The sequence below is a fragment of the Pezoporus wallicus genome, unplaced genomic scaffold (assembly GCF_028554395.1).
Source record: "Pezoporus wallicus isolate ANWC-B61680 ecotype Strahan unplaced genomic scaffold, APGP_CSIRO_Pwel_v1 contig_4485, whole genome shotgun sequence".
Taxonomy (NCBI): Eukaryota; Metazoa; Chordata; class Aves; order Psittaciformes; family Psittacidae; genus Pezoporus; species Pezoporus wallicus.
Window position 1 is genome coordinate 1,128,600 of NW_026641983.1, and position 66,750 is coordinate 1,195,349.

Consider the following 66,750-nt stretch of genomic DNA (forward strand, 5'->3'; position numbering starts at 1 on the left):
GCGTGCATTGGTGTACAGACATTCCAGGGAGCGAGCTGAGCACACCGATTTCACCCTATGATTATAGGAGGCATCCCAGTCTTCATTAATTCTGGAGCACTGCCCCACTGGGGCAAGCCCAGCTACAACCCCATCCCCCTTCGAATCTAGTTTAAAGCTCTCCAAATGAGCCCTGCTAATTCATGCCCCAGCATCCTTTTGCCTCTGTGGGACAAACCTTTCTCACTTGTCATTGTCCAGACTGGTGCCCTATAAAACCAGCTGTTATCAAAGAATCCAAAGCCCTGCCTGTAGCACCAGTCTCGAAGCCAATTGTTCATGAACTGAATCTTCCCATTCCTTCCATCAGTGGAAGATGGAAGGAGTGAGGAGAAGATCACTTGAGCCCCAGACTCAAGGTTGCTCTAAGGCCTGTCCAGCCTGAGCCCTGCAAGGAATGGGGCAGCCACAGCTTCTCTGAGCAACCTGTGCCAGGGCCTCACCACCCTCACAGGGAAGAACTTCTGCCTAAGAGCTCATCTCAGTCTCCCCTCTCCCAGGTTAAAGCCATTCCCCCTTGTCCTGTCCCTGTGGGCCGTTGTCCAAACCCCTCTCCAGGTTTCTTGGAGCCCCTTCAGGCACTGGCAGCTGCTCTAAGGTCTCCCCTTAAGGATCCTTCTCTTCTCCAGGCTGAACCAGCCCAGCTCTCTCAGCCTGTCTCCAGAGCAGAGCTGCTCCAGCCCTCACAGCATCTCCGTGGCCTCCTCTGAACTCCCTCCAACAGTTCCACGTCCCTCTTGTGTTGCTGCCCCAGCGCCAGGTGGAGGACTGCAGGGGGGTCTCCCCAGAGTGAGAATCCCCTCCCTTGACCTGCTGCTTATTCTGCTGGTGATGCAGCCCAGCACACAAGGGGTGGTTCTGGGCTCAAGCGCACACTGAAGCCGGGTCATGAGGAACTTCTCATCACCCAATACCCCCAAGTCCTTATCCTCAGGGCTTCTTTATCCAGTCTGCCCCAATCTGCGTTTGTGTTGGGGATTGCCCTGATCCAGGGACAGGACCTCGCACTTGCCTTGTTGAACTTGTTGAGGTTGGGTACTTAAATTTCTTCAGGAATTCAGGTCCTAGATGAGGGGACAAGTTCCCCTCCCACAGGAATGAAGACAGGGAGGGAGGCACCCACAGCACACATAGAGTAGAAACACAGCCATGAGGGAGGCTGTCATGGTGAAAGCCGAGCTGGCAACTCAGAACCACACAGCTGCTTGCTCACTCCCCCACCTTTTCTTCCTCTCCCTGCTCCCGGAGGGATGGGAAAGAGAATTGGAAGAATGTAACTCCCATGGGTTGAGATAAGAACAGTCCAGTAACTAAGGTATAACGCAAAACCACTGCTGCTGCCACCAATAATGATAATGATAAGGGAAATGACAAGGGAAAAGAATACAACCGCTTACCACCCGCTGACCAATACCCAGCCAGACTCGAGCAGTGATCTGAGCCTTCCAGGTAACTGCCCCCCAGTTTATACACTGGGCATGATGTACTGTGGTATGGAATAACCCTTGGATAGTTTGGATTAGGTGTCCTGTCTCTGCTCCCTCACAGCTTCTTGTGCCCCTCCTCACTGGCAGACCATGAGGATGAACAGTCCTTGGTCAGACTAAACATTACTGAGCAACAACTAAAAACATCGGTGTTATCAGCGCTGTTCCCAGGCTGAAAGTCAAAAACACAGCACAGCACCAGCTACTAAGAAGGAGAAAAATGACTGCTACTGCTGAACCCAGGACAGAGGGTCAGCCATGCAAGCTTTCTTCAGTCTTGCATTCTAGACAGAGTCATGGTGTTGCTTTTCCCAACATGCAAAATGAAAGCTCCCAAAACTCAGAGACCCATGAAGAGAGCAAGTGACAATTTGGCACATTGAAACCATGACCACAAAGAAAATGTAACTGAGACATCCTGAGTGAAAGTGAAGGTCACAGTAAAAAAAGCCCCTAAGATAATATATAAAATGTTGAGGAAGTTGGTTTCCTTTGCTCCTTTTCATGGAACCCTGAAACTGGAGTAACCAACATCCCCTTTCCACGTGCTAGGAACAAACATAATCCTGTTGCACTTTGTGACTGGTAGGTTATCTCCTTCCCTGTGCTCATGGAGCTGTTTTCCAGATTAAAGGTGACAGGCATTTCAGTCAAGCACCCTTTTCTCATCACCAAGAATAACCCTGAAGAATGAGGCTTCAAGCAGGTGCTGACACTTGCTCTGTCATACAAGTTTCCCAGGTTAAACAACAGTGATGGAAAACTCTTTTGAGCTTTTTCCATTAGCATGAGCTGTTACTGGGCAACATCATCATTCTTCATATGTAAGAATGAAAATCTTGTACGCAAGTTATTAACATTATCCATTTATTCACATGCTTAAAAAAGAATAATTGCAAGAAAAACAAACAAACAAAAAAAAAAAAAAAAACCCCACAGTTTAAAAGTTTCATTGGAAGTAGTCACTGAAGCTATCACCTCTGCAATTTAGGCTGTGATTTTCAACCAACTCTTAGAAAACAGGCACCAAAGCCACTTGTTAAAGGTACTTGAACAATATCTGGTTACTAAAGCCCATTAATTCTGACACCACTGGCTGCCTATACCAGCTAATATAGAGGTCGCAGACAAGTATTTGGTGGGGGGACATCAAACACAGCCTCCTATGCTGATATGAATATGGCCCATGTATGCCTCTGTACCCCTATTAGAAGCAGCAAGCACATGGCTGCAATCTCCCACTAGCTGAACTTGAGACATCCTAACACCAGACACAAATTAGATTCTGCCCCCTGGCACAAAAGCTATCCCAAAGTAGTGTCTCAATGGTCATTTTCCATGCAGAAGCCCTCATGGGTAGTAAAAAACTAAATAGTCATTTTAGATTTCTTTCTCTTTTAGATTTCATATCTCTTCTTATTTCCAAAAGAAAGCAACTGCTGTCATGCTTACTTGATTAGAAAATTTAAATCCTTCAGATTCACTGATGTTTCTGGTATGTGTAAAAAGCTGGGCAACTAATTAGATGAAAAAGACTTTTTGAATGGCTGTTCTCTCCAGGGTTTGGTTTGATTTTTCTTTGTAACTACATACTCCATATTCACTGACTATAGGGGAATATCCCCTTGGAAATCCTCTAGCTTTGGTCTCATAGTATGTCAGCTCCTGATTGGACCAAGGATTCACAACCTACAAATCCAATAGGGTACAATAAACTTTACCTGAAGTTTCTTTATAAACAGTATCAGAAGGATGAGGATAACCCTATCCATAGACTTCTAAATTAAGTCCCAGAAAAAGATATTCCAGTGTTTCATGAATTTCAGTCAAGGACCTAAGCTCTTTGGTAGACTTGTATCTCAGGGCCAACCTGAAACATATTTTTGGGGGAAGGAGAAGAAGAGATGGCTGTAACGCAGCCATAAAGACGCTTTCAGTGTGGTGGCCGAAGTGCATCCCTGAGGATGCATGTGGACGCCATTGGCAGCAAGCGAATACCCAAAGTAGTGCTGGGCTTAAGTGGCTGGAGATAAAAGTTTTGTATGGCAAGAGCTAAATGGCTGTAGTTATTTCTATTTGAAGACTGGAACTTAAATGCTCAGCAAAAAAACAGCTACATTTACCCCACTGCCCCCTGCATATTTGGTCTTGGAAAGCATTTACAGCTTGAAATCTGAAAACAGAGTTCCACTTCAGTGATTCCTTTGTAACTTGTGAAATTAATAACTGAAAGTAAATAAAAGATAACCCAATTCTCTCTCAAAAAAGAAGGTTGGGTCTGGTTTTAATCATTAGCTAGGTCCAGACCAAGAATGTCTAATTGTGATCCAGATGCAGCCAGCGCTGGGGTCACAGTTCAAGAGGAATGCAGGTGAACTCTTGAACGATAACTTCCACACCTCTCCCTCCCTCATTTTGTAAGCAGTCTGAGATGGAAATTTCATTGTAAAACTATAAATTCTTGAGCAATCCTATGCCAAAATCAAGCCAGCAAGCATAGTTTACAGCTTACTGATAATAATCTTTTTCATTTGTTTTTACAGACAGAGAGGGACTACAGAAGTGAGGGAGTAATGTAATTGATTGTGAGCCAATGACCTATACTCATTTCCTTTGAATTTCACATCAAACACCCACAGTGATTTTTAAGAAGGCCAAAATTATTTAGACTGGAGATAAGGCTGGTATTAACACAATGGACATACATAACTGGTTTATGAGAATTAGTTGCTTTCACTTGGGTGTAAACCCAGTAAAGTAGGCATTTAAAGCACACACCTACCTTTCAATTTACAGGAGCTTAACTATGTGCACAACTAAACCCCCAAATCATTTCCCTACTGCTGCCCCCCTCCCCATCATTTCTACTTCATGTAATTCCCAGTGAAAGAAGACGGAATCTGCAACTGCCTAATAGCTCCTGAATCAGATCTTTTCACAAATGATAATAATTTGCCCACTCTTTTCTTTTTTTCACCTAAGCCAAACATTAAAATTAGAGGTCTGTAATGACATATGCCAAAACTGGTGTGCATCTACTGTCATTATGATCAAGTTAAGGGGGCTTTTAGCTATCTGTGCTTTTTTTTTTTTTTTTTTGCAAAGTAAATGTCTACGTTTCCACCAGCCATCAGACATTCCTAATCAAAAATTCAACCAGTGGGCATTAAAGAGAGCTAGTATTAAATTAAAATCATGACTCAGAAGAACTGAACAGATAATGCATGCTGTTTGACCTGGTTCACTTCTCAGACACTATCCTTCATATAAGTGGTTTTCATAAGGACAGTTAGTGGGATTTACCTAGAAACTTTTTTTTCTCCAATAAATATGGTCCAGAGTTTGAGAAAAATACTAATTCAATAAAATCAAGCTGCTATTTCAAAGTTAGGAAATCGTATTTGAAAATATCAATTGTATCAAAATGTAGAGTGGAATTAACATTAAGTATTATCTTTATATGTGGCTAACAGTATTGCATCTGATCGGTATTGTAATTGTAATTTCCAAGGCTCTAAAATTGCATACTGTCATTCAAAGATTTCCAGAGACATTCACCACTAGCAATGTACTCAGTTTTAACTCCCATGAATCTGCTGTATACAAAAAACCTCAGCAGGAGAGCCATATATGCACTTTGGTCTCTACAGATCTTATTGCTACAGTGGAATAGAACAATGTAATGTGCGTTCTTACAAGAAAGTATTTTGAATTTTCCTTTAGTCTGCTTTTCTTTTGAAATTAGTGGTGGTTTAGAAAGATTTAAGCTTTGACCTTATGTTTGTATGAAATGGCATCAGCCCCTTTGAAATATCTGACTTTGGGCACATAAATAAGTTACCAGAGACAATTAGGATGTCAGTTTACACCCCCTGCTATTCTACATGATGTGATATGAATCCATGCCCACTCCTTTGCACTGAGAAATAATCTTTCTTTTCCAATTGCAAGGTGGATAATTAAAATAGATGGTGTTTAAAATCAGTCACTAGGGACAGCTCCACAGGAATAGGATCGCTGACAGCTGTCTGAAGTCTACAGATGTCATCTCATTAGAAGACCTGACAGTTCTTTGCAAATTCACTTTTTGGCTTTTAATGACTACTTTTTGATGGTGAACACAGTGAAGTTGCTGTTTGCTAAGCCATGAATACAAAGAAGGAAGAGGAAAACTACCCGCAGGGTTATAGATGGGATTTGACATGGAGCAGCCCCTGCTCATTGCCACTCAAATGGTGCAAGCCCAGCTGGCACCAAGGTGGAATTAGTCTAGTGGGAGCCTTAGCAGTCGCCTTAGCAGTCAGACGGCACCACTGCAAGGGCACTTTGTGTTGGAAGAGGAGATGAGTTGCTATACACCCACTGGCCTGAAGGAAGTGAAGATGCACGAAGCTGCAGAGGACTCAGCCTGTAACAAAGTACTTGGTTGAGGACCTCAACCAAAGAGGTTCATTTGCCTGATGAAGATACACCAAAGGCAGCTGGACCCATTTGTCTTTCTGGAAAAATGGAGTCACACAAACAGGAACCTGGTGCAAACCCTGCATTGCTTTCTTATTCTGAGATATAACTGAGAGGCTGTATAATAGAATCATTGAATGGTTTGGGTTGGAAGGGACCTTAAAGCTCACCCAGTTCCAGCCCGCTGCCATGGGCAGGGGTACCTTCTACTAGACCAGGTTGCTCCAAGTCCCAGCCAACCTGGTCCTGAGCACTAACATGGGGGCATTGATCTATCCCAAAACTCCTAGTCAGTTGCCATCACCAGTAATAAATGCTTGGAGCAATGCAGATATTTCAGCCACTCCAGCCAAAAAGCCAGCCCATAGTATGGGGAATAAACAAGAGGAATTAGAGATGGGTACATATCTACAAGGATATGATATCATTGGCATCACAGAAACACGGTGGGATGGCTCCTATGACTGGAGCATTGGAATGGAAGGTTATAGGCTCTTTAGGAAAAACAGGCCAGGCAGACAGGGAGAGGAAGTTACTTTTTATGTCAGTGATAGGCTGGAGAGTATGGAACTCTGTCTGGGGACAGGTGATCAGTCAACAGAGAGTTTGTGGGTCAGCGTTAAAGGGACAACTGCAATGGGGGACATTACTGTGGGGATCTGTTACAGACCACCTGATCAAGAGGACTCTGTGGATAAAGCACTTTATAGAGAGATAGAAACAGCCTCACGCTCGCAGGCCCTTGTTCTCATGGGTGACTTCAACCACCCTGATACCTGTTGGAGGGACGGTATGGCCCGGCACAAGCAATCCAGGAGGTTTCTTGATTGTGTGGGAGACAACTTCCTTCTGCAAGTAATAGAGGAGACGACAAGGAGGGGTACCATGCTTGACCTGTGCCATGCTTGACCTCGTGCTCACCAACAGGGAAGGGCTGTTTGGAATGTGATGCTCCAGGGCAGCCTTGGTTACATGAGATGGTTGAATTCGAGATCCTCAGGACAGTGAGAAGAGTGTGCAGCAAGTTCACTGCCCTGGACTTCAAGAGAGCAGACTTTGGCCTCTTCAGGAACCTGATTAATAAGGTTCCATGGGATATAGCCTAGGGGGCAGAGGGGCCCAAGAATGCTGGTTGATAGTCAAAGATCACCTGCTCCAAGCTCAGGAGGTTTGTATTCTGACAGGAAGCAAACGGGGCAGAAAGGCTGGGAGACCTCTATGGATAAGGAGCTCTTGAGAAATCTTGGAAAAAAAAGTTTACAGAAGGTGGAAGCAAGGACAGACAGCCTTTGGAGAATACAGGGACATGTCTGGGAAGATAGGAACCAGGTCAGGAAAACTAAGGACCAGTTAGAACTGAGTCTGGCAAGAGATGTGAGAGATAACAGCAAAGGCTTCTGTACAGCTATGTATCAAACAAGACAGACTAGGGACAACATAGGCCCTCTCTGGAAGGAAACAGAACTGGCTACCCTGGATTTGGAGAAGGTTGAGGTTCTCAATGACTTCTTTGCCTCAGTCTTCAGTGGCAAATGCTCTGAGCACACCACCCACGTCCTGGAAAGCAGATGGAGGGACTGTGAGAATGCCCACTGTAGGAAAGGATTGAGTAGAGATCATCTTAAGAACCTGAATGTGCACAAGTCCATGGGACCTTATGAAATCCATCCATGGGTCCTGAAGGAGCTGGTGAATGAAGTTGCTAAGCCACTGGCCATCATATTTGAGAAATCATGGCAGTCAGGTGAAGTTCCCGATGACTGGAAAAAGGGAAATATAACCCCCATGTTCAAGAAGGGGAAAATGGATGACCGAGGGAACCTCAGACCAGTCAGTCTCACCTCTGTGCCTGGCAAAATCTTGGAGCAGATTCTCCTGGAAGGCATGCTAAGGCACATGAAAAACAACAAGGTGCTTGGTGACAGCCAGCATGGCTTCACTAAGGGGAAATCCTGCGTGACCAATTCGGTGGCCTTCTATGATGGGGCTGCAGAACTGATGGACAGGGGTAGAGCAGTTTATGTCACCTACCTGGACTTCTGCAAAGTGTTTGACACTGTTCTACACGACATCCTTGCCTCTAAATTGGAGCGACATCAATTTGATGGATGGACCACTTGGTGGATAAAGAACTGGCTGGATGGCCACCCACAAAGAGTTGTGGTCAATGGCTCAATGTCCGGCTGGAGACCAGTAACGAGTGGTGTCCCTCAGGGATCAGTGTAGGGACCGGTCTTGTTCAACATCTTTGTTGGTGACACGGACAGTGGGATTGAGTGTGCCCTCAGCAAGTTTGCCGATGACACCAAGCTGTGTGGTTCGGTTGATACCCTGGAGGGAAGGAATGCCATCCAGAGGGACCTTGACATGCTTGAGAGGTGGCCAATGCAACCTCAAGGAGTTCAACCATGCCAAGTGCAAGGTCCTACACCTGGGTTGGAGCAATCCCAGGCACAGCTACAGGTTGGGCAGAGAAGAGATTCAGAGCAGCCATGCGGAAAAGGACTTGGGGATGTTGGTCAATGAGAAAATGAACATGAGCCAGCTTCAGTGTGTGCTCACAGCCCAGAAAGCCAACCATACCCTGGGCTGCATCAAGAGGAGCGTGACCAGAAGGTCGAAGGAGATGATCCTGCCCCTCTACTCTGCTCTTGTGAGACCTCACTTGGAGTATTGTGTGCAGTTCTGGTGTCCTCAACATAAAAAGGACATGGAACTGTTGGAACAAGTCCAGAGGAGGGCCATGAGGATGGTCAGGGGACTGGAGCACCTCCTGTATGAAGACAGGCTGAGAAAGTTGAGGCTGTTCAGCCTGGAGAAGAGAAGGCTGCATGGAGACCTCATAGCAGCCTTCCAGTATCTGAAGGGGGCCTATAGGGATGGTGGGGAGGGACTCTTCATTAGGGACTGTAGTGACAGGACAAGGGATAACGGTTTCAGACTTGAACAGAGGAAGTTTAGGTTAGACATGAGGAAGAAGGTTCTTTACTGTGAGAGTGGTGAGGCACTGGAATGGTTTGCCATGGGAAGTTGTGAATGCTCCACCCCTGGAAGTATTCAAGGCAAGGTTGGACAGGGCTTGGAGCAACCTGGTCTAGTAGAAAGGGTCCCTGCCCATGGCAGGGGGTTTGAAATGAGATGATCTTAAGGTCCTTTACAACCCTAACTATTCTATGATGCTATGATTCTATGGGGCAGCAACAGCTTCTCTGGGCATTCTGTGCCAGGGTCACCCCACTCTCACAGGGAAGAATTTTTTGTAGAACTGCCATTTCCTGTGACCATAATGCATCATAAATTTTTGACAATCAAAATTATGACTCAAGGAGAGGGAAGTGTATTCTGCAATAACGCAGTGGTGGGATTTATTTAGTCCAGTTTTAGTTAGAATGAGTAAAAGGAACATAAACATAAGTAAAGGCATTTACCACAGTATGAAATTTTGTATTACCAGCATAATACATAATTCTGGCTGACCACAAAGTCAGATATTGATGCTGCAAATATAATCATGGTAGCAGAGTAACTGATGTGTGTCCCAGAGATCACGAAGTGAATAAATGTAGAAGCAATCTCTTCTACTCAGCAACGAACCTTCACTTTCGAGAAAAATGAATAATAATAACCTTATGTTTGCCTACTTACAGGGTGAGACTTTCAGACTGCTTAGAACTGTCCTGCTCTTGACATCTATAGGCATTTCATCATAGACACAGGCTGGGCACAACAATTCCCCCTTCTGTAGTGAGATTTCTGTATATTTTGCTCATTAGGGGCAAAAGGAGTAAGGGTAAAGGTAAAAATAAGGTAAGAACAGCAGTCTTTCCAGTCTGAAGATGAATTCCTTTTGGTTTTCTGCTTTCAGCACAGACTGCACTTATTCAGACATGGTAACCTCCACCCTCACACCCTGATACTTATCTGCCCCCTTCTGCCTTTGCTAGTGTGCTGTGCTTTATTATCTTCCTTGTGCTCTGAGATAAAATTGTTTCAACTGGGGCTACAACTATTTAATCCTTAAACTGATCACATAAAATTCTGACGTTATACTGGTCCCGCACATTTTGTTCTCTATTTTGGTTTCAATAGCTAAAGTATAGTGGCCTTACTGCTACCAAATCTAACACCCCTCTGCTTTTTTCAATACTGGCATGATCTCTGAATTTTGATTTCAAATTATTGCTGATCCTTTTCAATTCATTTTTAACCTCTGATTCCCCTTCATGTCTTTTTGAAGAGATGATTCATCCGAGCAGATCTCAACACTTTTCTTGCAAGCACTTATTTGTGCTAGGGATGGGAGCTCTGTACAGGCCAGTACCTTTGGTTTAAAGTTCCAGGGATTTTCTTTGTCAGCTCCTCATGTGATCTGCTTATCCTGGTTAGATACAAGTAATCCTCCTCTAATATGGCACTTTCAGCTCATAGATCTCTTCAGTGTTTATTTAATACCCCAGATGCTACCAGTTATTCTGATGGCATGGCTTCTACCACACTTCTGCCATCAGCAACCAGCAGAGACAAAAGTGTGTGTACAGAATTTGTTCTGTTTAGGAGAGACCAAATAGCTCCATTCCAGAATACCAGAAGAACCACCACATAGAATTGCACATTCCACACCAAGGGTTTTAATAAAACCACAAAATCTGAGTGATGATGCCTGAATGGAACAAAACAAACACAAACGAGGATCAGAGGTACTTGCTCAAGTATGTATGGCTGTTGCGTTGATCAGTGCATCAGACCCACTTCATCATCACACTTAAGTGAAAAACACAAATGCAGTCCTCTGGCATATCAGACAAGGTATCCAGGAGACAGGTAAGCCATTAATGCTATTTTATTAAACAGAGATGAAACCTCATCTGGAAAAGCCTATACAGTTGAGCCATCTGTGTCCAAAGACGAGATGAAACTGGAAACAGGGCTGGATTGCTGGGACAGTGAGGGGAGGGGGCAGCCATCATTACAGAGGATGAAAGGCTTGCTTAGCATATCAAAGTCAGCATCAAGAGGGAGTATGATTGATCTCTAAAAATAAATCAGTGGGTAAACCTCAGGGAGGAAGCACAGCTACAGAGCTAAATGACAGTACTGGTGGAGTAACAAAAGTGTATAAACTATCTATGTATACTATTGGACTTCAAATCCAATCACTTACAAACCAGAGCAGCAAGACTCCCTCCTACACAGGCAATGAAGGGCAGAAATCAGAAAGTTTTAAATTGGTATTTGATAAATGAACCACAATATGGTTGACTAGACCATGATAATGATCTGAGCTTGATGAAGTAGTCCATCATACCCTCTATCTTTTTTACCTTACAAATAAATCTAGGAAAAAAAAAAAAAAGAAAATAATTAAAACAGTAATATAACTCACACATGGAACACATTAAAATAGCAGTTTTCCAAGGGTATTTGTAAGACAACCAAAACCAAGTAGATGTGCTTTTACTGCAATCACAGAAATTATTATTGACCCCATACTATATAAAATTTTGTGAATGATGCAGGGAAAATACATACAACTGTTAGTATTGAACTTCACAGATGGTGACAAGACTGAGAAACAATAGAACACAGGAAAGAGAAGAGGACACTGAGTGAGAACAGCCTGTATTAACCTTGGCATATATCAATGGTACACATTAGTCTAAGCAGACAGATATAAAACTGTATGTGTAAGATAAATAATATACAATATACATACAGGATATTGCATTTCTGTCATGGGAAGCAACAATTTTAAAGGATTCAAAGATGGATAATAACTGAATAATGATCTGCCAAAGTACTGTGGGAATTTTGGGTGTGTACTCAGGGAACACTGAATAGGGATAGGGATGCTAAGTGCTTCTGCATTTAGTACCAGGGCAGCCACCACAACAATATTGTGTCTGTTTCTAGTATTAGCATGTAAGTAATGGTATTGGTAGTGTAGAAAATATTGGCATAACTGTACAGAGCCTTAACAATGACTGAATAAGAAAATTATGATTAAAGGAGAGAGAAAGGCTTGGGAATATTCATCTCTTTAGCCTACCCATCTCCACAGATATTTATCAGTGGTTCCTAGCTGAGCAGGCATAGCTGCAACAAGCAACCAGGAGGTGGGAGTAGAAACAAAACAGTTCAAACAAGAAAAAGACTGAACAATTTATTCCACATTGTAAGCCATTTTCCATCACTGGTGATTTATAAATTCAGAAATGAAGGCTGTTGTTAAAGACATGCTCTATTTCAGGACAGAGTTAATTGTGTAATCTACTCAGTCTGGAAGCTGTCCCACCTTTCCAGCCCGTATGATATTTAACTTGATATGCCAAATACACAGTCTCTTCCATCACCCCATGGCACATTTCCTAAATATAGGCTTTCTTCTTAAGAATAAGGTTTCTGTTTATTACCCCTTCCTTCCCAGGTCATGCATATCACCACCACCCCCACCTGAAGCCCGTGTTCCACTGCTAGAGGGTCCCCACTCTCCCAGACATGCAGACAGTAAGTTCTGATATGGGCAAAGGAGACCTTACAGAGTTACAACCATTTTTGGTGTCTTTTACCAAGCTAGCAGTCTGTTTCTGAAGGCAGTTTTTAATTTGCCTATTTTGAGAGCTAGCCCTAACACCAAAAATATCTTTATGACAGCCCTTGGAAAACTTTAATTTACAGTTATGGTACAGAATTCATAGAAGTAAACCTTATTTAATGGGTTTCTTATTTATTCTTTTCAAAATTAAGCAGACAACTTTGTCTATAGACTACTTCCTTCTTGCCCCCCCCCCCCCATCATGTGTCTCCCCTTGCATAAATGGCCCTGGCTTGACTCCCTCTCTCATATACATATACCATTAACCTGTATGCAGAGGTGTGAACACATTATAAAACCTGCCTTTACCTTCAGAAAACCAAATTTTTTTTTCCCCACTGATTACATCTTTTTGTAGATTGTAACACACAAGGTAATGTTGGTCTCCTCTTTCCACCAACAGCTACTTCCACCCTTCAAAGCTCTCTACAACAAAGACCAGTCTCTGTGTAAGAGGGTGAGGACAGTGCCAGGTGACAAAGCAGCTTTCTTTGGACTTCCAATAGATGATTCAAAGCCCAACACTAAATAACTGTCTATAGTGTAGGGACTATTGATCTGGCTTTTCAGCATCAACCATGTGAAAAGTCTGTATTCTGAAAAGAAAGATGGTTTTGAAAAGGAAAAAATAATGTGGATACTCTGGTAGAGGCTTCCACTGCTATTTTGCACAAATATGGGGATTTAAGCGGGAAATCACATTCATGGTGCTTGCTTTAAGCACATCGCATGTCTTGCCTGCACTCTAGTAATAACTGCATTTGTAAAAATAGAAACAAAGGACAATCTTACAATCTTAGTTGTAGGGGTTTAATCATGCAACAGCTGGAACATATTTTAAACAAGACCCTTAATTTACTGAAGTTGCATGTTCTATAGCTTCTAATTAAAAGTCCCATGAATCCAGGTGCTACACATCCCTGCAGTGAATCTTGGTCAGATTGCACTGCGTGGGATACATGGACAGTCCTGTCATGCTGAAAAGAGCATCTGCTTCCCATATATCAATATTGAAATAAGCTTGCATCCCTCATGACTTCAAACTGATAAATGCCTTTTTTATGTAGGGGTTTGGGTTTGGGTGAGTTTGTTGTTTTTGGGGGGGGGAGGGGGCAGGGGGGAATAATATGGATTATCTGAGTATTTGAAATGTAAGATTATCTGATTGTGAAGCTGTTGGGATTTTTCTCCAATTGAAGAACATTCAGCTTCTGAAGTGTTGGAATTAGTGAAAAAAAAATAAAGTCTATACCACCCTTCTGTTTGACTTGGTCCAGACCCAGCAGCTGTCTCAAAGGGCAAAGATTTACCTGAATCTTGCTAGCCACTATGCTCCCACAGTAAAAATACAAAAGCTGCTGGAGTTTGCTGCACAGAGAAAGTTAGACTAACTGGAAATGTACTTGAGCACAAGGTCTGAACTCACATCACTACATCTGCAGCCTAGTCTGTTCATGTCCCTGCTGCCATGTTTAAACAAAGATTGTTGCTCTACAGACCCTGACTATTATTACTTGAAACAGATTTATTCAGGCCAACTCTAAGTTAGCTAAGTAAGAATTCAAATAATTCAAAATTAAATGTGTCCTTGAAGCAAAACAGAGGACTGCAGAAAGTTACTTCAGTTACTTTGGTTTTACAAAGGCCATGCAAACAAAACGGAGACATGAAACGTATCTCCATGCATACTGGAGACCAAACACTGGTTAATTTAGATTCAGAAAAAGGATATGAAGCAACTAGAAAATCTGCTAGGTCAGTTTTCTGGCCTCTAAAACCCCACCAACCCATGTGGATTGTGTCTTTCCAATTGCCCTGTACATCCCTGGTGAAATAGATTTAGTTAATTTTAGTGGCGATAATTATGCTCTAAATGGTAAATAGAAAAATGTATCAAGCCTAGACTTACTGTACCTCTATTTCAGTTGGCCTTATGTTTTATGAGAACACCAATGTAAGAAGTAAGTTACCCCAGATAACGTTTGATATGGGGGAGAATGGGCTACTGCAATTAGGAAGGAATTGAACGAACATTTCTTCTTTCCTCAAACATTACACTAGAGTCATAACCTCAAAAGGAGACAGTTACATCCCTGCTCCGTAGCGTTCATCTGCGGACATCAGAGCAGACTGCAGCAGAGATGAATTAACGGTGTCACAGCTTCCCCTGAACTGAGAGCTTCCCTTGAAATAAGGGAATAACCTGATGGGTAGCACAGCTGATGCAGCATTCAAATGATGCATTTCACAAGCAAGTCTGACTGTAAGAAATAGTCTGTAAATGGAGTAGAACAGTGCTGAGTGATATGTGCAAAAGAGCTGAAGAAGTTCTAGAAAACTGAAAAAAAAAATGAAAGTAAAAATAAAACCACTTTGTAGCATCACAGGATCATAGAATAATTTAGGTTGCAAGCGACCTACGGAGGTTATCTAGTCTGACCTCCTGCTCAAAAAAGGCCTGCTTCAAAGTGGGATCAAGTTTCTCAGGGCCTTGTCCAGCTAAATTTGAAGTATGCTTCAGGGATGAAGACTCCACAGACTTTCAGGGAACCTTTGCCGATGCTTAATGACCCCCACTAAGAAACAACTCTTTATTTTATAGCCTGCTGGAATTTCTTCTATGTTACGTGTGTTCCCTATTCATTCATCCTTTCACCATGAATCTTAGAAAAAAATCTTTATGTGTGAAATTCACTGCTGAGGGAGTGGAATTAGAGAAAGCTGGGGTCTAACAGAGGTTGCAGTATTAGAGAAACCTTTTTCAGGTAAAATAAGGTTGCCACTTTCAGGACAGCTGGAATGCATGGAATCTGCTCCACCACGGTTCCCCGGGCCATGCAACCTGCTATCCCAGCGGAGCAATGGAGGGTGGAGCGGAGTGGAGACACCGCGGCCAGGCTCTGTTGTACTCCCTGCAGGACTGGGAACCTGATGGTACCGTGCAGGTGACAAGCCACATAGCAGCTGTCAAATGAGAAATACAGGAGAAGATGTCCATTGCTGAGCCAACAACTGTGGCTAAATCACTTCTCTTGGGGGAGCCTTGCTCATTATAATCTCGTTACAATACTAACTCACACCTCCAACCCAGAGTTACCGCCTCCAAGGTACGACCATCCCTGGCTGAGCATGCGCTTTGTATTTTTTATTGGCTGTACCTTTAAATGAGAAGCGAGAGATTTTTACACCAATCAATAATAAAAGAATGTATGACTGGAGTCACCCAAGCTCCACCTGAGAGCTTAGAAAAGTATAAAAGTGAATGAGAGAGAAGGGCAGATAGAGAAGACTCCATCGTAACTCCTGGGATCACTCGATGGTCTGAACCTGTCTTCTCCCCCATAGGGATGCCTATTGGGTAAGAATTTCATCTTTTGTGCACTAATTAATAACTAACTCACGCCAGATGTTATTGTATATCACTTCAAGCTTGTTTTTGCAGACAGTTCCTATCACTGGCAAGCACAAACCTTAATTACTCACAATTTGATATTAACGGTGTTATTCCATAAACTGTCAGTGCCAGTCCTTTGTGGGTGCCAGCAGTTGCTCCAGCAGGTAACATATTCAGATAAAGTGGGCAGACCTGCTGAGGTGTCTTGCTTATGCTGTTGGTGTCTTTAACTGAAGAAGTCAGTTGAATCGCCCTCCAATAAAGCAGGACTGCTCAGGGAAGGGTCCCTATAACAGGACGCTGACAGACTGGTCTGGCACAGGGGTCTCGGCTTTCCTGGGGCACTGATAGATCAAATACTAGGGGTCGGGAAAATCTTCCCCCCATCCCCGTGACATTAAATTGGCATAGTCGGCAGGATTGCCATGGATAAACTGCTGCAAAAACATAAATGTGCCCCTTCCCAGGCTGGGAAGGAGTGGGCACAACAGTATTGGAAAGATGAAGAGAAAGTGGTTGAACGTATTAAACAATGTCAGGCTGAGCAGAAAGTTAAAGGGGGGAAAGGTAAAGGTGTCATTTGTGCAGTGTTAGGAGCCTGTTTAACTTGTGCACAGAAAGAAGCTAGAGATGCCCCAGCTTCCAAACGGATTTCTGATGCAGAATATGCTGCTTTGAAATCAGAGAATGAGTCGTTAAAGTCATCATTAGTCTTCGAGAAGGAGGCAGGAAAGAAACTGTTGACTGAAAATAATCACCTTAAAACTGAAAACAACTACCTTAAAACCAGGCTGGACCACCTTAAAAACGAAGTGGACTGTCTCAGAGCTATCTTTGATCTAAAGAGGCGAGAGCGGAGGTTGTTGGGGGGGCAATCCTCTGTTTTGATCAGGCGGATTCGTGAGCCAGTGAATTACTGGGGCCACAGAACCTGGGAAGGGGAAGTTTGGTGTGAGAGTGATGATGAAATTGTGGGTAACCCCCACTTTATTCCTCGTCCAGTTCCCTTGAGACCATTGGTTAGGAAGGAGACTGATGTTGATAGTGACAACAAAATTCATGCCACAGCGAGTGCAGTCCCCCGGACGCCTGCTGAGCTATTAAAATTGCAAGAGAAATATTCAAGGCAGTCAGGTGAATCAGATGTTCAGTATGTGTGGCGTGTTTCTCTTACAGGAGGAGATCAGGTGTTGTTGAGTGAGGAGGAAGCAAGAGGTTTTTGGGGTCCTGGAGTGTTTTTAACTGTTGCACCAGGAGACCATAATTACTCTTTAACCGCACGGGCTGCATACTGGGCGGGTGGTATAGATCCTCAGGTGAGAGGAGACCCGCTGATAATTGAAACTAACAGTCTCTCTGAGTTAATTATGTCAGTGCAGAAGGCAGCGTGCTTACAGGCAATGTATGAGAGAGATCCTACAAAGAAATCTCCAATGCAATCCTTCATTGATCCAGCACGGTTAAACCCTCTCATTCATGGTCTTCCTGAAAGTCTTAAGATGTATGTTGTTGGCATTCAGATCCGTCTGCAAAATAACAGATACAGTAGTCACAGTCGCAGATGGGGCCAGCGTGACCCCAACCTTACTTGGGAAGAGTTTGTGCAAGATGTAGTTGATTATGGACGTCGCATGGGCTGGACCATAAAGTCATCCATGCAAAAGCTGCCAGACCATACACGGCAACTCCACCAGCTCAACACTCCACAGTCTAAATCTGATGAAAGGTTTAAAGAAAGACCCAAATTTGATAAGGAGTGGAATGACCTAAGGCATCAGGCTCAGGACCTGCAAGTCCCCCAGGTCTTGTTAAAGGATGACTTCCATAAATTAGTCAAACCTTTAACTGCAGTAAAGGGAAACATTAAAACTGAGGAAAAACACTCCCAGGCAAATTCTGCGCCTCAGAAAGGGTGCATACCTTCTGCACCAAGCCAGGACTTAATGAATTTGGCAGAATCCCCGGCAAAAAACGTGCATCCCCGGGTAGCGTTGTGAGCCACCCTACCCGGTGGATACGACCAATAAATTGGCTCTCTGGTAAAAGCCCTGAACCTCTTCTTAGTACTCCAATTGGACCTACGAAAATTTGCGTGGACTTTTTAATGGACACAGGAGCCCAAATGTCAGTAATCACTACTGAAACAGCCAGGGCATTGAATGTACGACCCGGATGCCGCAAAGTGAAATATACAGGAATAGAAGGAATAGTTAAGGAATGCCCAGTGGCTAAAATAAATTTATGGCTACCCGGAGAAAGATGGATGACCTGCGCCGAGGTATTGGTTGGGGCAGCTGATACTAACATTTTTGGGTTTGAGCTGTTGTATGGTCGGCGTTGGGAAATGCCTGATGGGACTGTGTGGAGTTTTGCTGCTCCAGGGATGGGAGGTGAGGACGATGATGGAGAACAGGCTTCCACAAAGATACAAACATCATGACTATTGCTCAAAATGCTTTGGCTAAAATCTACGCAGAGATGCCCATTTCACTGGGTATCACAATGTATCAATATATTGATGGCATTCTGATAGGGGGAGATGATAGAGAAAGGGTGAAAGAAACAATAGGAAAAAAAGAGGGACACACTAATTGAATTGGGGTTGGAAGTTCCAAGTACCAGTACAGGAGGTTAAATTCCCTGGAGTCTGATGGATTAAAGGAGCTGTTTCTATCCCTCCAGATACCATGGAAAAGATAGAGCACAGGCAGGATCCCACCAGAGAGAAAGAATAACAGGAAATTTTGGGAACTTTGGACTACTGGCACAAACATATTCCTGATTTTTCTATTGTTGCTTGTCCCTTATATAATTTGTTTAAAAAAGGTAAAGTCAAGGGTATGGACTGAACAATATGCAAAGTTATTAATAAAAGAACTGAAACTATTTCAACAGTTTAGTCCTACCATCTGACTGATCCTATCCATGTAGCATAAACATTCAGCGAACACAGCTCCCACTGCAACCTACAGCAAGGGGCCAGAAGGGCCAGAAAGGCCACTAGAATTTTGCTCTCACTCTTTAAACAATACTGAAATGAGGTAGTCAGATCCTGAGAAAAGCTTACTATCCCTGGGGAGAGCTGTGAGGCAAGCAGAACAAATAAGTAGGGGACAAAATGTGGTTGTTTGAGGGTCATTCTGTCTTTTAGATACTAATAAAGGCACTACCCCACTTGCAGGTATTGCTCAGAAACCTATAGTCTGTAAATGGTATGCTTATTTGAAAGGCATTAGTGAAATTATGCCAATTGCTGAAGGTAGCATTAAAGTATATAAGATACAAAAAGACATAGATGGCATGCTGTTGTTTCAACCAACACTGAGTAAGCCCTCCCTGATTCACGAGGCACCTTCACTGAAAGAGGATAGTGACCTCAAGGGGGTATGGCTTATTGATGCATCATCTCACAGACAAGACAATGAATAGCATAATAAACCCATGGCATTGGAGGTGGCCACAAGGGAAAGGTTAAGTGAAACAGGCAAAGCGGGGGAGCTCAGAGCAGTTCTACTAGCTGCACAACATAGAGCTAACCATATTTACACCAACTTATATGTCATTTTCAAAGGAGCCACTGGGCAGCTAACGACTGGCAGGTGAACAGAGTCCCAGTCTGGCAAACTGAGAGCTGGAAGTAATTGTTAGAAATAGGAAAGATCAGAAGTCATTGCACACTGGCTGGGTTCAAAGGCATGATTGGTCAGGCTCAATCATTGCTCAATTTAACCAAAAGGTAGACAGCCTTACATGCCTGCAAAAGATTGATACTATAAATGATGACCAAGAATGGGAGTGCCTGCTCAAACGGTTACATGTTACCTGAGGCCACATGGGCTGAGCTGACATATTGGGAAAGCATTGCCCGAGGATGCCCTATATCAGTTAAACTATGTGAACAAGTAGTGACTGATTGTTCACAGTGTCAGCCGTGACTTGACAGGGACTGCCCGAGCAAAGCACCTCTCTTGCATATTTGGGACAGAAAAACACCATGGCACACCTGGAAAATCACTTATATTGGTCCATTGCAGCCATCAGGTGGGAAGAAATTTGTCCCTGTGGGAGTAGAATTAATTTCTGGTCCCACTATGGCAACTAGATTTGCATCTGCAAGCAGAGAAAACACAGTAAGGGGACTTAAAGAGTGGTTCAGTACACTCCCCTTTCCAGAGGAAATCCAGAGTGACAACGGGACACATTTTACAGTTGCCATAGTACAAGAATGGGCCAAAGAGGAAGGGATCCAGTGGGTATTCCACACCACATATTATCCTCAGGCCAATAGCAACGTGTAACGAGCTAATGGCTTGGTAAGATTTGCTCAAACTCCTGAACCTGGCTGGCACCTGTGACTGTCTAGCGCCATCTACCAGCTGAACAACAGATGCAGTGGAGACGGGAGCCCAGAAATGACAGGTTTTTGCACATCTGCTAATACAACTGTCCCAAAGGTCCACACTAAACTCGGGGAATGCCTTACTGGGTTTATATGCTAGACAACCTGTATCAGTGCAAATGCCTCAAATTGGAATAGTACCAATGCTACTATTCACCCCTAAAAATCTCTATGCTTGGGAAGCTAGAGATCACTCCGTAAAAATACACCGAATCAGCACTGGCTGGATTTTACCTTCATTTTAATTAATTCTGCCGGTTGCATTTTCAACCGAGCATATCTTATGTTTTGTCTTACAGGAACCCCGAGTGAGCTGCGCATGGACACGAACTGCACATGGATGGAAGAATAAGCCTATGCCGACCTTGAATGCATAGAGGGAATATTGTCTTTAATTTTATCTGTAATATTGTTTTTACTGTATATGGTTGTCTGGAGCCCTAAATTTTAAGCATGACATACTGATTTCTGTTATTTCTTGCCTTGACAACACAATTCCCCTTGATCTGTAATCACAAGGATGCAGAATGGCCAGAGTTCCAAGTTTATATTAAACATTCTAGAAGTGCTAGGATTCCATCCAAAAATAAGGCCAACCTGAATCTTGCTGTTGTGGTTGTACATGAAGATGAATTATGTCTCGTAAATGAATGGGAATGGAAAAAATGATGGAACGGGAATTAAGATAATTCATGACAATCATGAAGTTTCTTAAATATTTGCGCTCCCAGCAATGCCTGGGGAAAAAAAAAAAATTAAAAAAAAATAGGGTGCCGAGCACCTAATAAGTCTACTCACTGACATTTGAATGTATTATAATGACCTTACTAACCCAAGTAACAATGAGAAATCTCACCAGCAGGCATTCAAATCAGATTGTTGGTACAATTTTACTTTTACATGACCCATGTTTATATTTTGCCATGGGGAAAGTAGGATGTATAACCATCAACTGATTTCCTAATTGTATAACGTAAATTGTGGAATTTGTGTACAATAGGGTGACCACAGGTAGAAGAATCTGCACTTCTAAATATATCTATACCTGGCCTAAATTTGTCTGCAGTGGCACTGCACAACAACATTACCTTTTATAGGCAAGAGTGGACCATCAAAAATGATAGTAAGACTCAGCACTTTTCATCTCTAAAGGGAATTAAAGGAGACATCATTTCAATAGGATGCTGAATTCAAAACAATGCCGAGTGCGTAAGAGTCTTACACATCATAGCAAGCTGTGTCAAGGGAGAAGGTGTTGTAAACCATGCTGAAGGGAAAACGAATGTATATACACGCTCTGTCAAACACGAGTGCAGGCATACCTTTAAAATATCTCATCCAATGCTTATAAGGTGCCTTTGGATAGATCCCAGCTCTCAGTCAAGCTTGGGTCTTCAATTCAAAATTGTTGTTCAAGAACCACATCTAACAACGCAGCCTCCAACAACTCAGCCTCCTATTGAACTGTCTCCTCACATCTAGAACATTGTCCTCTACTGAATCAAAAATACCGGACAACAGCAAATGCTATTCAGCCCAACATGGTCCCTCAAACAAGTTGAACTATCGATGCGAATTAACATTTCTGCAATTCAACCAGCTTGTTCGCCATTTTTGGAAACTTCTTACGCAAGACAGATAACACGGTTGCATAAACGAACCCTCATTTCTAAAAAGTGAGCAAAAAGAGGTGTGACTGATATTCTGCGAACAGGATTGGGAGTTCTAAATAGGACTGACGCTGAGGTATTAATGAACAAATAAACTAAGATAATCAGTGATTTGAACAAATTGAAACATCCTTGTCCTGGGTTCGGCAGTGGCAGTCATGTTTTTCCTTTGTGTTGGCTGGTGCAGTGCTGTGTTTTGGCTTCCGGCTTGAGAGCGGTGTTGGTGAAGCCGATGTTTTCGGTTGTTGCAAAGTGATATTTACCCTGACCAAGGACTCTGTGAGGCTCATGCTCTGCCAGGGAGGAGGGGAAGCTGTGAGGAAGCAGGGACAGGGCGCCTGACCCGGGCTAGCCAGGGAGGTATTCCATACCACAGCACGTCATGGCCGGGGTGGGGGGTAACTGGGAGTTACCCAGAAGGACAGGGGCTTCCAGGTGGAACTCGCTTTCTTGGCCGGTGGTATCGTATTCTCTTCCCTTGTTATTTTCTCTTATCATTGTTTTAGCTGATAGTAGCGGTGGTGATTTGTTGCTGGACTGTTCTTGTCTCAACCCGTAGGAGTTGCACTCTCTCGATCCTCCTCCCCGTTCCTCCGGGAGCGGGGAAGGGGAGAGCCCCGGTGGGGGGGGGGGGGGGGGAGACGGACACGGACCTCGATTGTTGTCAGCTCGGCACCACTCACTGGGAGTGAGTGAACAAGTTACCTGACTGGGTTTAAACCACGACAATCCTCTATGATCTTCCCTTTTGGCTCTGGGAACTAACAAACAGCTTCTATCAGATATATTACCTGAGTGGGGAAAAAATAATGAAAAAGGCCACCAGGTGATCATAGATGTACTTGGTGTAGTCCAAAACAATGTTTCTTTAGCTTTCAGTTGTATCCAAGCTCAATTATGGATGCAATCAATGTTAGCTGCAATCATAACAGAAGGTGAAAAAGGTACCTTACCCAGTGATACTCAAAAAGTGCTCTGTGATAATACAATTGAATTTGAAAAGAAATTCCAGTCCTGGTGGTATTTGGTCAGTTTTACCTATGACACTATTGACAGCATGGCCACAGCTTTTGTTTTGACTATACACAATGCTTCAGTATATACCACATGTCCAATCATTGTGTTAGGATTAAACTACAATGGGACTATACTCTATCCCCTGGAGCATAGAGTATGGGCCTGGAAGGATGAAAATAAATGGCAAACTATTGATGTTGACGCATGCATTGTGTGAGAGCAACAGGGATTCATTTGCAAAAGTAACACCATCAGAGCTCAAGACATTGGTCTTGACACCAAGCAGAATGTCTGCCATTTCAAAATACATCCTAATGAAAACCCAGAAACTGTACTTGCAGACACCAGAAAAGTATGTGCCTGCAGGAGAACTTCTTGTGAATTTATATGTGTACCTAACCTTACTCTAGAAACAAGTAATCATTCTAATACTTGTGTTTGTAATTTTATTGAGATTATGGGATGCAATTTCACTTATTCAGCTCTTGTCATGTCTTATAAGTTCCTACAATCTAAGTACATGCTAAACTAAGACGTGCTGCCTACCCTCATTCGAATGAATCTCGATAAGAAAACTGCTGCAACATGAAGACCTGAGACAATTGCTGAAGCAAGCTCAAGGAAGTGGACAAAAAACTTAGATAAATGTACATCATGATGTGGAGGAAATACACCATGTTTAGAAACAGGTCAAGAATGATGGAGGACATCGATGGTGGGACACTCGTTTTGGATGGTCATCAAAGGCTATGAGAACCCTAAACAGAATGCTTCATCCTATTGTGCTTCATTTTATTGACTCTAACCCTTCTTCTTTTTATCCTAGTAATTACAATATATGTAAAACTCTGGAGTGTGATGAAACAATTATCCTACTTGTAATTTCTGTTTAACTTGTACGCACTTCATATTCCCAATATATACACACCTGATACTCTATGTAACAATAACACCTAACTGCCCTTGTATGAACATTGAGTGACTGCAGTCACAGGGTGGATTATGTGCTGGTGGTGGAATTAGAGAAAGCTGGGGTCTAACAGAGGTTGCAGTATTAGAGAAACCTTTTTCAGGTAAAATAAGGTTGCCACTTTCAGGACAGCTGGAATGCATGGAATCTGCTCCACCACGGTTCCCCGGGCCATGCAACCTGCTATCCCAGCGGAGCAATGGAGGGTGGAGCGGAGTGGAGACACCGCGGCCAGGCTCTGTTGTACTCCCTGCAGGACTGGGAACCTGATGGTACCGTGCAGGTGACAAGCCACATAGCAGCTGTCAAATGAGAAATACAGGAGAAGATGTCCATTGCTGAGCCAACAACTGTGGCTAAATCACTTCTCTTGGGGGAGCCTTGCTCATTATAATCTCGTTACAATACTAACTCACACCTCCAACCCAGAGTTACCGCCTCCAAGGTACGACCATCCCTGGCTGAGCATGAGCTTTGTATTTTTTATTGGCTGTATCTTTAAATGAGAAGCGAGAGATTTTTACACCAATCAATAATAAAAGAATGTATGACTGGAGTCACCCAAGCTCCACCTGAGAGCTTAGAAAAGTATAAAAGTGAATGAGAGAGAAGGGCAGATAGAGAAGACTCCATCGTAACTCCTGGGATCACTCGATGGTCTGAACCTGTCTTCTCCCCCATAGGGATGCCTATTGGGTAAGAATTTCATCTTTTGTGCACTAATTAATAACTAACTCACGCCAAATGTTATTGTATATCACTTCAAGCTTGTTTTTGCAGACAGCTCCTATCACTGGCAAGCACAAACCTTAATTACCCACTATTTTATATTAATAAAAAGTGTTATTCCATAAAACATATATTCCATAAAAAGTGTCAGTCCTTTGTGGGTGCCAGCAGGTAACACATTCAGATAAAGTGGGCAGACCTGCTGAGGGGTCCCGCTTATGCTGTTGGTGTCTTTAACTGAAGAAATCGGTCCAATAAGGCAGGACTGCTCAGGGAAGGGTCCCTGTAATGGAACACCTGTTATACTCCTTGTATATACTCCAGGACTCCTTGCTGCCCCTCTGATAAAGGTGTTCCTTCAGCCAAACCAGTGCTCTTGTAATTCCCTAAAGAGGAGATTTGAGCATTAGGAGACCTCAGCCACTGGTGACACATGACTGGAGATGCATGGATTTAGACATGCCTTCATTTTAGAGTACTTGCCAATCCACAAGTCATGTCAGATGGAGCACAGCCTCCTTCTCTTAGGACAAGGCTAGTGGCCTGGGAAATTCATTCTAATAAGAACACAGTAAATATTTGCCATTGTAATGTGTGTACTGGGCTGCACCAAAACCAGAGGTTCCAGCATGTCGAGGGGAGGGGTTCTCCCCCCCTCTGCTGTGCTCTGGGGAGACCCACCCTTCAGTCCTGCATCCAGCCCTGGGGCAGCAACACAAGAGGGAAGTGGAGCTGTTGGAGTGAGTCCAGAGGAGGCCACGGAGATGCTGTGAGGGCTGGAGCAGCTCTGCTCTGGAGACAGGCTGAGAGAGCTGGGCTGCTTCAGCCTGGAGAAGAGAAGGATCCTTAAGGGGAGACCTTACAGCAGCTGCCAGTGCCTGAAGGGGCTACAAGAAACCTGGAGAGGGGCTTTGGACAAGGGCCTGTAGGGACAGCACAAGGGGGAATGGCTTTAACATGACAGTGCTCAAGGCCAGGCTGGACAGGGATTGGAGCAACCTGGTCTAGTGGAAGGTGTCACTGCGCATGACAGGGGCTGGAACTGGATGAGCGTTGAGCTCCCTTCCAACACACACCAGTCTGACAATATGGAAAAAAAAAAAATATTCACAAGGGCTGCTGTGGTGAACGTTCACAGAAGCCACACACACTGGGTAACCTCACTGGGAGAGGTATCTGCCAAATTCAGGATCAACTTCATCCTGCAAAACTGGAAGAGTGGTAGCAAGTGTAGGTGGGCTATCAGGGAAACCTTAAGCATCTCTTTTCTCATTAATCTTCTGTGGACACCCAGCAAAAGTAACAGGGGAATACAGTGAACACATAAGAGAGGGAAATTCATGCAAGGTATGGTACTTGCATGGCAGGTCATCCTGAGATAGTATGTCTCAATTTTTACATCCCTGTGACAGCAAGAGCAAGCATGGGCTGCAGCTGCAAAAGGAAATGATACTACTAGGGCATGGGGTAATTCATCTCCCACTAAACATTCTGCAAGTCTCCCACTGCCGTCAGCAGGCAGGAAATCAGACCCACAGTTTACGGGTTCAGAAAACATTACATACCACAAAACAGTCTCAGTGGATAGTGTTAGACGCAGCTGTGAAGGAGGGGAGCCATCTTTAAACTGCTCTACAAGGTAAATGCAGCAATATCTCCTCCAATCTTCCTAATCACTCTTTGCAAATATTACCTGGATTTACATTTCTCAGGCTCTGTCATCCTATAGCCTCACCTAATTCCCATAACCATGTAAGACAGCTCTCTGTGCCTTCCACCATGCAGCACTATGTAACTCACCCAATGTAATCCAGCTCAGCCCTGTATTTCAGGACTGAGGACTTCTGAACTACTTAACAGTTTTGGAACTTGAAGATCGGTGTCACAAGCTGTAAATAATTTTCTGGGTTTACAGATGCTTCTTTTGATATGTCATATAACTGCTGGTAATTGAATCGCATATGGGATTGTTTTCAGAGCAGTCTGTTAATCAAACTCTCTTAACAAATAATGAGTTTCTCATGTTTCTCCCTGTAGGAAAGTGATTCTGAAGATCCTAAGGTTTCCCAGCTCTCACTGAAGCCACAGACGCCAGGGAATGCGGACCTTCAGACAGGCAATTCAGCAGTTAGATAGCATGTGTTTCCAAGTGGATGTGCAGTCATTAACAGAATTTAAAAGGTGCAGGGCTGCAGGTTTGCACATGTAAGGTGGCAGCCTGTAATGCAGCTGCTCAAGGCATTTCTTTTTCCTGCCAAGCCTCACAGACCTGGCTGGAAAGCTCAGATCAGCCATATACGGTTACCAAGTCTGCACTCCTTTTGCCATGCCAAGTGCAAGGTCCTACACCTGGGTCGGAGCAATCCCAGGCACAGCTACAGGTTGGGCAGAGAAGAGATTCAGAGCAGCCCTGAGGAGAAGGACTTGGGGGTGTTGCTTGATGAGAAAATGAGCAGGGGCCGGCAGTGGATGATCAGGGGACTGGAGCACCTCCTGTATGAAGACAGGCTGAGAAAGTTGGGGCTGTTCAGCCTGGAGAAGAGAAGGCTGCGTGGAGACCTCATAGCAGCCTTCCAGTATCTGAAGGGGGCCTATAAGGATGCTGGAGAGGGACTCTTCATTAGGGACTGTAGTAATAGGACAAGGGGTAACAGGTTCAACCTTAAACAGGGGAAGTTTAGATTGGATATAAGGAGGAAATTCTTTCTTGTTAGGGTGGTGAGGCACTGGAATGGGTTGCCCAGGGGGGTTGTGAATGCTCCATCCCTGGCAGTGTTCAAGGCCAGGTTGGACGAGGCCTTTGGTGATATGATTTAGTGTAAGGTGTCCCTGCCCATGGCAGGGGGTTTGGAACTAGATGATCTTAAGGTCCTTTCCAACCCTAACTGTTCTATGATTCTATGATTCTTACCAGCATACATTTTCTCTGGTATTTCTGAACATTTAGATCCCAGACACAGAATGTGTCAAACATTCCTGACTCTGGTCTTTGCATCCCACCTCCCTCCCAGGCAGCTGTAGCCCTCCAAGAACAAATGGAGCTTTTCCACACCTTGACAAGTCCTGTTTGGCAGTGCAGGCACAGGACACAGCTCAATATATCCAGACACCTGGACACGTGGGACCTCCAACACAAGAGGGATGTGGAGCTGTTGGAGCAAGTCCAGAGGAGGCCGTGGAGATGCTGTGAGGGCTGGAGCAGCTCTGCTCTGGAGACAGGCTGAGAGAGCTGGGCTGGTTCAGCCTGGAGAAGAGAAGGCTCCTTAAGGGGAGACCTTAGAGCAGTTGCCAGTGCCTAAAGGGGCTACAGGAAAGCTGGAGAGGGGCTTTGGACAAGGGCCTGTGGGGACAGGACAAGGGGGAATGGCTTTAACCTGACAGAGGGGAGACTGAGATGAGCTCTTAGGCAGAAGTTCTTCCCTGCAAGGGTGGTGAGGCCCTGGCACAGGTTGCCCAGAGAAGCTGTGGCTGCCCCACCCCTGGCAGTGCTCAAGGCCAGGTTGGACGGGGCTTGGAGCAACCTGGTCTAGTGGAAGGTGTCCCTGCCTGTGGCAGGGGTTGGAAGTGGATGAGCTTTAAGGTCCCTTCCAACCCAAAACATTCTAGGAATTTATGAAACACAGTCTGCAGCGGACACTCAACCACTGAGCCTTTGACTTGAGCACTCCCAGGTTTCCAGACTGCCCGTAGAAGTTAATGTAACCATGTTACATTAACCACTGAGCTATGTGAAGGAATCTGTTAAAACACAAGGAAATCAAGCAGGAGCTTTGGAACTGCAGTTGGTTTTGCCAGCCCTGTCCTTAAGCTGACATTTTGGACAGTTTTGAACCAAGCTTCAAAATCGTCGTGGCAAGATATTTCCCAGACATCTGCCTGTATGGATCATAATTCGGGAAGCTGCCATCTGCCAGAGAGAGCTTTCACCATGGAGATCCTTGGTGAGGCATTGGAAAGCCTCATGGATTCTGACACAGGACCTCATTCAGATTTTTAAGCAGAATGGGAACTGCAGTGGCAGATGGAAGGAAATAAAACCTGTGCCATCAACCCTGTCCCTCTAACATGACACTTCCCTCTGCACGAGTGTGATAGTCTCTCATACATGAGCAACATAGTGATGTGCACAGCTTTCACTGCAAGGCACAAGCATTGACTCTGTACAGTGGAGAAAGTTACAAAACATGTACAGAGAACTAACCTTTTGCAGCTGCAGTCAGCCACACTGATAACATTAGGAATGGAGTAAGTATCTGCTCGGACACTGGCCCAGGAAAGAAAGTTCCTACATAGGGATGGTGGGGAGGGACTTCCATTAGGGACTGTAGTGATAGGACAAAGGGTAATGGGTTAAAACTTAAACAGGGGAAGTTTAGAGTGGATATAAGGAGGAAGTTCCTTACTGTTAGGGTGGTGAAGCACTGGAATGGGTTGCCCAGGGAAGGTTGTGAATGCTCCATCCCTGGCAGTGTTCAAGACCAGGTTGGAAGAGACCTTGGGTGATATGGTTTAGTGTGAGGTGTCCCTGCCCATGGCAGGGGGGTTGGAACTTGATAATCTTAAGGTCTTTTCCAACCCTATCTATTCTATGGTTCTATGATTCTATGATTTAAGCAAACTTCATCAGTCTCTAGGTTTTTCTAATTATTGGTCTTCAAATAATAGCATCTGCCTTCTATAGAGCAATACCCCACATCTGCATACAGCCTAGGAAAGTCAAGTGGCTTCTTTCAGACATTACATTTCTCTGTTTGGCATTGCTGCTTTGAATCTCAACTGCAGCCTACAGTTCCTGGGTGGTCACACACCTTCCAGAATAAAGGAAATCATAAACCACTGTGCTGTGTCTAAAAGCATTATAATACATTTATATACACACAAACATACGCGCACACATATGATGCTATGGAGTATCAACAGGGAGCACCATTGCCCCTTCTCCTCCAACCTATGATGGTTGGATGATATACTCCAGCTTCTCAAGCACATACTCTCCTGCACCGAGAGAAGAACACTGCACAATAGAGAAGATGCAGGTGTAGGCAGAGGAGCAACAGGGCTCTTCCAGATGGTGCATTTCCATCTGCAGAGCAGCAGAACCCCTCCCCTGCTCCATCATCCCATGTGCCAGACATAGCCAGCTCATGTCTAGGGAAAGGAAGGACAGGACCATGCTGCACATGTGCTCAGCATGGAACCATCCATAAGAACACACAAAACCAGAGCCATCTATGTGAATCTCACTTTCTGCATGCAAGGCCTGGCAGAGAAGTTGTATTCCTTTATAATCCTGGATTCCCTTGTGTTGTTACAAAACACACATATGCATGACAAAAAAGAAATTCAACTGATTTGTCTGCAAGATATTGCCTCTGTACACTGCAAGGTGACCCCATGTCTTTAGATCAAGGGGTTTATTTAAGAAAATATCCCTTTTTTGGCTGTCTTTATATCCTCCAATAAAATATGTCACACTATCAGATTTCTTCCTCCTGTTCGCCTTTCCATACCAAATAGTTCTGCTCTTTTTAAAGTTGTCCACATGCGGTTTCTCCTCCCTAGGCACTGGGTAATTTCTATTGCTGTACTATGGACCTTTTTTCTCATACAACTGCCTCTTTTAATCTCTCCTCCAGTGAGGTGCAGTTATCTGCCAAGAGGTTTTCAGGAGGAGGAAAAAGATTTTCCACGTCTTTCATTGTATCAAGTTGGGACTGTCGAAGAGCTGCCTTCTCCCCTAGTATCTGCACCCCCTTATTAAACAGGCTGCCTTCATCAGACTGTGATGAGCATCAGTGCTCATCACAGCCAGCCTTGACCTGATGCTCTTCTGAAAGAGGAAGAATGCCCGAGGCTTGTAATTGCTCCTCTGCTTTGCATCATCTCTGTAAGGAACCATGGGAAAGCACATCTGACAACTACAAGGAATGAAGAAGGGAAGTGCAGACCCCAAGGAATCAAGCTACTGAAGGGCAGACAGCGTCAGCACTCGGCCTTTTATGTATAAAACTTCTCCGAGTTCAAAAAAGGTTGGGAGAGAAAAAAAGGAGGGGGAAGAGAGCAGGAAGCAGACAGGAGAAAATTCCTCATTGAATTGTAAAGTGGTCCACCAAAATGTGGGCTCTGGGTTACTCAAGTATCACTGGTGAGCAGCTATGGAAAATGTCAGGTAGGAATCATATGACAAGGGCATAGGCAAAAGTCAACAGACAGAAGGCTCTCACCAGCCATCTGCAGGCCTGGACTCAGAAAAAAGACCACAAGCGGGATGCTCTTGGGGCTAATTAAGGGAGCAGTTCTGCACAAGGCAGATGCCAATCTTCTTGACTGACAGCCAGAAGCAGGAGGAAGATCATATTGCAAGAAACCAATCTGAACAATTACAGAGAGAGTGAGATGGGCAGAGAGAAAAATTAAGTTCCCCAGCAAACACAGAGCAAGAGGCTCCTCTTCCTGCTGGAGGGCTCAGGCTATGCCTCCATGGGAGGTCAGGCAGCACTGTCCTCAGATGCACGGCACGGCACGGCACAGACTGAAGAGGTCACCCTAGGTTTTGTCTAATCCCGAACTCCCTTGCTATCCACGGCTTATGGGGGGGGGGGGGGGGGGCTGTGTAAGGGACAGCTGCTCTGACCCACTTGCGCCAAATCCAAAGCCTACTAAATCCCTGGAGAGATCCCCACTGGCTTTCCCGGCATTTCAGTCAGTATGTGGACACAAGTGGTAAGAATGAATGGGGCCCAGCAGCACATACATCATCTAAAATTAATGGTATACATGCCAGCTGACAATGATAGAATCACAGACAGGTTTGGGTTGGAAGGGACCTTAAAGCTCATCCAGTTCCAACCCCCTGCCACAGGCAGGGACACCTTCCAATAGACCAGGTTGCTCTGTCTGACTGAATCTGACTCAGCAGACTGAAGTGTCATACGCAGTCAAGTAAAGCCGCTATAAGGAAGTATATGCTTTGTTTGGGCTCCTCCTAAAGGCAGATTGGACTTGTGCAAAGCATTTGACACTGTCCCACATAATATCCTTGTCTCTAAATTGGAGTGACATCAATTTGATGGATGGACCACTCAATGGATAAAGAACTGGCTGGATGGCCGCACACAAAGAGTTGTGGTCAATGGCTCAATGTCCAGCTGGAGACCAGTAACGAGTCGTGTCCCTCAGGGATCGGTGTTGGGACCGGTCTTGTTCAACATCTTCATCACTGACATGGACAGTGGGATTGAGTGCACCCTCAGCAAGTTTGCCGATGACACCAAGCTGTGTGGTTCGGTTGATACACTGGAGGGAAGGAATGCCATCCAGAGGGACCTTGACACGCTTGTGAGGTGGGCTGATGCCAACTTCATAAAGTTTAACCATGACAAGTGCAAGGTCCTACACCTGGGTCGGAGCAATCCCAGGCACAGCTACAGGTTGGGCAGAGAAGAGATTCAGAGCAGCCCTGAGGAGAAGGACTTGGGGGTGTTGGTTGATGAGAAAATTAACATGAGCAGGCAGTGTGCGCTTTCAGCCCAGAAAACCAACTGTATCCTGGGCTGCATCAAAAGGAGCGTGACCAGCAGGTTGAAGGAGGTGATCCTGCCCCTCTACTCTGCTCTTGTGAGACCTCACTTGGAGTATTGTGTGCAGTTCTGGTGTCCTCAACATAAAAAGGACATGGAACTGTTGGAACAAGTCCAGAGGAGGGCCACGAGGATGATCAGGGAGCTGGAGCACCTCCCATATGAAGACAGGCTGAGGAAGTTGGGGCTGTTCAGCCTGGAGAAGAGAAGGCTGCATGGAGACCTCATAGCAGCCTTCCAGTATCTGAAGGGGGCCTATAAGGGATGGTGGGGAGGGACTCTTCATTAGGTACTGTAGTGAGAGGACAAGGGGTAACGGGTTCAAACTTAAGCAGGGGAAGTTTAGATTGGATATAAGGAGGAAATTCTTTCTTGTTAGGGTGGTGAGGCACTGGAATGGGTTGCCCAGGGAAGCTGTGAATGCTCCATCCCTGGCAGTGTTCAAGGCCAGGTTGGACGAGGCCTTGGGTGATATGGTTTCGTGGGAGGTGTCCCTGCCCATAGCAGGGGGTTTGGAACTACATGATCTTAAGGTCATTTCCAACCCTAATTATTCCATGATTCTATGTGCAGTCAAACAGTTTCTGTGGCAAAAGTCTAGGACTGATGAGGCAAGATAGAAATGGGGTGGCAGCAGATTTCACCTCTGCAGGGAATTAAGGGGTCTTCAGTCTCACAGTCACCTCTTCTTCTCTCCCGACTTCATTTCTCCCCTATCTCCTGGCTGGTAACTCAAAGGACCTAGAAAATGGTAGTAGGATGCCAGGCAGAGCCTCATCCCATTTGCACAGAGCAGGAACTTCCCACATTTCTGTGCATATCCCCAACCCACAGTGGCTGCCCCACTGCACACAGTCCAGCTGCCCATCTGATAAAACAAAAACCCAGGCTCTCATACAGTTTTTCCAGAATAAAACTGACATTCCCACCTAGAGTGCCTTTGGGCAGTTTAAAAGCAACTGAGTCATTTGATAAGAATGGACACTAATCTGATAGAAATACACAAGGCTGGCACACGAAAACAAACTACTTAAATGAAATCCTATTGGCTATGAGAAACCACAAGGAAGGTGCATGAGCACTGCGGCCACAAGATAGGCTCAAAACATGTTACCGCTCAGATTTCTTCACTATTGTTTTTTTTTACTTCAGTGTGCTGGGCTGTAAAGCTTAGACCAAACTCCACCTCCTGATGAAATACTTAAAAGCTGCCTATGCTGTTTTCTTTCCAGAGCTCTTGTGTCAGCACACAAGCAGGGGCTGACCGGGGATGTTCTTCAGTGTTTTGTTTACAACAGGCAGACAAAACCCCACTGCAGAACAGTTTACAAAGACCACAGACAACTAATTAGATCCATTATCTGAAATTTAAGAAATTCTTGCTCTTGATAGACAAGAACAATGGGTTTGTATTACTTGTGACCTGAAAGCATTAGTTAGTACATTATTGTGTCCTTCCTTGCTAGAAGTCAGGGCTGAATTACAGGCTGATCTGGAGTTCCCGAACTTTGACTCTAACAGAAGAAACGGTGAGTGGGAAGACAGTATCTTAAATGCTCAGAAAAAAAAAAGTGAAAATTGTATTTTCACTGCTAGGGAACTTCCACTGTTTTGTTTATATATGTCTTCAGTTACAGCACTGGCTGCCTCCATTCAGGTAAAATTCCCAAAGGAGATTGATGGGATTTGATAGAAAAGAAATTAACCTAGCATCAAAGGGTATAACGCTCATAATCCACCTTTTAGTGCAGAGTTGAGCCAGGAAGTTAAGGATAAGGCTTTGACAAGATGTCTACTGTTCTCCCGCTAGATCCTTACAGTAAGCCACCAGCTTAGACAGAGAAAAGCATCAAGATGCTGCTATATTGGAGCCATCATTATTTCATCAATGTAGTGAATAATACGCTACTTATATGGCTCTGAAGACTCCAAATGAGGGAAAGGAGTTTATGAAGACAAAGAAAGAGGATGTAATTTGGAAAAACATATACTGAGAAAGGAATGGGTGTTATTATGTCAGGACACAGAGCAGGGTGGATGTAGCAAATACAAATCCAGGAATAAAAAAATACTGCCTTCTGAAAGAATAAAACAAGAGATTTTTTAATTTTTTTTTTTGGGGGGGGGGGGAGGGGAGGGGTGTTTTGTTTATTTTGTTTTTTCTTTTTGTACCTTTATTCAATTTCAAAGTCTCCATTACAGATTCTTCTGTCTTCAGACAGATGGACAGAAAGATACATATTTTGGTTCTGTTCTAGAAAGTTCTATAACCTGAGATCTCTTATTCACAATGGATTTTTTTTTCCTCTCGTTTCCCAAGGCATCTTTGAGATGGGTATCAATAAATATCAGACAGTAACCAGCTAAACAGTCTGTTACCTACTTCGTTCATCAGTTGGTGAAAAATATGAACAAACTACATACAACAGTGCCAGCAGAAGAAAATATCATTTATTTCACTGTGACAGATAAATGTGCACTGCTAAATGTAGATTTTACACAGCTTTTGGTTTCTGAGTTCATACGACTCATTTCCATTGCTTCTCAGTGGCTCTTTCTCATCTCCCATGTCATTGTCTTTCATCTGTGGAAAATAGGCAGGAGAAGCTTTGCATTCATAGTGCCTGTCAAGAGACTTCAGGTGGATCAACATATGAAGAGTGTAGGCAAGAACCAGCAGCAGAATGAGCGACATAACCAATCCCATAAGTATTGCTGGAGAGAAAAAGGACGCACAGTCTTTTGCATAGCCAAAGTGTCCTTCTTGAATGTTAAAACCTTGAATCTACAAAGAGATCAAAAGGGCTCATGTTAAATAAAATAATTGCATCTTAGCTACAAACAAATTTATAGATTTGCTTCTGATGGCAGTAAGAATTTTTAATTTAACACCTGCATATTGCAAAATTGTATTAGTGCCAGCTGGAGTTAACGTTCAGTTTATCCAGGTAAGTCTTCTAGAAACTGCCAGCTATTCTAATCTCCATCACTCTGCAGCCCAAAGGATTTGCACCTGTGTTTTCAACAAAGTCTTCAATGATCACTCTTAATAGTCCTGTAATACTTAATTCTAAGTGTAGTAACTCTCAAGTTAATGGGTTCACATCCAGCATCATTTGTTGAGACTTTCCAGAGTCTCTGTTTCAAACGGCATAAAATCCAGTGTGGCAAACAAAAATATTTTCAATTGCCTATCCTAATACTGTATTTTTCTCACCAGATCCAAGTGTACGGTATATGTTAGCAAACCAGCTAAACCACAGGAAGTTGCACTCAACTTATGGCTAATACCAGTAAGTCTGCCTTGCGGCTTCAGTTCTAATATGAAGTTTACCACATTGGCATTCAGGGAATTGATTGACCACTCCACTAAATCAGTCCATGGGCATATATCACATGGTGAAGAAAGGGGATCACCTTTCCCCCTCAATCCTCTTCTCAGCTCTTCATGCCCTGTTACTTAGGTATCTAAAAGCAACACATCCCAGTCCAGTCATCTCAGGCTCCCTTACTGTCAAACACAGAAAAAAAGGCACTTTCAGAAGATGATTAACCTCATCCTAAAATAAGGACTTAAGATGAGTCAGAGGAATTATCCACAGGCTTAAAGGCAGGTTGAGGTGACTATAATCAGGGCACAAGGTTAAAATCACTAGGCATCGAAGGCTAAGTGAAATGAGCCCCATACCTGGTGACTTATGCTGTTATTGATGCTGGGTTTAAGAGCCCAGTTCAGAGAGATAGAACACCAAAAGTTAAATTCACTCCCCACACCAAGGGGAAATCCAGGCAAAAGACTAGAGTATCTATAAAGCCCTTCTTTTCCTTTGATAGGAAGGTTAGGTATAATAATTGAAGTCTTCATTTATATTTCAAGTTCCATGGAGATCCTGTAAGCTGTATGGAAGGTCATCATTTTTTCTTGGCAGAAAATTTCCCACCAATCTACCTATGGGATCCACTTGGCTTATTTCCATTACCTGGAAATCAATAAAAGTGACTTCCCAAAGCTTTGAAAGATCATTTGCAGAGCTGGGTATGAGAAGTGCATCGTATCTCTGCAAGCTGCTCACATGTTCACAGTGGTAGGAGTAACTTGCTGGTGCGCATATTCTAGTTGCATTAAACGTCGCTTGTATGGAATGGTTGTAAAGAAGCTGCAGTCTGTGTAAGCTGAACAGGTTCTGAACAGACAGCTGGTAATAGCTGGTTGTTAATAAGAATCTGAAATATTGTATAGGAAGAAAAATGAGAAGTCTGACTAACAGTTGCACTATCAAATTCACAAATTGAACAACCTTATTAGACTGTGTATATATATATTTCATGTATATATATGTATAAATGTATCACTATAAAGCTCTAGCTCCTTCTATTGAGTGTGGAAAGTGATTTGAGGTTCTTGCTTGGGCAGCTGAAAGAGTTACTTAGCTGCTTTCCCTCACAGTGAGAAGAAATATGAAGTTTCTATCACGTTATTTTGCTTACACAAGTTCTGAAACAAACTCCTTGAGCAACTGCATAACAATGCACATTAACATGTGATTATCTAATATTTTCTTTATCATATAAACTTACCGAATAACAAGTCCCTTTAGATTGCCAATGTCACCAAAGTTCAGAGAAAGCCTAGGTCAAAAAACAAGTATCGTGAGGCTAGATAAAAACTTCAGAGATCTTGAAAGCAGCACAAAAGGTGAAGCATAGTTACAGATGGAGCCTTTCGCTCAGTATACTTTTTAAGTCAATGAGAGAAAAACTGAAAGGATTAAATCTTCCACCTGTGAATTCCAGTAGTTCACCTTTTGATGTGAATGAGGCCTAGACTATCCAGAAAGAACAGAACTGCATGTTCAGCTTTCAACACAACTCGATCCTGCTGCTTCCAGCATTGGCTAACAATTAGGTTCATTTGATCTGGTTCTCTTTCTCAAGCCATGGCATTTATCTCAAATCATGCATCACCTCTGCATATCACTAGAAACTGTTAAGAGGCACATTATTCTCATCTTTTTAAATAACAGAGCACGAAAAAATGCAGATGACATTCGATTTCAGATTTCACAGATGCGCATCACTAGAGCCCTTTCTACAGAAACATCTTTAGATGCAGGGGCAAAATGCTGTATAGGAGCTAAAGGAAACTGCTGGGTTTGGTCATGTTATTTTTACTGTTGTGTGTCATTACATATTTAAACATGTTTATGGAGTAGACCCAACGCTCATGTTCAGCACATGCCCAGAGGTACCCACTTTCTAATTTTTAGAGTCTTACCTACCAGAATGCAATCAATGACATGGTATTACACATGAAGCCAGCCAGCACGCTATGTGGAGGGAGAGAAGTTGTCAGGTACATGACAAAGGAAATAAAAATAAGTACATGACTTTCTATTATAGCCATGGGATTGGAGAATTTTGAATCCAGTTAGGTTAATACATAGCTCTCCCTCAGGCTTAGCATGAGCAAAGCTGCTAAATGCTGCTCATCCTGAAGAAAATCATAACAGACTACGCTGCAGAGTTCAGAGGTTTGAAGACTCTTCAGGTCACATGCAAACCTCTAGTGAATTGACTCTTTGGCTTCAGCAGCTCTTGGCACTACTGATACATGGGGCCACCTGTTTCTAAATACACATCTGTGTCTTGTACCAATGGTTTACATTACTGCTGGCATACATCCTGTGAGGAGATAAGTAGTCACGTGCAGCCAGACCCTAAGACCCCATATTCAGCATCAGATCCGTCACTCCATCTCCTAAGCACCTATGTAAACCAGCCAGTAACAGCAAAAATGATTTGTGAAAAGAACTGACTGTAAGAGATGAAGGCAACTATGTGTGTCTGCGTGTCCCATGAAAGACTGGTCTGAGAATATATAACCCATGCTGCCCTGCTGCCCGCAATGTCAGGACATTGTAGGAAGGAGCTTGCCCATGGGGCTCTATGCCATATAATACAATGTCTGTTAACCTTCAGTATGTATTTACTAGACTTATTATCTGTACTAGTTTCCTTGGCAGAGTACAATGCCACCTTACACTGCATTGTCTTCACTGCAGTTTGACTCTCCAACATCCACTGTTGCATGGACACCAAAAGTCTTCTCTGTCAAATCCAGCTGCGTGTGGTTTTCAAACTTAATCATGATTCTCTTGGCCCAGAACAGAATGCAGGGGATGCCATTAACCGTGACGTTGAGAGGGCTGTAATAGCTGTGGGTGGCTGCTTTTTCCCACTGTCCTTTCCTGCTCAAGTTGTAGCTGACAACCTGAATTGACCACATAAAAGATCAGTATCAGAAGATGCATATTTCAGTAGTTACTCTCCATCCTACCAATATAATAAATAAATGAGGCCAGCACTTTGAGAGCATCTGTGGAGCCAGTTCTCAGCTGCACTAGCAATAAACTGAGAAAACAGAGAAATCTCTGGCTAACCTCTTCCCACCACAAGAATGCCACTCTACAGACCTCGAGCTCCAGCACAACTGCCAGAGAGCCAGCAGAAGTTACATTTATTACTAGGGTAGTATCACTGGCGTAAAACACATTCTTATCATGCTCCCATCTCACCCAGCACACCTACAGCTGTCAAATATAAAAAGCGAAGCAAAGCCAGAATCATAAGGTGCTTACCTCAGCAGAGGACTCTCTACAACACCTGGAAAAATTATCTCAACACACTAAAGAGGTCTCAGCTTGGGCCAAGGACACAGCCTAGCATGCAGAAAGCACACTGGGCAGCTGTCCAGATGAAAGAAAATATCCAAGTCTACACCTATTTGCACAGAGTTTGGCTCCTAATGGCTGTAAAATTGGGAAAATGCCTGCTGCAGAAAACAACACTCAAAAAACCAGTCATTTGCAAGATTAAAACCTGGGGATTGCAGTTTCTATGTTATCTGTAGACACTAGAGAAATACTATTTCTTCTAAGCCACATTTCAAAGACAAAGGAGGCCAATCTGGCTGTCAGACAACATATTTTGAGACAGTGAGTTAGGGCTTAGAAAGGACTTCAAAATTTAACCATTTCCATACTTCAAAATAAGCTTTCCAGACACCAGCTTTTTTCCATCTACATATATGTCCTACCCAAATCTGATAACATATAAAATGTCTGCATGTCATATGATTAAGCAAGTACAAATCATGCACAAACAAGAGATGTACTCTCAGTCTCAATAATAAACAGCATCTTACCAGGCTTCAAGAGGCAAGTAGTTAAGCCCCAAAGCTTTGTCTTGATTTCAAGAGAGATTTCTTTTTGTGTTCAGTTTAGGGAATCATGTCTCCCCGCTCAGACCCTGAATGACCCCTTTACGTGTGGCACAAGACTGCTTTATGATTAAATTAGGAAGTACTTACAGCAACAAGCTGAAAGCAAGGTAAGATCATGCACGGCCAGAAAATATGATGAAACATTGACTATGACTATCATTTGTATAAATGATAAAACTGTCTTCTTAGAAGTACAGATGAGACAGACTTGACCAGTAGATTATTTACATGAGATTGCATCACTTACAGGGTTTTTGGTCAGGAAGCCTTTTGTGCTCTGTTTCTGACAAGACCTACTGGCTGGACTCAGGAAAAACTCCCACTAAATTCAAACAATCTGCAGCTTTGCTTCATCTGTTCTTTCAGTACCAAGTGATATAAGCAAAATACTGGCCACAGCAACCAAATGGCATTATACAGAATATGTATGACAGGATTTGGTTCCTTCAGTAAGATCCTGTGCCCAAACCCACTGCCACTCAGCACCAGCAACACCAACTGAAGTCTCAGATGGCTTCTCCAAAAAGCAGATGTCTTGTACACCAGGCTGTGATTCAGCACCATATCACAATGACTGGAACAGTTTTGTTGGCTATTTCTTGTAAACAATGCATTATTTAATTCAATAATGTAAATTAAACTAATGTGCTATGAAAAAAAGTTTACAGATCCAGCCCTTCAAACATTACCTGTGTAACTGACATTTGATTTACATTAAGTTTTGGCTTCACACCACCACCATAATGGCGACCTGCGGAAGAAAATGTGTTATTACCATACAAAAAAAAAAAAAAAATCCAATCATTTGTAAAAGCATAATTTTTCAGGTTCCTATGCAAATAATAATTACACCTGTACAAAAATGTGCATTTCAGAACACCTGATTCTGTTGTGGAAAATATGTGGATTGGTGCTTCAACACATGCATCTTCTAGTTTACTTGTACAATAGGATTCCTCTTCTTTTCATTGATCATATTGCCACCCATACTGGGAAGAACTTCAGTGCCCAGAAATGACAGGATTCTGCCTATATATGTATTTATTCATCCCAAATACACTTTACAAAAGCTTCTTCTTTCTTCTCACAGCCAACTATTGACAAAGGGTGTGTATTGAACTACATGGCCAAAGCGTGTTAATTATGGCTGGGAACTTCTTTCCCTGCACTGGCCAGAGACAAGAAACTGACAAATAACCTGATAGCCCGACCTGATAGCCCAACCTGATAGTTCATAGATGACACTTCATTTCATGGACACTCTCACTGCTCCATCCTTCAAACATTTAACTGTTTTCATTTGGTTAAAAAAATAAACAAACAAACAAAATAATAACTTCTTTCTTCTACTTTCTTCTCACTGTATCTGAGAGTCAGTCAGTAACTTACTATTTTAACCAGGCAACACTTTAAAGAGTATTTTTTAAAAATGCATAGGCTTTAACAAAACATCTGTCAGGAAAGTCACTAATGCCAATAGAAGCAACATCTGGGAATGAAGATCTTTTACAGCCACACTAGCAGAACCAGTATCTAGGCATTGAGCACACTCAAAGCCTTACCCTTTCTTTGCGGAGAATCTTGATCTGAAAACACATGTGAACTGGAAGAGAGGAGAAAAACATTAATTGTACAGCATCTGTATTTAAAGTATGCAGCAAGTTTACTGGGGAAAGCTCCTGTTCAATAAAATATTCAAAACATAACTCAGATCCTTGGCTGGTGAATGTCAGAAGAATAGGACAAATTAATCCAAAAGCCAGTGCACCCAGGATAAAAATGCCTCATTTTCAGAAACCCCTAAGGTGGATCAGCCCTGACAGGCATTCCAAATCCCTACCATATTGACTAAAGGCTTCATTACCCCTCTTGTACTATTCATGGGACATCAGCTTTGGGTGAAAGACTGAACCAGTTCCAGCCCACAAGCAGGGGAACACAAGGACAGTGCTGCACCATCCTCAGCTCCCAGTGAGGATCAGAAGCAACACATTGAATTCTTCCAGGACAGAGCAAATGCACTGGGTTAGTATGCCTTCATCCCAGATTTACAGCCATCTCAAGACAGCTCCTGAATGGTTCATAGCAATCCCAAATCCCATGAAGCTGCAAGATGGGGCAGAAAGGATGCACACCTCAAGTGACAACTGCAGGCTCATTAAATTTTCAGCCTTTGATATTCTTTGGTATAACTTCTAAGTCTGCAACTCATTTATGATCTGCTTTCCTGAACTAGAGAATCAAGCCCAGCAGATTCATATAAATCACCCAAAGACCTACAAGATCAAAATCCCAAGAAACAAGGTTCTCCCTTAGGACCACACTCTACTCCCTGAGTTCAGGAACACTTCCAGCCCTCTACAGTGGACTATCTACTGATCTGATGACACATGTTCACTTCTCAAGTCTGCCCTCAGCATTCCCTAGCAGGTGAACACACCAGCACTCACAGCTGATGATCATCCCACAGAGACTCTATAGACCGTGCTACACACAGTGCCTTCTAGGTCAAAAGCAATGGTGGGGCCAGACCTGCCTCACAGCTGCTTCACATGGAAGCACACCTCCCTCTTCTTTCCTTGTTTCTTACCACCTTTCCAACCTACCACAGAAGCAAAATACATGCAAAGTCATACATAAAGCTCAAATACTTCAAAAGTTATACACCAGCATATAAAAACTAGGAATAAAAGCAGCTTTCAGCAATCATGCGTAAAGTGTACCATAAGGTATTTGAAGTGAAGAGTCAAGCCTTGGCCTTGCTGCGGAGCCCTTGCAAAGCTGAGTGAACCCACTAACATGGATCTGTGTTACCCACTAGCATGTCCTGACGGAGTTATCCCATCCTAATTTCCAATGTGGCATCCTTAATGGCAGATTAATATGAGTCTGAACAATGTAACACTACCAAAGGAGAAATGTGGGATGGTTCAGAGCCTATACTGCTTGCTGCCATGCCGTTGCAGTTTGATCACACTGAACGTGTGCTCCAGATTTGTAGGATCCCCAAAGACTCGATACCAAACACAACGTAAACAATCAAATGCTCTAGTCTATTCATTGAGTTATTAGTGCAAAGCAAATATATATAGAATCACAGAATAGTGAGGGTTGGAAAGGACCTTAAGATCATCTAGTTCCAAACCCCTGCTGTGGGCAGGGACACCTCACACTAAACCATGTCACACAAGGCTCTGTCCAGCCTGGCCTTGAATGCTGCCAGGGATGGAGCACTCACAACCTCCCTGGGCAACCTGTTCCAGTGCCTCACCACCCTCACAGGAAAGAACTTCTTCCTTATATCCAATCTAAAGTTCCCCTGTTTAAGGTTGAGCCTGTTACCCCTTGTCCTATTACTACAGTCCCTAGTGAAGAGTCCCTCTCCAGCACCCTTGTAGGCCCCCTTCAGATACTGGAAGGCTGCTATGAGGTCTCCAAGCAGCCTTCTCTTCTCCAGGCTGAACAGCCCCAACTTCCTCAGCCTGTCTTCATACAGGAGGTGCTCCCGTCCCCTGATCACCCTCGTGGCCCTCCTCTGCAGCTGTTCAGTTCCATGTCCTTTTTATGTTGAGGACACCAGAACTGCACACAATACTCCAGGTGAGGTCTTACAAGAGCAGAGTAGAGGGGCAGGATCACCTCCTTCAACCTGTTGGTCACACTCCTTTTGATGCAGCCCAAGATACAGTTGGCTTTCTGGGCTGCGAGAGGACACTGAAGCCACCTCATGTTCATTTTCTCGTCGACCAACACCCCCAAGTCCTTCTCCACAGGTCTGCTCTGAAGCTCATCCCAGTGTTTTATTCTGCACACTGCAGTATGGTGATTTCTGAACTGGAGTGATGGGCTATAAGCTTTAAATTATGCACATGGGGAGGCGCTAGAAGTATAATGAAGCATAATGCCATGGTTTAAGCCCAGCCGGTAACTCAGAACCACGCAGCCGCTCGCTCACTCCCCCCCTCACCCCCTTGCTCCCAGAGGGATGGGGAGGAGAACAGTCCAGTAACTAAGGTATGACACAAACCACTACTGCTACCACCAATAATAATAAGGGAAATAACAAGGGAGGAGAATATAAAACTAAATGGGGAAAAGAAACAATAAACACAAGCGTTGCACAATACCATTGCTTGCCACCTGCTGACCAATACCCAGCCAAACCCGAGTAGTGATATGGGCCTTCTAGGTAACTCCCCCACCACCAAACTCTGGCCCTCAAGGTCTTGAAGTCATGTAGTATGGTTTTTGATTACTTGAACTGTTGTTGAAAGCAATCACTGATTTGTATATCATTCAGCAACATAAAATGGATGTGTTCAGATCTGTGGTCTTCTTGGAAGGTGCACCCTAAATGTAACTGAAGTTAGTATAACTAAATAATTCACCTTTATTTCCTTGTGACATGCCTCATATTTGTAGCTATTATCATGAAAAAATACTCCAAAATTGCCTTTTCCAGCCTGAAGCCACAACTATCATGAAGAATGACTATAAAACAAAAATAAGACTCAGTCAAATAACACAGCCTGTGTTCCTAATCATTAAGCAGCCTAAGAGAAGGTTTGGTCCATTTTGGCTGTGTCTTTTGTAACCTATCTGTCCAAATGAGGACTATTTTACCTGTTCTGAAGGCTGCTCACTGTTGATGTGAGACCTTCAAGTGGATTGGAGATCTCAGCCCATCACTAACCTTGCTGCCCAAGGGGCAGTCAGAGAAAGTGAGACCCGCTCTTAAAGTGCATAGCCTCCTTGAAGTAACTGGGATTTAACAGTTCCAGCTAAGGAGAAGGTTGGTCTTGCTCTCTGTAAATAAAACTGCCAGACTGCTTTTAAATAGTATTACCAACATTGAACTTTTAAAGATCTTTTTATGATTCTTTCAGCTCAGATCACAGTCACTGCTGTGGTGCTGTAGAGCCTAGCTGTCTTTTTGTGCTGCGTTATGTTTTCTCTGCAGCCTGTCCGCTGCTTTATTGCCCTGGCTGCTGAAGGGACTGAGCAGCCTTCCAATGGTCTGGAGCAAAGCTGCTCATCAGACCTGTGTTTGGCAGCAAAGTGAGAAGCCGGAGCACAGATTCCACTCCACTTTCATCTGTTGTGCCTTCTGGGTCTGAGAAGTTTGCGAGGGACACAGGAGATCTATTTGTGGCTACAAGGAGTGTCTGCGGAAGGGCAATCTCACCTGAGAGACACTGATTGGAACCTGCTGCCCTTTTAAACTTCAAGTGTAAACAAGATTGCAGGTGAAATAACGGGCTCTGCTGAGGCTGACAACCTTGCTGTGGGTTTCAGGCAGGCCACATTGCGTCAGTGATAATAGATAATGGTCTGTGGTGAAACACACAGAAATAGAAAAGTACTGTTTGGCACGGGCTGTGGGAACATAACCTTGAAAACAGGGGATTAACACTGCCTTCAGCAAAAGGGAGTCTTTTACCAGCTGCATCAAAAGGAGCGTGATCAGCAGGTCGAAGGAGGTGATCCTGCCCCTCTACTCTGCTCTCGTGAGACCTCACCTGGAGTATTGTGTGCAGTTCTGGTGTCCTCAACATAAAAAGGACATGGAACTGAACAACTGCAGAGGAGGGCCACGAGGGTGATCAGGGGACTGGAGCACCTCCTGTATGAAGACAAGCTGAGAAAGTTGGGGCTGTTCAGCCTGGAGAAGAGAAGGCTGCGTGGAGACCTCATAGCAGCCTTCCAGTATCTGAACGGGGCCTATAGGGATGCTGGGGAGGGACCCTTAGAGACTGTAGTGACAGGACAAGGGGTAACGGGTTCAACCTTAAACAGGGGATGTTTACATTAGATAGAAGGAAGAACTTCTTTCCTGTTAGGGTGGTGAGGGACTGGAACAGGTTGCCCAGGGAAGCTGTGAGTGCTCCATCCCTGGCAGCGTTCAAGGCCAGGCTGGACAGAGCCTTGAGTGACATGGTTTAGCGTGAGGTGTCCCTGCCCATGGCAGGGGGTTTGGAACTAGATGATCTTAAGGTCCTTTCCAACCCTAACTATTCTATGATTCTATGAGAGGAAGCTGGTGTAAAATCGTGTAATTCATTTCATTCCCTACTGGACTTCACAGAATTACAGACTGGTTTGGGTTGGAAGGGACCTTAAAGCTCATCCAGTTCCAATCCCCTGCCATGGGCAGGGACACCTTCCACTAAACCAGGTTGCTCCAAGCCCTGTCCAACCTGGCCGTGAACACTGCCAGGGATGAGGCAGCCACAGCTTCTCTGGGCAACCTGTGCTAGTGCCTCAGCACCCTCACAGGGAAGAACTTCTGCCTAAGAGCTCATCTCAGTCTCCCTTCTTCATGTTTAAAGCCATGAAGACTTTATACTGCTCTGGGAAGAGGAAGGGTTATGTTTGTTTTCCTGATTGTCTATTAAAAAAAAAAAAAAAAAAAATCTTTACTTAGTTTTCCATCTGGAATAAGGCCAATACCATGGTTATGCCAATTAAATCACCTTGAGGAATGCTAACTGATAGGCAACATCAAGCCTTCAGGAGAGCATACGATGTATATGTGAGGTATAACTCATTGTGAATGCCCTTGTGGGGTTACATCCTGAGCAGAACGGTTATAACCGGCATCCACAAAGCCCACGAGTGCAGGTGGGAGGCTCGTGACAATGCAGTGTGTCTCCTCCACATCTGTAGTGGTTTAAGCCCAGCCAGTAACTCAGAACCATGCAGCTTCTCACTCACTTTCCCCCTTCTTCCTCCCCCTGTTCCTGGAGGGATGGGGAGGAGAACGGAAAAAATGTAACTCCCACAGGTTGAGATAAGAACAGTCCAGTAACTAAGGTGTAACACAAACCACTACTGCTGCCACCAATAATAATAATGATATGGGAAATAACAAGGGAAGAGAATACAACCGCTCACGACCTGCCAACTGATACCCAGCCTGACCCGAGCAGTGATCTAGCCCTTCTGGATGACTGCCCTCAGTTTATATATTGGGCATGATGTGCTGTGGTATGGAATACCTCTTTGGCTAGTCTGGGTCAGGTGTCCTGACTCTGCTTCCCCTGGCTTCTCCTCCTCCCTGGCAGAGCATGAGACTGAAAAGTCCTTGATCAGGGTAACCATTACTTAGCAAAAACCTAAAACACGGGTGTGTTATCACATTGTTCTCAGACTAAAGCCAAAAGACAGCACTGCACCAGGTACTAGGAAGGAGAAAAATAACAGTTACAGCTGAACCCAGGACACCAATCCATAAATAACCAGCCCAAATACACTCAGATATGTATGTTGTATGTTGAATTTAACCTTCCAAGAATGTCAGGAACCCACCATGAAATTGGATTAGCCCTAATACAAAGCAGTTGGATGACTAATCACTATATAAACCCCAATTAAATAAGATTATAAGTATAAATAAGTGCAAATTCCCTCTTATCAGATGACATTATCCATCTACATAACACAAACAAGTCTGCCTTGTTTGCCTGTAAAAGTTCATGTGGGCTCCAGCCCTTGAAGACTTGCACGTGAGCAGTCTTTAGTCCACTCAGATGAGTAGCATGAATAATCCCGGCACTAAATAGTGATCAAGTGCACTAGATCAATGCTGGGTGCAGAGGCCACAAAGAGTTTCCATGCCAGCAGGTTAAACGAAGCCATATTCACTATCACATTCACATGCCACATTCACACTGTCTTTTACTCTTTATATTGCTGCCCTGACACACTACATCAGATGGCAGAGTGTACTCTACTGCAGTATTTCACTTACTACAGAATTATCACTTTAATACTGTCATTGTCCAGCTGCAGACTACCTCACTGGCTGCTGAACTAGTTTCACTTGATTTATGAACCATTTAATTGGAAAATAACATGCGAATCTTCAAAGGCACTATAAACAAAGTTCTGATGAAAGGTGATGAATGCTCTACCGCTTGCACTCTCTTGGATTCTGATCTGATTGCAAAAAAGTGCGATTATACCAAGACACTAACAAATCTGAAAACTAGCAGAGGAGAACAGCAAGTAAGCTATTTAAATGAAAACATATTGTAGTATTTATCAGTAACTGACTACCAGATCTCTTAATACAAGCTTAAGCAAATCACCACATATCCATCTTGCCTTAAATGCACAGATTTTACTGCCAGCTGTGATTTTCATCGGCATATTTAATCTGTGTGTTATTAGAGACTCTGGGGCACAATTCAACTAATACAGTTTAGGCTGTTTTCACTTTTGTAATGCTAGGCTCTAGAAAATCCTCTTTCCCCTGCTGTAATTTGGCCTTCCTATCTATGTATCATTACAGAATGAAATAGCATTATAAACAATGTTAAATCCAAATCTCTAGTAATTTTATAAGTTAAATACTTTTGTGAAATATTGAACTCATGCCTCAAGTATTCATTCTACACAAGAATAAGATTTTAGCACCTATCTTTCTTGGAAAGTTTTCACACCCTTGTTATTATTCTATTTATAACTCCTTTTTTACACAGTCCACTGCAAGTCAGTGTGAGAGTCATTAAAATGAAATTATATATAAGACAGACGCCCATAAAACACTAATTTTCAAACCATTTATAGTATTTTTTATAAAATTATTTTATAGTTACACTTCCAATGTACTGTATGCTTCAAAATAATTAATTTCTGTATTAGCCCCAGGTGTTTTCAAACCTGAAAATAAAGTTAAAACCATGTCCTGACATCCTAAACTGTGATCAAATCTGCTCACACACAGCACAAATTACAACATTTAAATCATGTGTTCCACTCCACCAACAGTTTGATACAGACTCAATTACTGACCTGCCATTCATTTCATCCTCAGACACCGCAAATCCCATGTACAAAACAAGCAGGAGGATCCTAAGGGCAGCGTTTCTTTCCATGGAGAAGAGACCCAGAACCACCAGACCCAGCACATCTGCTCTTCTGGTCCAGCACCCACGCTCTGTCTGGCAGCATGACGGGCAGCAGATACAGCCAATCCAGGGAGCGATTCATCACTCCATCACTGCACCGGTACCCACCAGAGAAATCGTTCATGTGCTCGTATTTGTCCTGATGCAGACACCTACTGACGGCTCCTTCCAGCTTCCTTGTGAATTCCACTTTACATGTTCTGAGCTGCTTGCTAAGGGAAAAAGAAATAAAATCAGATGGTCTCTCCAGGTTATAAAATCACACTGAAGAGCACTTCTTATCTGTACTCAAACCTAACCTTAACAAAAGGTGAAGGCTTCCAAACCACTCTGAAATTTCTCCTTCCATATATAACCAGACAAAGAATTACATGCATTTTGAAGTCTTGTAATGCTTTCAGAGTAACAGTATTACCTTCATTTTACAGAAGTCAAAGATTTGGAAGCATTCCTTTCTTCATCACTAACTCAGTTTGCATGTGACCTGCTTTCAAGCTCTAATGTTTTATACCTACAGATAACTCTAAGCAGACCACAGTTGTGAAAAGCCCACAGAATTACAGTGCCCTGGTTCGGACTGTCAGAACAAGACACCGAGGTGCATTCACACCACTGTGAATATGGCAGGTTTTGTGTGGGATGGGTCATTCTCAAGAGAGGTGGGTCACAGGCACCAGTATTCAGGTGTGCTCATATATGTATATACCTATCTATGTACACAAATACTCTCACGCCTTTCCTGCTCCCATGGCTTTCCTGCTCAGCAGCTAACGTCAGGTCTCTGATGATGTGATCACACAGTAAGCCCTGCTTCACTGACTTAGAGCTCCTGTGTGTTGCATTCCAGACATAAGATAAAGACAGGGGCTTTAGCATCATAACTATTAAAAGGGATTTACAATCTTAATTCATTTCTCCTTCAGTGACACAGAGAGTATTCACTAATCTCAATAATCTCCAAACAGCTTGTCCTTAGTAGTACTGATCCTATCCAATTTAAGGAGGAATCCAGATACTTACATGAGAATTCCAGCTTGAAAAATGAGATAAGGAAATGTAGAGACAACCAAGTGTGGGAAAATCACTCTTGTGGGGGCGGAATTAGAGAAAGCTGGGGTCTAACAGAGGTTGCAGTATTAGAGAAACCTTTTTCAGGTAAAATAAGGTTGCCACTTTCAGGACAGCTGGAATGCATGGAATCTGCTCCACCACGGTTCCCCGGGCCATGCAACCTGCTATCCCAGCGGAGCAATGGAGGGTGGAGCGGAGTGGAGACACCGCGGCCAGGCTCTGTTGTACTCCCTGCAGGACTGGGAACCTGATGGTACCGTGCAGGTGACAAGCCACATAGCAGCTGTCAAATGAGAAATACAGGAGAAGATGTCCATTGCTGAGCCAACAACTGTGGCTAAATCACTTCTCTTGGGGGAGCCTTGCTCATTATAATCTCGTTACAATACTAACTCACACCTCCAACCCAGAGTTACCGCCTCCAAGGTACGACCATCCCTGGCTGAGCATGCGCTTTGTATTTTTTATTGGCTGTACCTTTAAATGAGAAGCGAGAGATTTTTACACCAATCAATAATAAAAGAATGTATGACTGGAGTCACCCAAGCTCCACCTGAGAGCTTAGAAAAGTATAAAAGTGAATGAGAGAGAAGGGCAGATAGAGAAGACTCCATCCTAACTTCTGGGATCACTCGATGGTCTGAACCTGTCTTCTCCCCCATAGGGAGGCCTATTGGGTAAGAATTTCATCTTATGCGCACTATCTAGTAACTCATGCCAGATCATATTGTAAATCACTTCAAGCTTGTTTTTGCAGAAAGTCCCTATCACTGGCAATCACAAACCTTATTTTCTTACAATTTTATATTAAAAAATAAAAATTAGTTTTTATTATTAATAAATAATAGAAATTATCTATATATAATATATAATAAAATATATAGGTTATTAAATAAATTTATATTGACAAATAAAATTATTAATAAATTGATTAAAAAAAACATTAATTTGATATTAATAAAAAGTGTTATTCCATAAACTGTCAGTGTCAGTCCTTCATGGACACCAGCAGCGGCTGGCAGTGGATAACACATTCAGATAAAGTGGGAAGACCTGCTGAGGGGTCCCGCTTATGCTGCTGGTGTCTTTACCTGAACAAGTCAGTCACATTGCTCTCCAATCCAGCAGGATGGTTTGGTGAAGGATCCTGTCATGGTTACCCAGACGGTAACTCAGAACCACGCAGCTGCTTGCTCACTCCCCCGTGATCCCCTTGCTCCCAGAGGGATGGGGAGGAGAACAGTCCAGTAACTAAGGTATGACACAAACCACTACTGCTACCACCAATAATAATAATGATAAGGGAAATAACAAGGGAAGAGAATACAACCGCTCACCACCCGCCGACTGACTCCAAGCCCACTGATACCCAGTTCGACCTGAGTAGCAATCTGGGCCTTCCAGCTAACTCCCCGCAGGTGGAGTGGCTGCAGTGCCTGTTGTCAGGTTTGGTGTAGCTGCTGTGCTTGGAGTTGGAGTGCTGCATTGTCTGTTGTGGTCAGGGTTTGAGCTGTTGCTGTGCTTGTCACTGGGGCTGGTGTAGCTGCTGTGCTAAGAATTGGAGTAGCTGCGTTGTCTGTTATGGTCGGGTTTGACCAGCTGCTGTGCTTGTCACTGGGGCTGATGTAGCTGCTGTGCTTTGGGTTTGAGTAGCTGTGTTGTCTGATGCTTTGCCAGCAGATCGAGGGACATCTTTTTCCTGCTCCTTACAGAACAGGGCCCTATAGGTGTAGGACAAGCCCCAGCACATTGCAGTGAGTTGCCCCTCTCTGGTATTGCCAGGATGACAGCATACCTCATCTAAGTGTGCTAATTTTTCCGGATTACACATTTGTTCAGAAGTGAAATTCCAAACTGGCTTAAGTCTTTGCCCATACTGCCCCACACACCCTCATGACTGTCCAGCCTCAGGGAAGATCTCTTGGTAGTATTCTTAAACAGTTGTTTAACCCTAGACAAGACCTCAGTCGGACCCTGGTTAACTTTCCAGATCCGACAAGATCAGGCTTTCTAAGGGTGGTCGCACTGCAAGCAAAATACAGAGATCATATTCAGCAACAAGCTGGTTTCCAGCAAAAGGAGCAGGGTGCTTTCAAGAGCATTCAAAGGATATTCAGATCTGCTTATCACAGATACGACTAGACACACTCTGGTCAGATCTGTCATTATCTCAACCCTTCGTGCCCCACGTTCTGTGTCACAAAGAACTGTCATGGTTCAAGCCCAGCCAGTAACTCAGAACTACACAGCCTCTCACTCACTTCCTCCCTTCTCCCTTCCCCTGCTCCCAGAGGGATGGGAAAGAGAATTGGAAGAATGTAACTCCCATGGGTTGAGATAAGAACAGTCCAGTAACTAAGGTATAACGCAAAACCACTGCTGCTGCCACCAATAATGATAATGATAAGGGAAATAACAAGGGAAAAGAATACAACCGCTTACCACCCGCTGACCAATACCCAGCCAGACCTGAGCAGTGATCTGAGCCTTCCGGGTAACTGCCCCCCAGTTTATACACTGGGCATGATGTACTGTGGTATGGAATACCCCTTGGATAGTTTGGGTTAGGTGTCCTGTCTCTGCTCCCTCACAGCTTCTTGTGCCCCTCCTCACTGGCAGACCATGAGGATGAACAGTCCTTGGTCAGACTAAACATTACTGAGCAACAACTAAAAACATCGGTGTTATCAGCGCTGTTCCCAGGCTGAAAGTCAAAAACACAGCACAGCACCAGCTACTAAGAAGGAGAAAAATGACTGCTACTGCTGAACCCAGGATAGGTCCCTGTAATGGAACACCTGTTATACTCCTTGTATATACTCCAGGACTCCTTGCTGCCCCTCTGATACAGGTGTTCCTTCAGCCAAACCAGTGCTCTTGTAATTCCCTAAAGAGGAGATTTGAGCATTAGGAGACCTCAGCCACTGGTGATACATGACTGGAGATGCATGGATTTAGACATGCCTTCATTTTAGAGTACTTGCCAATCCACAAGTCATGTCAGATGGAGCACAGCCTCTAAGACAAGGCAAGTGGCCTGGGAAATTCATTCGAATAAGAATACAGTAAATATTTGCCATTTTAATGTGTGTGCTGGGCTGCACCAAACCAAGAAGTTCCACCAGGTCAAGGGTGGGGGGGGGGGGTGTGGAGGTGGATTCTCCCATCTGCTATGCTCTAGGGAAATCCCTCCTGCAGTCCTGATCCATCTCTGAGGCAACAACACAAGGGGGAAGTGGAGCGGCTGGAGGGAGTCCAGAGGAGGCCATGGAGATGCTGCAAGGCTGGAGCAGCTCTGCTCTGGAGACAGGCTGAGAGAGCTGGGCTGGTTCAGCCTGGGGAAGAGAAGGATCCTTAAGGGGAGACCTTAGAGCAGTTGCCAGCACCTGAAGAGGCTACAAGAAACCTGGAGAGGGGCTTTGGACAAGGGCCTGTAGGGACAGGACAAGGGGAATGGCTTTAACCTGACAGAGGGGAGAATGAGATGAGCTCTTCGGCAGAAGTTCTTCCCTGTGGAGGGTGGTGAGGCCCTGGCACAGTCTGCTCAGAGAAGTTATGGCTGCCCCCTCCCTGGCAGTGCTCAAGGCCAGGTTGCACAGGGCTTGGAGCAACCTGGTCTAGTGGAAGGTGTCCCTGTCTGTGGCAGGGGGTTGGAACTGGATGAGCTTTAGGATCCCTTTCAACCCAAACAAGTCTGAGATTCTGTGATTCCCTTATACTCCTTGCACCCTTCATAACAAGCCCAAAGGATGCCATCCTACCCTGAGAAATCTTCATACAGACTCCAGGCACTACTTCAAATGTTCTGGATGGAGACTGGACCAAGAATGAAGTTTCTTTCCCTGTACGTGCTCATAAACCATGCAGACGCTCTCAGGGACATGGATTAGTGGTGGACTTGGCAATCCTGGGGAAATGGCTGAACTTAACGATTTAAAGGTCCTTTCCACCCTAACTGATTCTATGATTCTGATTCCTGGTCTACCTTTAGGGACAAAAAACCCCACCAAAACAAAACAAACCAAACAAAACCCGCAGCCTCCATTACACAGTAGATCTACCACTGTGGAGGAGGTCCCAACACTGGTGTGTGTTCATTCCCCTGGAGAATGTGGCAGCCAGGGGTTCGGTGTTTTACACAGCACTTGCCTTTCAAGTGAGAGAAAGCCACAGGTTCTGAGGTACCAGACAAGACAGTCAAAGCCCTAGTTCTCTGTTTTGAATGCAAACTACTCTTTGTTGTTCTCCCTGCTGCCAGCGTCCCACAAGGGAACACTAAAGGCACCTCACACACCAGCAGACAGGGCTGCATAGGGATTGTGGTGGCCAACAGCTGCTCGGGACACTGTGTGAGTTGCTGTAGCTCACTCTCCAAGTTGAAGCTTTTGTTTCACAGCTCTGCAGGACAAGAGAAACCAGGTTCCACAGGGAGTGCCAGAGATCAGATTATACCAGGAGTTTTAAAATAAATTGTGGGATTTGGGTGGATTTATCTGCTTGGCAAACCAAAATGTTTAATTTTGGAAGCACTGATGTAACGAAATGAAACAACCTGTTCCCATGCACCAGCCTATAGCCCTCTGGAGGGCTGGTTCCTGGTCATGTCACTAATCTCTTTCACTGCAAATGGACCCACTTGGTCTTGCGTGTCACCTGCAAACATGCTGATGATGCACTCAATCCTACTATCTGTGTCACTGGTGAAGATATTAAACAGTGTTGGTCTCAGTAACAACACCTGAAGGACTTCACTTATCACTGGTCCATCCAGACACTGACCACTACCCTCTGGATGCGACCATCCAGCCAATTCCTCATCCACCGAACAGTCCATCCACCAAATCCGTATCTATTCAGATCAGACAGAAGTATGCTGGGTAGGGGCTCTGTCAAAGGCTTTACACCAGTCCAGACAGACATCTATCGTCCTTACTTTGTCCACTGACACAGTAACTCCATCACAGGAGGCCACTGGGTTGGTTAGGCAACTGTTTGGTGAAGCCAACCGCAAGCTCAGCATCCTCCGGACCTCGCGGTTCCTCAGGGCGCTGCGGCGCTGCTTCGCTCCGGCCCCGCTCCACAGCAAGGTCGGTAACGCCCAGAGCAGCCGCGGTAAAACCGGGACGAGCCTCACCCGCAGCCGCCGCCAAAATCGAGCACGCCATCGCTCCGTGGTAATGCTGGTTCGGGCCGGGTCGCCCCTCCCGCTGCCTGCGGGAATTTTCGTCAGGCGCAGCACGGGCAGTCCGCGTTGGGGCCTCGCGGCCGCACTAGTCACCGCCGCGTGGGAGCCGAAGTCTCTTTCGCGCTCGGCAGCCAAGGGGGAAGGATGGGTAAGTGAGGCAGCCGCCCTGGCCCAGGCCAGGCAGGGATGGGACCGGTCGGGCGAGGGGTCCGCGGTGGCGGCACCGCGGAGGGCCTCGCAGCGCTCTGCCTCCCTGCCCCTCGAGCTGCTGCTGGCTCCGGGCCCCGCGCCCTCTAACGCGAGGCTGTGCCGCCGCGCCGCCGCCGCCATTACTCTGCACAGCGCGGCAGGGCCTAGTGGAGGGCTGTCCCCACATAGGCAACGCTGGGTGGCCGGCCCTGGCTAGGGTTAAGCGAGGTGCGCGCTACTCAGCCCTATCCGTTGTTGTTCTGCAGGAAAGTGCCGAGGTCTCCGCACCGCCCGGAAGCTCCGCAGCCACCGCCGCGACCAGAAGTGGCACGACAAGCAGTACAAGAAGGCGCACTTGGGCACGGCGCTTAAGGCCAACCCCTTCGGCGGCGCCTCCCACGCCAAGGGCATTGTCCTGGAGAAAGTGTAAGTAGAGCGACGCAGCATCTCCCGATGTGCCCGGATAGCGAGGCCTTTTGGGGAGGATCTTCGAGAACGGCCGCTAAACTTTAACGTTTCCTGTGTAGTGACACGTTTCTATTAGCTTGTGCCCTAGATTGTAACGTGGTTTATTTGTTCCACGTGGCTGTGTTTATTTTTTACTGTAGAATCACCCACTAGTTTGGGTTGGAAAGGAGCGTAAAGCTCATCCAGTTCCAGCCCCTTATTTTGCCTCAGTTTAGGATTGGGGGGGAGGGGGGGAATTTTGTGTGTGTGCTCCTGATCTCAAAGATCCCATCCACTTGTCTTCTGGCTTTTTTTTTTTTTTCAGAATTTATAAGCTTCACTGCGACATTGCCAGGGCTCGACGATGCTTGTCTTTTTCTATTTCCCCCTCCAGATTTTTAATTACTGAATTAGTGTGTGTCTGTAGGTGATTAATTTTAAATTTTTACTTAGCTTAGGAATTGGGGTTTATAGAGTATATAAATGTATTTAATACATACTTACAAATCTAAATAATATTTTTTTAAGTACATATGCAACTTGCATTTAGTACAGATTAATGCAGTAGCTTCTGTAATGAATGTTTGCTGGTTTGTCATATGGATGCTTTGTTAATATATTTCCATGTGCTTCCATTTTAGTGGTGTAGAAGCTAAACAGCCCAACTCTGCCATCAGGAAGTGTGTTAGAGTCCAGCTGATCAAGAACGGCAAAAAAATAACTGCTTTTGTTCCTAACGATGGGTGCCTGAACTTCATTGAGGTGAGTTATTTTCCAGAAGTCTTCTATAAGAAGGCGCATGTCACAGTGAACACACAGTAAAAACGCGTAATTGACAAGATATAGTGGGTGGGTAGTGCCATGCTGCATCTTGTGCATCTTAAAAGCTGTAACTGCAGAGACAGATGAAAACACCAGAGAAGTTGTCTTGGCTTGTGTTTCCAAAACACTGAAGGGGATAATCGTCCTTAATTTATGTAAATCTGTTGACAGCCTTCAGTATTTCCACCCTTTTCTTAGGAAGTCACTCAAGTTCAATGTTACCAATTTTAGAAGGAGGCACTGGTTTGATGTTCATGGCTCTGTAACGATGCGTTTTTGATTGCAGGAGAACGATGAAGTTCTGGTTGCTGGTTTCGGCCGGAAGGGTCATGCTGTTGGTGACATTCCTGGAGTTCGCTTCAAGGTTGTCAAAGTAGCCAATGTTTCTCTCTTGGCCTTATACAAGGGCAAGAAGGAGAGACCAAGATCATAAATTGCAGTTAATTTGCCAAGAAGGTCAATAAAGCTTTTGATTGGAAAAACTTGTAGCTTATTTAAGAGTTACAGTATTTTTTAATGTTTATCTGCAAGTGGCATACCTCGAGCATTAGCATGTACTGTCTTTTTTGTTGCTGGCTGGCTTTTCCTTATGTAAGGAATGCTTTGCTGCTGAGTGAATCTTTTCAACCAGCAGGTGAGCCTTGTGTTTCCAAATTTAGCTTTGTGTTGTGTGGAGCCAACGCTGTGTGCAGGGGAGCTTCTTCTACAAAGAGAGTTACCTCTTAGAATGAAGAGGTGGTGTAGTGGCTTGTGGACTGTCTCTGAATACCAGTGCCTTCATGAAGGCTTCTTCAGCTTAGTAACTGGAGTCAAAACTGTCTTGATGACAAGATGCCTAAAAGAAATGTGGAGAGGGGCTTTGGACAAGGGCCTGTAGGAACAGGACAAGGGGGAATGGCTTTAACCTGACAGAGGGGAGATTGAGATGAGCTCTTAGGCAGAAGTTCTTCCCTGTGAGGATGGCGAGGCCCTGGCACAGGCTGGCCAGAGAAGCTGTGGCTGCCCCATCCCTGGCAGTGCTCAAGGCCAGGCTGGACAGGGCTTGGAGCAACCTGGTCTAGTGGAAGGTGTCCCTGCCCATGGACAGGGTTGGAACTGGATGAGCTTTAAGGTCCCTTCCACAACACAAACCATTGTATGAATCCCTCTGAAGTCTCTGCCCTAAACCTGTTCTGAAAACATAAACCCTTCTTCCCTAAAGCTGTTGTGAAGAGGGGCCCCATGAAAAAAAAATCTGAACTGTTAATGCTGTCAGTGTGCAGAGCTATAGAAATTTTGAAGGTTGGGTCCAAGCATGGCATGTGCTATGTGCACCAAAAATGAAAGTGTTCTAACAGCCATAACAATCTATGCATCATTAAAGATCAGTGTATCATTAGCATCTGTTCAGTGGCTTAGTACAGATACTGCTTGTGAGATGTCTGTGTTAACTGTAATAAATACAGTCCAGACCTGAATTACAGACTCCCCATCTTTAGAAGACACAGACTGCTGTCTAAGGTAGCTGGAATTTTACCTTCAGTCTCAAGACTCTTCCCATGGAAACTAAAATGAAATTTCTCACTGCTAGGTCTGTCAGAAGCCCTAATGTTTCTTTGGGACTATTTATCAGGAATCAAAATAAGTCGGCCTTCCTTGTATCTAAAATAGCTGCAAATGCTGAAAATTGTGTTTACTGAAACAACAGCAGTTCTGGTTTCTGGTGTGAAGATAAGCAATGGCACCTGACACACAATTGATGGGGTTTAGGTCCTGAAGGGATTATTAAACCATTTATCTAATGTGTCCTGCTTGGTCCACAAAACTTGACCCAGGTGCCTTCATGTTACTTGCAATTCAAATTCCTACAAGTTGGACTTCAGCAAGCCTGCCTGATTTGAAGACTTAGTGTGTTCCAGCTGTTACCATTTAATGGCTATGTACTGACTTGAACATGTTTTTGAGTATGGTTTTTTGGCTTTCTATGCTAGATTAAAAATATTTCTGAATAGGTGGATTTAACTTTTTGAAGATGTCTGTACCATAATCAAGTTGTGTTTCATAAATTTGTATCTTCTGTCATTTTCTCCGTACTGTCCACTTTTTCAACATGCGTTTAAAATGTGGTCAGAACTGATACAGCATTACAGAGAAGAACATCAGCCAAGAAGCCAACATGTCCCTCTGTCAGCCTTTAAATCATTGCCAGATCTCCCACTCGGTTAACACCACTTGCACTTACATATTTTACCTTGAATTTGTTCCCTTTAAAGTATAGTTTGCACAAAGCTTATAGCAGTGTTGCTTTGCTTCATGTTAGAGCTGGCTTATGCAAGAAAACCTCAAAATATTTATTTGGCTGAAGTTAGGGTGTAAACAATTCCATTATAATCACAATTCATCTGTGTGTTGATCCAAAAGGCTCTGTTTCAATTAGTATTTCTTAATTTGTATGAAAATGGTGTAAAAGAAGACTGAGAATCACTACTACTGGGGTATTTTGTAACTTAGTCATTTACTAATGTGCAAGATTTGGATTCAAATCCTTGTTCAGGCACAGTAGCAATGTTGAACTTTGATTTCCCTTACCCATGTCAATGCAGTGATGGGGTAACTCTAGAAAAGTTGCTTCCAGAATTAAGAACCTGAATACCCTTCAAGATTTTCATAGTGAGGCCTTAACTGCTCAGCTGTTGTTGGACACAGTGTAACAACCAACTAGCTCATGAAAGGATAAGTGAAGAGGTTGGGGAGATCATGCCATCAGCTAGCTAGGGGTACCCCCTGTCATTTCTGTTTTTACTATGCTTTTTGTTTCACACCCCTTCTGTTTTCTTGGTAAGTGCAGGGTTAACTGCTGGTAATTTTTTTCTCTCATGCAACCATGTGTGTGTTCTGGATATATTCTCTTCACCCCAAAATGTTACGTGGATGGGTTTTGAAGGATCTTCTGCATCTGCGCAATATTTCTTAACACCTTCACTGAATCAAACCTACTGTTTATGCACAATCACTTCAACCATGTTTATGGTATGCCCAGAAATCCCAGGTATGTCATTGCCATGTCCACTGTGGCTCTGCCTAATGTTTCTGTGAAACTTGGAATAGATAATGCAGTAACCAGAGGCAGCACGCAGTAGAGATACATGCATATGCTACAATGAAATCTCTTGAAATCCAGCCTTCACTTAGGAGCAGAAAAATGTTAAGCAGCCAGCCAGGTTTGAAAGCATTGGCTGCCACCGGTACAGCTGTTATTTACTAATAAGTATCAAACCAACGGCAGGTAAATGTGCAAGATAAATCAGATAATCACATGCAAAACAGCAAGAACATGACTATTTTTGGTGGGAGATTCTTGATTATAGCAAGAGAGAGATTACAGTTTACTCTTGAGACCCCTCCCCCTGCAGTCCTGTGTCCAGCTCTGGGGCAACAACACAAGAGGGACGTGGAGCTGTTGGAGTGAGTCCAGAGGAGGCCACAGAGATGCTGCTAGGGCTGGAGCAGCTCTGCTCTGGAGCCAGGCTGAGAGAGCTGGGCTGGTTCAGCCTGGAGAAGAGAAGGCTCCTGAAGGGGAGACCTTAGAGCAGCTCCAGTGCCTGAAGGGGCTCCAAGAAAGCTGGAGAGGGGCTTTGGACAAGGGCCTGTAGGGACAGGACAAGGGGAATGGCTTTAACCTGACAGAGGGGAGACTGAGATGAGCTCTTAGGTAGAAGTTCTTCCCTGTGAGGGTGGTGAGGCCCTGGCACAGGTCGCCCAGAGAAGCTGTGGCTGCCCCATCCCTGGCAGTGCTCAAGGCCAGGTTGTACGGGGCTTGAAGCAACCTGGTCTAGTGGAAAAGTGTCCCTGCCCATGGCAGGGTGTTGAACTGGATGAGCTTTAAAACCCAAACTAGGCTGTGATTCTGTGATTCTAAGACTAGAAGCTACTGGAAGAGCAAATCCAAGCACTGAACTGTGACTCACAGCTTGCAGATCTGACACCAGTTCCTAGGAGAGGAGAAAGTTCCCAGTCAGCCAGTTTAATCTAGAAATGGTCTCACATATGCAAATGTTGTCTTACACAACTGCTGGTGCTAGGATTCCAGCTTGCTTTCTACAGGAGATGCTTCCTTCAACTAAGAAAACTAGCAGATTCGGTTTTGTTATTTCAGCAAACTGAGTCTGTTTGGTATTGTTATTTTAATTTGCTTTTCTTGTGTAGTGAAATATATTAGTAGCGCTGCCAGTAATTTTTTTTTTTTTTTTTTTTTAAAAAGAAGTATCAAAGTACTTGCGGTTCAATTCTTTTCAAATTCCAAAGTCAGCCTGGTAGTAAAGATTTGATTTTGCTTGGAGCAACCTGGTCTATTGGAAGGTGTCCCTGCCCGTGGCAGGCGGTTGGGACTGGATGAGCTTTAAGATCCCTTCCAAACCAAATGAATCTGTGATTCTGAGATGGAAGACTTACAGGGAGGTAAATGGAGCTGAACCAGATAAAAAACTAGGGCATTGTAATGAGGAAATCTTGCCACTAGATGTTGCTATCAGTACAACGAGAAGAAAAGCTGAAACATGAAAGCGAAAAGTTGCTCGCGTGGACTTAACAAAGGAAATATTCGAAAAGGGAAATTCAGCTTTTAACTGATTCAATGAGTTTCTGTTAAGAAAATGGGGCACCTACTGCCTTGCTGCCTTTGTGAACCTAAACAGAAGGACATATAAGGATAAGAGCTTTATGGAGTAAATTCACCTGAAATACTGTTAGATCAAAAACATGGAAGTACACAGGTGCTTATATCTCCATCAAGCATGTCTAACTTGGTTGAATTAGGGGCTTGGGGCTTTTTGTTTTGGGGGAGGGGTTTTGTTTGTGGTTTTGGGGTTTTTTGTTTTGTTTTTAACTGCTTGCAATGTAGCAGAAGTGAGACTATCAAAGTGAAGGCACAGGAGTAAGAAAACACACAGAACTGGGAGCAGGACAAGTTAAGCCCCAAGTTATTGAAGCTGGTTGCACCTTTTGAGTTGCATTTTATTACCATTCTTTTTTAGCAGCACATTTAGCACATCCAGTCAACAACTGGGCACCAGAATTGTTCCAGCAAACATGTCCTAGATTCTGTCAGTGCCCAAGAATAGTTGGTGTTATCTGGACATGGTAGGAGGAAATAAAGGAAGATGAGCCAAGACAAACCTCATCGCCAAGTCACTGGTTAGAGGGGTTTTAAGCCTAATTAAGAAGCATTGGAACTACGTGTGGTACAACCCAAATCCTCTTTAATGGAGGGGAATCCACAAAACAGTGAACTCATGCATTAGATCATAGGATCACAGAATCACAGATCGGTTTGGGTTGGAAGGACCCTTACAGCTCATCCAGTTCCAACCCCTGCCATGGGCAGCGACACCTTCCACTGGAGAAGCTTGATCCAAGCCCCTGTGTCCAACCTGGCCTTGAGCACTGCCAGGGATGGGGCAGCCACAGCTTCTCTGGGCAACCTCTGCCAGGGCCTCAGCACCCTCAGAGGGAAGAACTTCTGCCTAAGAGCTCATCTCAGTCTCCCCTCTGTCAGGTTAAAGCCATTCCCCCTTGTCCTGTCCCTAAAGTCCCTCTCCAGATACAGTAGTCCATGTTTCTGCTTCATTACCAAACATATAAGAGCAAATATTAAAGCACTTGGCTAATCATATGAAGCCAACAATATGTGACTGGTGGATGCAGAAGAATGAACTTTACAAAGCCTTGAAAGAAATCAGTGCTTGGCAGAGTGAGGCCTGGCTGGAATCCACCAAAATTCAGTTCAGGATTTTGATTTGAATCGGGTGCAAAGGAAAGAAGAGTTAGTTCATTTTCACTCTCTGACAAAATCTTCTCCAGCCAATGTTCAGCCTGTGCTCTCTCCAGCTGTGGTCTCTTGCATCATGTTGCTTGCTCAGAAGCAAAAATCAAGACCAGCCTCTGCATTTGAAAGTGATGTATTCCAAGAGACAGACCCAACATCAGGGATTGCTTCTGGTGATGGAGACGACTACTGGTGAAATCTGCTTAAGGGGATTCTTCTCTATCTATAGCCTAATCCTCGGCAGCAACAAAGGTAGAAAGCACCTGAACAGTATCTCCCTCCATCTGCTGATGAGGCTAATGTGCTGAACCCAGCAGTGCAGAGAAGAACACAACCCAGTCTCTTTAGACAGGGCTATCTCTTCCAGCATGCTGTAATAACAACACTACTGAAAAGTAATACTATAGGAAAACACACTGTTTTCTAACAGGCTTGAGGAAAAAGGTGGTGTTCAATGCAAGGCTCTGCAAATCCAGTCTCTTTTCATGCACGGCAGTAAACTTCTCTCTCATCTTAAGCTGAAATTCATCTTCACCAGGTGACAGTTACAGCAAGGTCTCAAGCGGTGAAGCAAAAGCTTCCTTGTGGTGCAGTGTGTTTTAAGACCAGTGAAGTCTCCAACATAAAGGTAACACATGTGACACCTTCATAATTTGTCCTGAGGAGTCACTACACAGCTTGTTTTGCAGCTCTGAAGTTCAGTATGTATTTTTTTTTTTAATTCTAAATCGTAAGAACTTACTGTTAAACATTCTAAACACTTTGAAACCCTTTTAAAAGCCCATGTTACAAAAAATACACGCAGATATTCATACGTATACTGTTCTCTAGAAGAGAGTGTTTTGGAGGAAATAACTAACCTCACAGTTCAGAGGAAAGAGCAATCAGTTTTCGTTCAGAGGAAAGAGCAATCAGTTTTCCTTTGTGCTGGACGTGAAACACTATGTGATATAAATGTCCACACAAATTCATTAAGGCAAATAGCAAAAAAAAGTTACTGAAAAAGTTTTGCTGAAATTAATGTAACTTACACTGTTTACTTCACTATATTCAGCTCTAACCAACTAGCTCAACATTTACTGTTATGAAAACAAGCATGCAATGTGACCAAAGGAACATTTGTTTCAGCAACCAAAACCAACTAACTGCAAAACTTCTGGCAGACCAGATGGGGGTTAAACTCTAACCTGATCATGCTGGCAGAAATGAGGGATTATGTAGGTAGCAGTATATTGCAAAGCAAAGCATATTTTTGGCTTAGGTGAACATATAAAATCCATTCCTCTTGCTGATTCTTGTACCCAAGGGCAGGTATGAGTAAGCTCTCAGAAGCAGAAGTCCCCAGAAGCAATGGTCCTCAATAAGTATTTCCAGATTAGCAAGGATGAATGACTAAACAGATTTACAAAACTGTTTGGAACTGGAAATTTTCTTTTCGGTAAACTACAAGATTTCAGATAATGTATGTAGCCAAAAACCTAAGTTCAGATCTAAGAATCTTCAGTAGATTCGCAATATATAATTACAACATGGTGCTGCAATTAACTTGATTTTGAAATAAAATAGGATTTTCGTACATAAACATTCTGTACAAAATATCCTATACGTCATTAAGGCATTAAGGGAAATTAGATGCCTACCTCCCACTTAAGCCATTAGAAAGTAGATATCTAAACAGGACTGTATCTCCCTTGATTACAAATATTTATGTTATCCTGCATTCGTTTCTCAATCTAAGTGTAGTGTATTTGTACTAACTGAGCTGAATTTTTGGCCAGTGGTATTTCTAGACAAATTTCAGGGGAACACTGGTCCTCCTGATGATACTGCTCTGTTACTTCATTGCTTATGGTGTTAAATGGTTAAGACTTGTAGCAGGGCAGGGGAACTGTTTGCTTATCCATTTCATGATCCCCATTATCTGACACCATTGTGTCTCTGTAACTGTGGGAACAAGGTCAAGGCACCAAAGAGGAATTTGGAAGGGCATTATCAGCAGGAAGGAAGCAAAACCAAGACAACTTCAGAAACTGGGAACAACTTGAGTGTGCAGCCCAGTGAATGTATGGCTGTAAGATATCCAGATTGCTGGCAGAGGCTGATGAGGAGTTAAGAGTGTGACAAAGCAGTATCTCTCTGTGTGCAGCCATCCACTGGACAAGTGCCTAGAGCTGTTTCTGACAGAGGAAATCCTAAGTGTGGTACAGCGTGCAATGCCCAGTTGAAATAATTCTTGATTCTGTTTACAAATGATAAATTAAGGTAGAAAGTACTGGGTGCTGAGACTTCCTCCATGTAAAAGAAAAATATTTATTTATACCTACATACAAATCCCACTTTCTTCTAATTCTTGGGAAAAACAAACAAACAAACCCACCACCACCAAAAAAAACAAAAACAAAAACAAACCCACAACGAACCAACAAGAGAATTTTAAGCTGCAATTTGCTCTGTACATTCAACCCTCAGTGCAGTATCCAGTAACATCTATGATGCTTTGGGAAAATAAGCTTAACTTGTCCTCGGATATGCTGAGGCAGCATTCAGTGGTGACAGTTCACATGGAACAGCTCCATCAATCCTTTCCACTTACCTGATCCTAAGGTCAGGAGGACCTAATTCAGAACTTGCTTAAAATAAAGCTACCAGTTCTAAGTTATACCAGGAATAAAGGTCCCCAGTGCTAGCCAGCGCAGTGTGAGTGTGCCAATATGCTGGGTAGAGCAGGAAGAGCTGACAGACATAATTTGCAATGCTGGGCAGCTGAGAAGGGCTGATGATTGCTTTTACTCCTTTGTTACACTGTATCACAAATGAAGATCACATTGCAAGGAGGAACACTTAACAGCTCTTAAAACTGCTGTTACCTGGCATTTTTTTGTTTTTTCCTCCAGTGTAGGTCTCCTTAAAGTTGAAAATGGGCTATGGATAGAATTATCAAGCATATGTTACCAAGTGTGTTAAAAAAAGCAGTGTGGCTGCTGGCATTGTACATGAATGGAAGGCCTCATTTTATAAATCTTACATGGAAAAATGGCTTTGCAGGTTGCTATGATCCAGAATGAGATAAATTATGCACTTTCATTATTAATTCCAAATGGCTGGCAAAACAATTCTGCACCAATGGAATTTTAAGGACTGCACTGTATTTCAATCCACCAATAACATATGACGTAAGTTTAAAATATGCATCCAATCAAAATATATGAAAACCCAGAATTCAAAACCCAATGACTTTCACATTTCCAGCTCTGATGTGGCTCTGTCACAGTTGAATTCTGTATGCAAGTGGCAAGTGATATATTGCTGAACACACAAAGTAAAATGTGTAATTCCATCTCCACTGCTCAGGACTTGTGGCCTGTTTTATACTACAAATAAAATGGGATTGGGAAAGAATCCAAGAGGACTTGTGTGGAAGTTACTTCTAATCTTTTTTTTTCACTGATTGCACTACCATACAATTCCTACTTACCCAAAAAGTAAACAGCTGTCAGGGGAGGGTTGCATAAAGACTGCACGACAGGGACTAAACCTGTGAACAACTACCAGTACAATGAGAATTACTAATTAACTACAACAGCAACTCCCACAGAGCATGGCAAAGCTTCCTTTGGAGGCAGTGAAGCATGGAAACGTCAAGATGTTCTCATGCAACAGTATCAGCCACCTTGAACTCTAGAACTGTACCTGTTTAATCAGATGTAGACTGTATGTACTCTGTTCGTCTACAATCCTGATGCTGTTTGTTCCCTGAAGCACGATGTACACAAAATACACAAAAAATATGCTAACAAAAAAAAACAACAAAGCAAAACAAAACTATTATTCAGTCCTGGGATTAGGATACTCTGTGTGTAGTGTGTGTCGTGGTTTAAACCCAGTCAGGTAACTTGTTCACTCACTCCCAGTGAGTGGTGCCGAGCTGACAACAATCAAGGTCCGTGTCCCCCCCCCCCCCCCCCTGCACCGGGGCTCTCCCCTTCCCCGCTCCCGGAGGAACGGGGAGGAGGATCGAGAGAGTGCAACTCCTACGGGTTGAGACAAGAACAGTCCAGCAACAAATCACCACCGCTACTATCAGCTAAAACAATGATAAGGGAAAATAACAAGGGAAGAGAATACGATACCACCGGCCAAGAAAACGAGTTCCACCCGGAAGCTCCTGTCCTTCCGGGTAACTCCCAGTTACCGCCCACCCCGGGCATGACGTGCTGTGGTATGGAATACCTCCCCGGCTAGCCCGGGTCAGGCGCCCCGTCTCTGCTTCCTCACAGCTTCCCCTCCTCCCTGGCAGAGCATGAGCCTCACAGAGTCCTTGGTCAGGGTAAACATCACTTAGCAACAACCGACAACATCGGCTTCACCAACACTGTTCTCAAACTAGAAGTCAAAACACAGCACTGCACCAGCTAACACAAAGGAAAAAACATGACTGCTACTGCTGAACCCAGGACATTATCCACCCCTTATTCCATACCACTCACGTCGTGCTCAGATCCCACATTTTCAATACACCATCGCTCTCCCACATATATACATCCATATACATACAGACCAAGAGGAAAAGATCATTTTCTTAGTGCATGGACCAATCCCTATAATGCTGCCGAGTCCATTCGGGCCATGATGTTCCAAGTTCATTCTCTGTTGGGATGATGGCTGGAGGGAAGTCAGGGCCAGTCGCTGGTGAACTGGAGA

At 44.0% G+C, this 66,750-nt stretch overlaps 2 protein-coding genes across 2 annotated transcripts; one reads left to right on the forward strand and one right to left on the reverse strand.

Annotated features, from left to right (window-relative positions):
- Window positions 1–34,647: 34,647 nt before the first annotated feature.
- On the reverse strand, window positions 34,648–48,629 carry LOC130608489 (V-type proton ATPase subunit S1-like protein). The gene is made up of 7 exons (XM_057426404.1): window positions 48,417–48,629; window positions 41,183–41,223; window positions 40,310–40,371; window positions 38,380–38,609; window positions 36,917–36,967; window positions 36,319–36,562; window positions 34,648–35,123 (listed from the first exon to the last, which is right to left on the reverse strand). The coding sequence occupies exons 1-7, from the start codon at window positions 48,497–48,499 to the stop codon at window positions 34,821–34,823; spliced, it is 1,014 nt and encodes a 337-aa protein (XP_057282387.1). The 5' UTR covers window positions 48,500–48,629; the 3' UTR covers window positions 34,648–34,820.
- A 6,227-nt stretch (window positions 48,630–54,856) lies between these two features.
- On the forward strand, window positions 54,857–56,728 carry RPS23 (ribosomal protein S23). The gene is made up of 4 exons (XM_057426403.1): window positions 54,857–54,936; window positions 55,244–55,403; window positions 56,066–56,186; window positions 56,533–56,728. Exons 1-4 carry the CDS (start codon window positions 54,933–54,935, stop codon window positions 56,677–56,679), a joined length of 432 nt encoding a protein of 143 aa, XP_057282386.1. The 5' UTR covers window positions 54,857–54,932; the 3' UTR covers window positions 56,680–56,728.
- The last annotated feature ends 10,022 nt before the right edge of the window (window positions 56,729–66,750 follow it).

What these genes read in the sequence shown, in the direction of transcription:
- LOC130608489 (XM_057426404.1), bottom strand. Translation starts at nt 48,499, where the DNA reads ATGGAAAGAAACGCTGCCCTTAGGATCCTCCTGCTTGTTTTGTACATG. An exon ending in GAGGATGAAATGAATGGCAG is followed by an intron (nt 41,224 to 48,416) that starts GTCAGTAATTGA and finishes CCTCTCTTCCAG; the next exon opens with TTCACATGTGTTTTCAGATC. An exon ending in TGCAGTGAAGACAATGCAGT is followed by an intron (nt 36,968 to 38,379) that starts GTAAGGTGGCAT and finishes TTTTTGACCTAG; the next exon opens with GCTTTCTCTGAACTTTGGTG.
- RPS23 (XM_057426403.1), top strand. An exon ending in GGCATTGTCCTGGAGAAAGT is followed by an intron (nt 55,404 to 56,065) that starts GTAAGTAGAGCG and finishes CTTCCATTTTAG; the next exon opens with TGGTGTAGAAGCTAAACAGC. An exon ending in GGTGCCTGAACTTCATTGAG is followed by an intron (nt 56,187 to 56,532) that starts GTGAGTTATTTT and finishes TTTTGATTGCAG; the next exon opens with GAGAACGATGAAGTTCTGGT.